This window comes from Crinia signifera, chromosome 6 (genome assembly GCF_055691185.1).
Source record: "Crinia signifera chromosome 6, ASM5569118v1, whole genome shotgun sequence".
NCBI lineage: Eukaryota > Metazoa > Chordata > Amphibia > Anura > Myobatrachidae > Crinia > Crinia signifera.
In genome coordinates this window covers 132,081,736-132,153,824 of record NC_139222.1, presented here as the reverse complement: position 1 = coordinate 132,153,824, position 72,089 = coordinate 132,081,736, and the positions used below count along the sequence as shown (strand labels likewise).

Genomic DNA, 72,089 nt, shown 5'->3' with positions numbered 1-72,089 from the left:
ACATCACGGTGTGGGCATATGTATAATGGGCATCAGGGTGTGCGGCATATGTATAATGGGCATCACGGCGTGTGGCATATGTATAATGGAGCATCACGGTGTGGCATATGTATAATGGGCATCACAGCGTGCGGCATATGTATAATGGGCATCACGGCGTGTGGCATATGTATAATGGAGTATCACGGTGTGTGGCATATGTATAATGGACATCACGGTGTGAGGCATATGTATAATGGGCATTACGTGTGTGTGGCATATGTATAATGGGCATCACGGTGTGCGGCACAAGTATAATGGGCATCACGGTGTGCGACATATGTATAATGGCATCAGGGTGTGCGGCATATGTATAATGGGCATCACGGTGTGCGACATGTATAATGGCATCAGGGTGTGCGGCATATGTATAATGGACATCACGGTGTGGGGCATATGTATAATGGACATCACGGTGTGGGCATATGTATAATGGGCATCAGGATGTGCGGCATATGTATAATGGGCATCACGGTGTGTGGCATATGTATAATGGAGCATCACGGTGTGGCATATGTATAATGGGCATCACAGTGTGCGGCATATGTATAATGGGCATCATGGCGTGTGGCATATGTATAATGGCCATCATGGTGTGTGGCATATGTATAATGGAGTATCACGGTGTGTGGCATATGTATAATGGACATCTCTGTGTGGGGCATATGTATAATGGACATCACGGTGTGGGGCATATGTATAATGGACATCACGGTGTGGGCATATGTATAATGGGCATCAGGGTGTGCGGCATATGTATAATGGGCATCACGGCGTGTGGCATATGTATAATGGAGCATCACGGTGTGGCATATGTATAATGGGCATCACAGTGTGCGGCATATGTATAATGGGCATCACGGCGTGTGGCATATGTATAATGGCCATCATGGTGTGTGGCATATGTATAATGGAGTATCACGGTGTGTGGCATATGTATAATGGACATCTCTGTGTGGGGCATATGTATAATGGACATCACGGTGTGGGGCATATGTATAATGGACATCACGGTGTGGGCATATGTATAATGGGCATCAGGGTGTGCGGCATATGTATAATGGGCATCACGGCGTGTGGCATATGTATAATGGAGCATCACGGTGTGGCATATGTATAATGGGCATCACAGTGTGCGGCATATGTATAATGGGCATCACGGCGTGTGGCATATGTATAATGGAGTATCACGGTGTGTGGCATATGTATAATGGACATCACGGTGTGAGGCATATGTATAATGGGCATCACGTGTGTGTGGCATATGTATAATGGGCATCATGGTGTGCCGCACAAGTATAATGGGCATCACGGTGTGGGGCATATGTATAATGGCATCAGGGTGTGCGGCATATGTATAATGGGCATCACGGTGTGCGACATATGTATAATGGCATCAGGGTGTGCGGCATACGTATAATGGCATCACGGTGTTTGGCATATGTATAATGGGCATCACGGTGTGCGGCATATGTATAATGGGCATCACGGTGTGCGACATATGTATAATGGCATCAGGGTGTGCGGCATATGTATAATGGCATCAGGGTGTGCGGCATATGTATAATGGCATCAGGGTGTGCGGCATATGTATAATGGCATCAGGGTGTGTGGCATATGTATAATGGCATCAGGGTGTGCGGCATATGTATAATGGAGCATCACGGTGTGTGACATATGTATAATGGAGTATCACGGTGTGTGGCATATGTATAATGGTGCATCACGGTGTGCGGCATATGTATAATGGTGCATCACGGTGTGCGGCATATGTATAATGGGCATCACGGTGTGCGGCATATGTATAATGGGCATCACGGTGTGCGGCATATGTATAATGGCATCAGGGTGTGCGGCATATGTATAATGGCATCAGGGTGTGCGGCATATCTATAATGGGCATCAGGGTGTGCGGCATATGTATAATGGGCATCATGGTGTGCGGCATATGTATAATGGCATCAGGATGTGTGGCATATGTATAATGGGCATCACGGTGTATGGCATATCTATAATGGGCATCACTGTCTCCTCCACCACTTTGTGACTCCCCTCCCTGCATCCCCTGCCACTCTGCATCCCCCCTCCTACCCTGCATCCTGTGCCACCATGCCCCCTCACACTCTGCGTCCTGTGCCACCCTGTGTAAGTCCTCACTCCCTTCGTTCTCAGCCACTCTGCATCTCCCCTCCCAGCATTCTACGCCACACTCCATCCCCCCTCCCTCCCTGCATCCTCTTCCACCCTGCCACTCTACTGTGTTGGGAGACCCCCTGTCACCCCCCCCCCCATCTCTATCTCCCCAGCCCCACAGGCTGTAGAATAAACGCTGTACGCATGCGCCTATTCTGCAGCCTGAGGGGCTGGGGACATAGCCAGCAGCTAAGAGAGCCACTAGCCATGCCCTCACAGCGGCAAAAATTGGGCGTGGCCTTGTTGGAATAGGCCACACCCCCATATTGATAGGCCACACCCCCTAAAAATTCGGACACGCCTCCGGCGCGCAACAACACTCCCCCCCCCTCTTAGGGCTGCTTCAAGATTTTTCCCGGGCTGGTTTTAATTCCCAATCCGCCCCTGCATGTCAGGGGCCACAGGCTAATGCTGGGTAGTTGGAGTGGGAGAGAAGCTTCCAGCATCCAAGAGGTTAAACTTCTGCCCCAGGCAGACTAGGCTCCTTCCCTCATCTACCCTGCCTCCAGGCCAGGCAACCCAGTTTTTTGGTGCTAGCAGGAGCAAATATGCAGCTTTACTTATTAATTTTTACTTTTTTACACTGACGGTGATTAGTGGACAGGGCAGCAGTGCAGGAGATCTATTAGACACCAGCGCTGCTGCTCCATCACCCGGGCCTGGTGGCTGCAGCAACACGCATCGGTGTGTGACCGCAGCCGTCCCCAGGCACTTGGGATACCACAGCCACAGGCCGGACCCGGGACCCCTACAGAGGAGGAAGATGCTCCCAGCAGGGAGAGAGCACGAGGGGCTAGATGCAGTTGAGCAGCCTGGCGTTGAAGACCGCCAGGCTGCGCTAGCAAGCGCACAGCTGGTATACCACCCGCTCCTGCTGGACCATCAGGGAGACTTTGTGTGTGGACAGCAGTGACCATAGCGGGGCCACCCAGCAAGTGCCGGATCCCCGCTGCTGTACCAGTGCTGCATGAGGCAGATTCCTTGGTGGCCATTTGTTAGCAGGAGGAGTGGGCTCTCCTCACACAGCCACTCCCCGGGGACAGTAGGCGGCACATCCCACAATAGATTCCCGCCACTGACCCTTCCCGCCCTCAGCTACTGCGGTCAGGAACACGGAGATCTTCTAAGCCGTCCGGAGATCCACTGCTTCACCGCTAGAGCGCCTTGGCTAGTCCTCCCTGTACCTCTAATCACAGGACACAGGTTATAGCGTGTGCTCCAGTCAGCCATAGCTGTTTAAGGAGCTTAGTGCCATTTGTCTTTGCATCGTATACCTTGTGTATATTGGTGTGTATTGTGTACTGCATTAACACTATAACTGCCTTTCATCAATATACTGTGTTAGCTCTACCTTTATAGTTGCCTATTTCACTATTTAAGTGTATACAGAGCCTGGTTATGTCTTCTAGGGGTAAATCCAGTAAGACAGGAGCCCCAGGCCAGCACTGATGTCCTGCACAGCCTGTAATGCTGGCCTGTCCCCCCAGGACTATGTACAGGATTGCTTATGCGCAAGCTTCTATGATGCGCAGGCGATACCACAGCTTTTGCCTCTTCTTAGGAGTCAGCTTGGGCAATGTCGCTTACTCAGGTGATGACGCAGCTAGTAGATAAGCTCTCATCTACACTGCCCCAGCAGCCTTTGATGCCATCCTTATCCTTTACTGGATTGCCCCCCTCCTTAGCATTGGAACCGCCGTGGGTGAGCGCATTATTCGCCTCTGTTTATAGCTTGCAAAACACCTTATAGGGTTAACCTGATAAGCGCAGGGCTCCAGTCAGGGAAATCTCTTCCTCACAGTCCCTATCTCATTCCGACTCTGACTCGGATTGGGAGGATGAAAATGCAGGATCTGTATCCTCTGACGTGGAGGTCACCTCTGTCAAAGTGGACGTCACATCATGCATTGATGTGGATGCCTTAGTTACAGCAGTCAAAGAGGCCCTTAGTATAGAGGACCCAGCTTTGCTATCTAAGTTCACCGGCCCTACCTTAAAATGCGCTAAGAGGACTCTTGATTTTGTTTCCTAAGTCCAACGATTTAGAATGTGGGGGCCTGGGAGGTACCCAATAGGAAATTTACCGTACCTAGGTGGTCCACCTCCCTCTACCCCGTTTCTCAGGAGGTCAGTAGCTAAACTAGTGAGATATTCTATGCTGCCCATCCCAACTGCATCTCTCAAGCACCCTGCTGATCAAAAGTTGGAAAACGTCCTCAAACTTATCTACACTACTGCAGAGGCCATAGCTAGACCTACCCTGGCATCAGCCTGGGTGCCTAAAGCCATGGTTGAAGGGGCAACTTCTCTCACAGCGACGCATCCGTAGGCATGCCAGCAGAGAACCTTCTACCTACTATTGAGAAGGTACATCAAGCCGCCCTCTATTTAGGCAAGGCGGCTATTGATGCGGCCACCCTAACCTCTTGAGTGTCGGCTTCAGCAGTCGCGGTGTGGCAATCTTTATGGCTGAGCTTTTGAAAGGCAAACCCTGACTCCAAAAAGGCCTTAGAGACGCTTCCCTTCGAGGGTTCCCTCCTATTTGTGTCCGAACTAGATAAAATAGTAGCTATGGTAGCAGCTTCTCAGGCTGCTTTCCTATCTTCCGCTCCAAAACAACGTCCCCATGCTACCTTCCATTCCTTTCGCATCCAGGGCAGCTAGAACGCAACCCAAGGTTGACAGGTCCTCCAAACCCAAGGGCAGGCCAGAGGACAAATCTTCCGCATGACGGGGCAGGTCTCCACCTGGGGGGGATCCCAAGGTGGGGGGCCACCTATTGGGGTTTTCAGATGTCTAGCTGGCATCCACAACTGGGTTCGGGATGTCATCTCCTGAGGCTACTCCCTAACCTTCCGGCGGCATGCACCAAACTGTCCCAGCATTTTCCTGTGGCCCCTGATGTGTCGCGAAAAATAAAAGATTTATGTATTACCTATTAAATATCTTTCTTGAAGGATGTCAGGGGCCACAGAAATCCATCCCTGCCATGCCTGCTTCAGATGTGTAACTGTTATAGTTACCTAGTTTCTCTGTTGTGCGAACTAGAATGTGTTCAGAATGTATTTCTCTTCTTGCCTGGCCTGGAGGCGGGGTAGAGGAGGGGAGGAGCCTGGTCTGCCTGGGGGCAGAAGTTTAACCTCTTGGGTGCTGGAAGCTTCTCTCCCACCCCAATTACCCAGCGTTAGCCTGTGGCTCCTGATGTCTTCAAAGAAAGAGATTTAACAGGTAAGACACAAATCTCTTTATCATACACGTCCTCATCCTTCACTCTTTAACACTGACGCACTCTATCACACACACGTACTCCCTAACCCTCCTGCCTGCATCCTAATCTTTACCCTCCCCTCTAGTGCCTAATCCCTTACCCCATCATCTAACCCTCACATCACAGCCTAACCCTTACCTTAATGTCTGTTGACACACACACACACTTAAAAATACACACACACCCTTACACAAGCACTGGCTGGGTGGCCCTGGAACTGAAGCAGCCTCTCCTCACACACTTGCTGCTGCTGAAGCTTGAGACCCACGTAGCTTCCCCCCCCCATCGAGTCCGAGCTAGATCTTCCCCGCTAAGTCCCTTTAGCTTTACCCCCTTCAGTCCCAAGTAGCTCTGTCCCCCGCCGAGTTACCATTGAGATCTGCCCCCCTCTGCTGAGTTCCCAGAAGTACCAGCAGGATGCAGAGCGGGAGAGCACCTCTCCTGCCCTTCCCTGGTGTGCCAGTGGATGCGCCCACAGTGCAGATGCCCTGTAGGCAAGGCACCACTGGCACACACCTAGTTACGGCCCTGCATAGAAGTAACATAACCTATTACTCTGCTCCATGACATCACATCAAGACAATACATACCTCAGTTTCTTTCTTGGTCACTAAGCTATACAACAGTGAACATATGATCCAAATGTATCCAGTAGTTTTTGCATGATGCCAGAACAGACAAAAATACTGAATTTTATTTTCGTCTCCATAGACTCCATAAACAGTCCCTAGAAGTATATTTTAAAAATAACAAATAAACCCTTACCATTTTATTATATGTATAAATGATAACCCATTAATTAAAGGTATTCTACCAGTATCTGAAGTGTTAAGTCCATGTGCAAGTGTAAATGGGTATTATTTGAAGCCGCAGCTCTCTCCAAGCCGGGCGCCGGCTCTCCCCTCCTGCAGCACTGCTGGATCTTGGCATGAGTATCGGCCATTGCCTGGCAACCAGCTACCAGTTTGATAGCTTAATTATAAGTCTCCTCTAGGTCTCTTGTGATTGGTGGGGCTTTCTAATATTGGCTGCTGACCAGTACCTCCCTGCCGGTTATACTGCTTGCACTCACAACACACTGGTCATTGTCCATGTGCTCTACATCAGTTTGGTTTGTGGAAGCGCTGCCTGTCAGCCGGTTACTCTATTTTCTGACGGTCCTGCTTTGTCTCATAACTGCCTAGTCGAGATTCTGAGGGTGTGCCATCTTCCTGCCTGTAAAAGTTGCTATTTGCATCGTATCTCCATTTTTTTTTTAACCTACTCCTGTGTATTCTACATTAAATTACACCTGTGATCTCCCATTGTATGAGATTAGCTGCATACAACATAAGATTTCATGCTATGTTCTGTGGGAACAGAAGTGGATATTCTAGGCTGATTTTGGCTGGTGCCCCCTAGCACCGCCACTAGTTCCACTTCTGACCCAGCAACACCCATCACCCTTCACCCATAACAATCCTCTTCCGGTGATCTACTCTGAATGTGTAAACATTTTCATGATCTACAAGCGTAGTACACTTACATAAAGGGGACATGGCCTAGCTGCAAGGGCTGTAGGAACTGTTTAATCCCAAATCACACATTGGACCTCTCAGTAATAAATACATTGTCCCCACTTGAAAGAAGCAAAAAAATGCTTCTACCCAGCAAAAAACTTTTGGCCCAACAGGAAAAAAATGAAAATACATTGTCCAAAAAAAAAAAATACATTGCCTGTCATCCATTATCAGCTGACTGCCCGGAGTCATACTCCACAAAGGCCCATGATAGCAGAGGCGTATTGTGGAGGGTAGGGGAGTGTAGCAGATGGGGCATTGCTGGACAGCAGAAATGGGGAGATTGACAGATCTATGCTGGGGAAGAGAAAGTAGAGGGAAGCAGATGGTACCTGGGAGAAAGAAGGAGTGTCACAGATGGGGTGTCAGACAGCAGAATTGGGGGGGGGGGCTGACAAATTGGTTCTGTGCAGCTGAAAGGGGCAGTGTAGCAGATGGATGTCTGGGAGCAGGTAGAGGAGTGCATCAGATGGGGCATTGATGGACAGCAGAAATTGGGAGGGGACAGATCGTTGTTGGGGAACAGGAACGGTTTAGTTTGACAGATGGGATATCGGATTGCAGTAAGAGGAAAAGGGAAAGATACATGTTGGATTTCTTCCCTACAGTATCTTCAAAGTACACAGAAGAGGTACTGACAATTTCCGGGCGCTGACAGGATTCACTCTTTCCCTTAAACTCTTGGTTTTTACCTAAAAAAGAAAGGAAAGAAAAATACACAATGGTGCAGAACAGTATAAAACACTGGGGTGGTTAACTGATTCTACCCAGGGTAGGTGAAAGCTGGACTCGTACCTGTTAAGATGGTCTACTTTTTCAGGGTAGACAGATCACACATTCTTAAGGGGCGGTGACGTCACCGGGGGGATTCCAGTGCTTTTATCCAGATGGTATATGAAAACAGAAGATACACAAAATAGTGCAGCACAGTTTTGAACACCAGATACACTTTTTCCAGGATAGTATTGACTGGACTCGTACCCTTTAAGGTGGTCTACTTTCTCAGGTTAGACATATCAAGCATCCTTAAAGGGCGGCAGTAACACCGTAGAGACTCAAAGTGCGTCCAATCAATATATAAAAGAGAAAAACTGGTATAGTATAATACCGTTTTTTATTGCACATAAAACATAACATGCAGAGTATAGCACAGCAGACTCTCACCGAGTGTGTTGGTCCACAACACAAGTGCAGACAACAGAGCAGATGTTACAAAGTCCAGGCGTCCCTGAAAGCTCACTCGATGCAGGTCTGTAGTGGTCCACTCGAAATTCCTCCTCTCCAACGCGTTTCAAGACCAATAGGTCTCTTTTTCAAGGCATGAGGAGGTAAAGCAAATGTCCCTGTAGTTGGTTAAAAGCTTGTGCCCTGTATCTCCCAAAAAATCTGTGGTAACATCAACAGGTTTTTACAGGTGTGGTACCTGTCTAGGGTGCAAAGCGGTTAAAAACAACTTTGGGGCTAAAGCGACTGAGGTTGTCATTGATAAAAAGAAACATACTCTGAATGTTATGTTTTATGTGCAATAAAAAACGGTATTATACTATACCAGTTTTTCTCTTTTATATATTGATTGGACGCACTTTGAGTCTCTACGGTGTTACTGACGCCCATTAAGGATGCTTGATATGTCTACCCTGAGAAAGTAGACCACCTTAAAGGGTACGAGTCCAGTCAATACTATCCTGGAAAAAGTGTATCTGGTGTTCAAAACTGTGCTGCACTATTTTGTGTATCTTCTGTTTTCATATACCATCTGGATAAAAGCACTGGAATCCCCCCGGTGACGTCACCGCCCCTTAAGAATGTGTGATCTGTCTACCCTGAAAAAGTAGACCATCTTAACGGGTACGAGTCCAGCTTTCACCTACCCTGGGTAGAATCAGTTAACCACCCCAGTGTTTTATACTGTTCTGCACCATTGTGTATTTTTCTTTCCTTTCTTTTTTGGGTAAAACCAAGAGTTTAAGGAAAAGAGTGAATCCTGTCAGTGCCCGGAAATTGTCAGTACCTCTTCTGTGTATATTGTCTCCGTATGATTGGTGTTTTCATACCACTGTACAATCTCATAGGCTGCGACAAGCGCAAAGGTTTTCTTCAAATTTGTCTTAGTATCTTCAAAGTACCTGCAGAGTATTTCACACAAATTAACACTTAACATGTGTAGTACAGGTCAGTGACAGCATAGCAGCATGAGAGAGCTCAGACATTAGCCCTGTAAACCCATTGATCACTGTCCTAAGAAAGATTCCTCACCTGTCCCAGTACTGCTGGTAAGACCCTGGAAAGCCATCACCTCCCCAACTGAAAGCTGCCCTGCATTTGATACTCCTGGCCAGCCCAGTGTCCCCTGCACTTGTCAACTTCTGGAGCATAAGCTACACCAGTTCTACCAATGTTACACCCTCAATGGGAGGGGCTGCTGCCCTCCTGCAGGACCCATTTTGGTACTACAAAAAGACAAAGTTGGTCTAGTCGCACTAGGTAATGATAATAGAATATCAAAAGAGGCCCCCAGTATAAGTTACACTGCCATTAGTGGTATTGACGGGGTGTGCTACCTTTAGACAAGAAAATTTGAATGCACAAAAAAGAGAAGGAAAGACTAAGCTTGTCGTTCTTGTGGTGCACCATAAATAGGATTTTATATATAAAATATAACTTTTATTTAATTTATTCACTTAAAAAGCGACATAAAAAACCAAAGACATACATATTAGACAAATGACACAAAAGGATTTTTTGGTACTTGTTTCCTATCTGGGCGCCCAGGTTTTCTACGTACGGCACCGTAATGAAATCGGATCGCATCGCATCGGATTCGGTACTCCATGATGTACGATGGCATACAATGCTATCCGATTTCATTTTAAATCGGATCGCATCGCATGCGGTGCACAATGCTGTACGATGGCGTCCGATCCGATCCGACTACATTTTGTATCGGATCAGAGTGGTATCCACGTGATCCCGAAGCGTGGCGAGCGCAGCGGTACGCGTCCTCCGACTTTTTCATACCCCCACTATCCACGTCAGCGTGGAGTTGAGAATAGAAAGTGTGGCGAGTGCAGCGAGCCACCGAGCCCGAAGCGTGGCGAGCGCAGCGAGCCCCGCGAGGGGACGCGGATACCTGTGAAGCCTGCGAGGGGACACGGATACCTTCACAGGTATCCGTGTCCCCTCGCTGGCTTCACAGGTATCCGCGTCCCCTCGCGGGGCTCGCCACGCTTCGGGCTCGCCACACTTTCTATTCTCAACTTCACGCCGACGTGGATGGTGGGGGTATGAAAAAGTCGGAGGACGCATACCGCTGCGCTCGCCACGCTTCGGGATCACGTGGATAGTGGTGGTGTCGTTGGTAATGGGGCGGTAAATTGCCATTATCAGTACACTAAAAAAAATCGGATCGCATCGCATCGTTCAATATCGTGTATGTGCATTTGTGGTATCCGATGCGATGCGATCCGATTTTTATACGGAGAATAGCATGGTGCGCAATTAACTTAGCGGGCGCCCTGATAGGAAACAAGTACTGATTTTTTTTATTATTATTTTTTTTTTAAATTGAGGAAAAGATTCCTCACGTAGTGAGACCCCAATGTCGGATTATCCTATGGTTTTTGTATAGATTGTCACAGAAGTGCGTCTTACTGTGTGGGGAGTATATTGCAGACCCAGGCAAACCAGTGAAACTCTACCCATGTGATAGTGTTATATCTGAGTAACCTGTTGATTACAGTATTAGGTTCTAATCTTCTGATGTCTTAGGTACTCCAACACTAGTAGTGAGAGGTTTGATTATAATGGGGAGATATGGTAATCTGATGGATGTGGGTCTGCCAAATATAGAAGCAGTATTATATGTGTGCTTGATGGTATATATAATGATAACTGTCTGGAGGGTAATCAGCTGGTGTGGTGAAAATATCACTTTCTCGAATCACAAGTGCCACCCAGCTAACCTTCCCACAGACTAGTTTATAAGTAGGAGATCCAAATTATAGCATATTCATGATGCACACCGTGAAGGATCCCCATCCAGAAATGGTGAGCCGCGTCATCTCCAGACAGGGAGTAGCGTCTGCCTTCACTGCAGCCCGGTCAGCCGTGCAACACACGGATCTGCCGGTGCCACGTAGTAGACGGGCGCAGCACCCAAGTCCGGGACCCCGTGATCGAAAGCCACCTCCCGAGGAGAAGCCGCTGCCGAACATGAAAATCTACCATACAGGTACCATCATTGATCGCTCAAAAACTGACACCGAAAGGAGGATTACAAATAGCGGGATGCCGCTTGACAGTTTCTCAACCAAGAGTGAGTTTAAACATTTATTTTCTTTGAGATATCCTAAATCCAGTGTATACACGTGCAACAAGTGTATACACACCCCCCAATTTATTGGACAGACAACTGACGACACACATGTGTAGACTTTTTTCCATTTGTATATATAATTTTTGTTTTTTTAAATTTTTTCAATTTTTTTCTTTCCTTGTTTCTTTTGTCATGTATTGATTACCTGCATTATAGATTCATACATGTGATTCAGGCACATCGTGCATGTGTCACAGATTTATCCACCACCAGCACTTGTAAACCTTGAAGGAATATACTATTCCAGTCCACAGCGTCAGGAAATTATATTGAAAAGGTTAATCGCTATATGCTTAAATTACTTTACTATTGTATATAAATAAAGAACGACAATTCCTTTTAAACAATCTGTAGAATTTTCATTAACGGAGCGCAGTGCCACAAACTACCCTTATACCTTCATGATGCACATAAAATAAATTAGCATCTAAAGAGTTAAATGCTTGCGGTCTCTCAGTATAAATGCACACTTATAAACTGCAATTTCCTAGACAATGCTAAAATACTAGCCCTAATCACCCCTGACAGATCCGGATTACAGCGCACCCTTGATGCTGACAAATGTCCTGGCACCAGCGGGGTAACGCCTTTGCTCTGACAGCGGGTGTAACTGTCCCTGATCTGCCGACCTGGTAGGTGAATATTTCACCAATTCCTGTCTGGACGTAGGTAAGGTGGGGGGAGGGGTAGGCACGGTTAGCAATGGACCTACGTGCCTTCACCGCCCACTGGACAGTGCCGTAGGGTTGCGCACACTGTTGTGACAAAATGTAATCAATAAGCAATCATATAGGAGGACAATGGGGTACAATCACTAGGTGGACACGGCCCATTTTGGTACTTCCTCATCTTTGCAGCCATAGTTTACACTATGGAACTTACATAGCATAACCCTCACCACCCTGGGTCCACGCCACCCTCCTGTGTCCACGCCACTATCTTTTACCCAAAGTAAAGTTGTTGTGATCGAAGCGAGCCACCGAGCCCGAAGCGTGGCGAGCAAAGCGAGCCCATGAGGGGATGAAGATGCTATTCTCAAAGTGGCTAACGTAGATGCGTAAGCTGTGGCCGCAAAGATGAGGAAGTACCCCCCAGAGCAATGCTGTCCATCTGGGTGCCCTGCTAACCGCCACTGCCACACTGAGCTGGCCTCTAGGCATTTGCCTATGGCCAGCTCTGGACAGGTTGATTGAGGCCAGAGCTGACATCACACATTCTCCCTGAAAACATATAGGGGGTTATTCTGTTTGGTACGGTGAAACGTACGTACGATCCGTCACACCGTATGTTTTCCGTACGCTCACGGTGAGCGTAAGTCCGCCCACAGAACAGCCGCACACGGACGGTCACAAACACGACAATGGGGAGTGGAGTACACTTGAGCGTACGCCACTGTGTACGGACAGATCTCCCTCTTAGCCACCGATACCTGGCGTACATCAAAGCGTACGCCAAAGTGCACGGACGGATCTCGTCCGTTTTCCCACCGACACCTTCCGTATATCTGAGCGTACGCCACATTGCAAGTAGAAATTGAGTCCAAAAACATCATTGTTGCTCTTAGACGTGGTTTATGTGTCTTTTCCATAATAAAAAAACTGGTATGTTTGTGTTACAGTGAAAAAGATGACACATGTCGACTCCAGTGAATTGAGTGTCCTGCTTTTTAAAGTAGGAAAAAACACTTACTGAATGGGTGTAGATGGTTATAAAATAACTACCTTGACATATATAACCAGGTCTTAGAATAAATATTACCTAAAATTAAACCAACCTTTACATGTTGAGAAGTGTAGAAAGATAAGGTTCCAATGTGTTTGAGGGCTGGGAGTGGCTTGCAGGTAGTGAAATAATGGTTCTCACTTAATAGGCTGCAGCATTGCTTATTACATTCAGGTGTATGTGTTTGAGTAGTAATCAGTGTTAATTAGCAGACCCAGGCGTCCGCTCTTATACGGTATCTCTAGGGGTGGTCTTGAGCTATCTTTGGCGTCCGCCTGTTTTTGGGCCAAAATGCACGGTGCGTTCGCCGATCGAGGCGGTTGTGGCACCGTGAATTTTGTGTGCACACCCCCGTGTACGCCCATGTTTACGCCCAGTTTTCCTCATTATTCCGGCTGCTCCCATAAATAAGCCTACATGCCGCCCACAATGACCGTACTCTTGCGGACAGGTTTTTTCGCACGGAGAGACCCGTCCGTGAGCGGTGTGAGGTCGCCGCACATGCACATTGCGAAAGCTACGCATGCGCAGATGAAAAAAAGCCTGATCCGCCCGTATACGGTCCCACCGTACCAAGCAGAATAAAACCCATAGTCACACCTGCGTTTTTTCAGCCAGTTGCCACCCACAAAGGGAGGCTTTCTGGAAACTTGTAAATAGAGTAATTCTGATTTTTGACATTGTTTGGCATCACGCATGCGCTCTACGATCCATACGCATGCGCAGTCTTTCAATAATCGGTCACCGTTTGAATTTGCATAGCTGCGATCAGGTCTGAATAACGCCCTCAGAACCAATAAGATGTCCAGTCTGAAGTACTCTCTTTTTATTATTCTATCACAGTGGTCCTCAAACTATTTTGCTTTGGGACCCCATCAGACAATAGAAATGATTACAGGACCCCAGCAAGTTACCGCAGAAGGTCATCACATGACATGTGTAGGCAGCAGACAGCACATACATGGCAGCATTGTGGAGGCACAAAATGATGGGAGGAGTCTAAATAACAGGCAATTCAACAGATGTTTTAGACTCCTTCAATCACTGACTGAAAAGTCATCAGCCTGATGGTCAGCAACATGGAGTCGCGACCACATGCTGAGGTTGGCACCCACTTTGGCTTCGCTCGCCATGCTTCGGGCACTATTTTATTCTCCCACCACGCCCTAGTGGATGGTAGGGCATGAAATACCGCCTGTTGGCACATTTGGCTCGAAAAACAGTGAAGAACCCCATGTCGACCTTTTGACTGGGAACCTAGACCATGTCGACCTAATGCTTGTGTCGACCTAATGACCCGTCTTGATCTTGTGCAATGTTGACCTAGACCCCTGTTGAACTTGCAGTGGTGTGGACTGAATGTCTGTAAACCATCTTTAAGTCGACTAAATGACCATACCCCAAATAAAATATGAGTGAATGCAGCATTAGCAATCACACTGGATAATTTGGGTGTAAATCAGGTTCACTAGCAAAGCACATTAGAATGGTAATGTACAAAACCATGTGCACTGCAGATGGGGCAGATGTAACATGTGCAGAGAGATGAATTTGGGTGTTATTTTGTTTCTGTGCAGGGTAAATACTGGCTGCTTTATTTTAACACTGAAATTTTGAAGTACAAACTACACCCAAATCCAACTCTCTCGGCACATGTTAAATCTGCACCACCTGCAGTGCACACTGTGAAAAATTACAGATGCAGTCTTTTTGTGTTCCACTTTAGGTCCATAGTGGATATATAAACATGAATTAACCACAATGCAACTTGTAAACAATGTTTATTGGCTGAGTGCTTTCTCTATACTGATTTCCAGTGTTTCTCCCCAGGGTCTGTTTGCCCATTTAAGTGCCAAATTACTGCACCTTGCCATAACAACCTTAAAATAAACAGATATAAAAACATTTAAACAGTTTCTTTCAATACAAAAATCTTTACCCATATTCCAGCTCCTCAGTGAAACCCGTCCAGACGGGCTCTAACCTGAACACGACATACAACTGAAAAGGTACATAAGTGCCATATGGCTGTATAAGGAAGCAGGTGCACAAAGACATATCAGTACATATATTTACCAATATAGAAATATAGGTCTGTCTTTATGACCAAGCATGCACACAGTGGGGCTCATCTGATTCATTGGGCCTATATGTGCAAAGGTGCCGAGAACCCCAGCAATCAGACATTTTTGTTGCCATAAGTGCACTACACCATCAGTCAGAGCCTCCAATTGCTATGTGTTATAGGATATTAGTGTACTTAGAAAATTTTTATTAACTAAGCCCCAATAATGTGCGCTATTAATGTTTATGTATTTATAATTAGGATTATGTGGACACCCACACCATGAAGGCTGATATTTTTTAGGCTGAACCAGTGGCTCCCAAATCTGTGATACTCTAGGGTGCCGTGATTCAAAAAAGTTTGGGAACCATTGGGCTGAACTAATATTGTTGAGTCTATGGGCCAGATGCACGAAGCTTCAAAAAGTGATAAAATGGAGAGTGATAAATAATAAGCTCCTAACTGTCATATTTGAAACCCAGTCTGTAACATGGCAGGTAGGAGCTGATTGGCTTGTTGTTTATCACTGTCCCCTGGAAGCTTAGTGCATCTGGCCCTATACATTATTCCTCAGTGATCTTGGTGCATTGATAGGGTGATAGCTGGTTTAGCCCTCTAAATGGCCCCTTCCACTGTTAATGCGCCAGGGATCATTTAAGTACAGTCAGATATAATTTATTAAGAATGCTTTAGCAGTGGTTCTCAACCTTGGTCCTCAGGGACCCCCAACTGTGCACGTTTTCCAGGTCACCTCACATATACACTGCTTTAGAGCAGTGGTTCCCAAACTTTTTGGAATCATGGGCAAAAGTTTCTTATTGAGAAATTTTGGGAAAAAAAAGTATTAACCCCTTCCCGACATTTGACGTACATTTACGTCATGGTCGGGAAGTACTTCCCGACACATGGCATAAATGTACGTCATGGTTTGTAACTGTCACTGCGTCTAGAGACGCGGTGACAGTTAGGTGATGTCTGCTGTCCCTGACAGCAGACATCCCCCCTCGCCGCCCAGGGGGGGCAGGGGTGCCCCCCCCGGTCGGCGATCGCTGTGATTGGCTGTTCAAATCTGAACAGCCATTCACAGCGTTTCCTGTGTTACCGGCGGCTAAGCCGCTCGGTAACACAGGGATCGGTGGTGATCGGTGCAGCACCGATCACCACCGAGCGGCAGCACCCCCCTCTCACCCGCCGGGCACTCACCCGGCAGCAGCAGCAGCTCCAGCGGCTCCACCGCTACGTCCGGAGCGCACGCTGCGCTCCCCTCCTCCCCCCTCCCCCCCGCAGCAGCAGCAGCAGCAGCATCATGCTGCTGCTGGAAAAGTTAAAAATAAAATAAAATATAATGTGCAAATGTGTGTATATATATATATATATATATACACACACATATATATATATATATATATATATATATATGTGTGTGTATATATATGTATATATATATATATATATATATATATATATACACACATATATATATATATATATATATATATATATGTGTGTGTGTGTGTGTGTGTGTGTGTGTGTGTGTGCGTATACCGCACCGATCACCAACGATCGCCAGCCCCCCCCCCCTCCCACCCGGCAGCCCCCCTCCCTCCCACCCACCCGGCTGCCGCAGCGCCAGCACCCCTCCCACCCCCCCGCCAGCCGCAGCGCCAGCCCCCCTCCCAAAGCTGGTGACCAAAATGGGGTCACTTGTGGGGGGGTTCCACTGTATTGGTGCTTCGGGGGTCTTGCTAATGCGACATAGCACCCGCCATTCATTCCACCACCAAAAATCACTCCTTCCCTTCTGAGTCCTGCCATGCACCCAACTGGTATTTTTTGGTCACATGTGAGGCATTGCCGTACCCGGGAGAAATTGGGGCACAGATTTTGGGGTGCTTTGTCTCCTTCATTCCTTGTGAAAATTAAAAATTTTGAGCCAGAACTGCATTTTTGTGTAAAAAATTAAATTTTTTTACACAAAAATGCAGATCTGGCTCAAAATTTTTCATTTTCACAAGGAATGAAGGAGACAAAGCACCCCAAAATCTGTGCCCCAATTTCTCCCGGGTACGGCAATGCCTCACATGTGACCAAAAAATACCAGTTGGGTGCATGGCAGGACTCAGAAGGGAAGGAGTGATTTTTGGATTTTGCAGCACAGATTCTGGTTGAATGACCCCCGAAACACCCATACAGTGGAACCCCCCCACAAGTGACCCCATTTTGCAAACTACACCCCTCAGGGAATTCATCTAGGGGTATAGAGTACATTTCAAACCCCCCGGGGTTTCACCAATTTTGATACAACTGAGCTGTGAAAATGAAAAATTATTTTTTTTCATTTTCACTGCCCAGTTGTACCACAATTGGTGAAACCCCTGGGGGTTTGAAATGTACACTATACCCCTAGATGAATTCCCTGAGGGGTGTAGTTTGCAAAATGGGGTCACTTGTGGGGGGGTTCCTAACTTTTAGCATCTTATGGTGCCTAGAAACCTACATGGTGCCTAAAAAATAATCTCATAAAAAGGAGTCTCCAAAATCAAGTAGGTGCTCCTTCTATTATGAAGCCTGTGGTTTGGTCACCGTGCACACTAGGGCCACATATAGGATATTTATGAAAACCAAAGAATTGGGGGAATCAATTTTTAGTCACATTTCTCTAGTAAAATCTACTGTGTTCCTTAGAAAAATGTATTAAAATTGAAAATCCGAAAAAAAAATGAAATTTTGAAATTTCACCTACACTTTGTTTTAATTCCTGTGAAACACCTAAAGGGTTAACAAACTTCCAAAATGCTGTTTTGAATACTGTGAGGGGTGCAGTTTTTGAAATGGCATCATTTATGGGGGTGTCTCACATACAAGTCCCTCAAAGTCACATCAGAACTGAACTGGTCCCTAAAAAAATCAGTGTTTGAAATTTTCTTGAAAATTTGAGAATTTGCTAGTCATATTTGAAGCCTCCTAGTGTCCAAAAAAATGAAAAGGAGGTTGAAATAATAATTGCAACATAAAGTAGACATATGGTCTTTGTTAGTTATTAACTATTTTGAGTGGTATGATTATTTGTCTCACAAGCAGAAAATGTGACATTTTGCATATTGCTAAATTTTCCATTTTTTCACGATATTTTGGTATTTTTCACAAAAAAACACAGACTGTATCGACCCAAATTTACCACTAACTTGAAGTACAATGTGTCACGAGAAAACAATCTCAAAATCACTGGGATAAGTAAAAGCAAAAAAAAGTTATCCCCACTTAAGTGAGACATGTCAGATTTGAAAAAAAGGGCTCTGTCAGGAACGCAAAAACTGGCTCTGTCAGGAAGGGGTTAAAGGAAGTCAATTGTGTTAATATTATGTGGGGAAGGATTGGATTAGCTTCTGTTCGCCCACATATTTTATAATCTGAAGCCAAAAACAATAGTTTTACTTATTATACTGACCAATTTGAATTACTCCTGGACCCCCAACCCGAGGCACCCCTGCAAGTGTCCCAAGGCACCCACCCCAGGGTGTTACGGCACACAGTTTGTGAACCACTGCTTTAGAGTGATATTCACATCATGAGGACTGTTCAGGAAGGAGGCTGTGATCATTAAGTTATGCCAATCATTCTTTACCCAACCCCTAACCTCTCCTTTGTCAGTTGTAAAATATGGAGTGTTCATAAAAAAACAGGATTCCTGAAGAATTCCTGTAACTAGCTATGGCCCAATGTTAATGTTAAAATTCTCCCTTTAAAGTGTCTGATGTTTTGCTTCTCATACTTTCAAACACACACATTTATATAACACACCATTTTAGGTGTGTGTTTTTTGCTGCACAGGAGAGCAAAAACTCTATTAGTCATTTAAATAAACCCACTTTACACCCACCTCCCAAAATACAACACATCATATACAGCAAGAAATTTGAGCTCCAAATAATACTTCCATATATACAATTCTGTAGCCTGCAAACCTTCATATGCAGGAATGCAACAATATATATACATATATATCTATATACGGTTATTAACCTTATGATTTCCCCTGATAAGAAAATAGCACAAAGTAGATTGTACATGTTATCTTATTACAAAAATATTTCAAAGTTCATAGCCCCTTCTGTGCCAGCCACTCTTCAGTCCAGGTTCTGCAGTCTCTCAGCTGTGCAGCAGGTGGCACTATATTGGGGTTTTAGCAGATCTCTGCCATTTTACAGAAGGAGCAGATAGCTGGATTAATTGCAGAGAAGACCATGCATCCTTTAAAGCACAGCTTGTGCAATGTCTTCAATTACATAGTAATGTACACTCTCTTCTTCAAGGATTTCAATATCTCTGATGTGAGCTACTTGTCCATCTCACATAGCACACTTTATACTGCACAATCTTTACGTCTGAGTAACATCTGCTGCTCACTGGTCACTGTGCACTGGGTTCCAGCTTGTAAGACAGCTCAAAAAGCAGGTTCTGGTTGTCAATGACCTGGAACTGGCGTACGTACGCTTTATTTTGCAGATGAGTCGGGGAGACATCTGACTCCAGTCCTACAGGGATAGACCAGAAAAAGTGAATAAATTCTAGTCAAGGATTAGCAGTGAAGTTAAAAAATGAAGACTATAGGCCAAATGTAATAGGGTGTGAATCAGAAAGGGAGATTTTGGGAGAGTTTTCCCATTTTTTTAAAGTGGCAATCATTTACACTGTAAAAAAAACAGGTTGATTTTGCCAAGTACTTGATTGGCGCTTTTAAAAAAATGAAAAAACTCTCCCCAAATCTCTCCATTTCTGACAGTCTTGCAGGAGAAAAGTGCTATATAAATAAATATATTATCATTATTGCTCTACAAATGATTGAATTTAAGTGCAAAACCAATGTCTACCATATCATGGAGCCTCAACTAAAATACAAGAACATAATTTACTAAGTGCAGGAGTGTGCAGCTTTGATTTTGATCCTGTGTGACTAGGTGGCACCCTAAGTGAATTATCAAAGTACTGCCTGCTCCCCCCAACTCTGAACAAGTGCATTTATAGTTCTGGATCGACAAAGAAAGCTGAACAGACATACTGTGTACCAATGTAAATGTCACATCACCCTACACTTGCTGTCTTGTTAAATGCCCCCGGGGGGCAGCAAGGTTAGAACTGCAGTGCATTGTGGTGCTGAGGGGTGTTGGTGGGTCTGGAGGGTGACACCGTTGTTGTGTGATAATAACTCCATCTCCACTTTAGAATGCTGTAAATAGTAAAGTGGTCTAGCAACGATAATGCAATTTAACTCAAATTACGTCACTGAGGAGTGTAAGCAGCCGTGGTATCCATTTAGCTTTCAGGGATAGACCATCTATCAGAATGTCCATTGGCGTCTGCTCCCAGAGTTGCAGCTTCCTGATTCCCAGTGTCCTAGACTGCATGACCCGGTGACTAGGGGGCTCTAGCCTCAAGGACTTGCCCACCTTTCCCGAGGGCCTGGGAGAGCCCCAACATTTTCAGGTGCCTCCCAGCCATTCTGGAATGGAAGCAAGTATGCATCAACAGTATTTCATTGACTTCAACTTTTCTGGTTTTCTTCTGAAATACTGCTCTAATTAGCCTTGTTTATGGATTAGATGAATTACCATAGAAAAAGGAATAATCAGAAGAACGTGCCGTTTTCACCAGTACTTCTCCTTTAATCCATGGACTCTTGTTATTTATGACTAATCGAAAAAAGGAGCTTACTTGAATACCCCCCAAAGTCTATTTTTTTCTAATTCACTATGAACAGAAAATTAAGTATTTGTGCAACTAGTATTAATATGTAATTAATAAATAAATACTGTTTAGTCTATAGCACATTATAGTTTTTGCAAAAGAAGGGCCACATAAAAGAGAATTCAGGGACCAGTAACTTAGAGCTAAATAGTTAACAATTCCTGAATGTCTCTGCCACTACTATGATCATACATGTTTTACAATATGGCATGTAAGTGAAGTGTAGTGCATTTGCCCATCTACTACATCATTATGCTCACTTCTGCTCGCCAAAATGTTCACTGTGTAGGTGTACAAAATTTCTGTTGGATAATGATGCAAATTCACTGTGTGAAAAGTTCAAGAATATTACATGGGTAGAATGCTCATAGTGGTCACATTTCATCACAGAGAAGATGTGCACACAGCTAAACACAAAAAGTATTGCACAACACCTGCACATTGAACAGCACCATAACTGTGCACTCACTCATTTGGCTGCTCCGGTATTTCCGCACAGTCCTCACTTTCTCTGCTATTGCGTGCTGTGAAAAGTAAGAGGTTAGTTACTACAGGTTGAGTATCCCTTATTCAGATATCAAAATGATTCCCAAAACTATAGTTTCTAGAATGTATTTTTTTTTTGTGCTAAAAGCACCACATCTGTAACTGGCACTACTGGGGACATCTGTAGCTGGCACTACTGGGGCCACCTGTAACTGCCACTACTGGGGACATGATATGTAACTGGCACTACTGGGGACATGATATGTAACTGGCACTACTGGGGACATGATATGTAACTGGCACTACTGGGGACATGATATGTAACTGGCACTTCTGGGGACAAGATATGTAACTGGCACTACTGGGGACATGATATGTAACTGGCACTACTGGGGACATGATATGTAACTGGCACTACTGGGGACATGATATGTAACTGGCACTACTGGGGACATCTGTAGCTGGCACTACTGGGGCCACCTGTAACTGCCACTACTGGGGACATGATATGTAACTGGCACTACTGGGGACATGATATGTAACTGCCACTACTGGAGACATGATATGTAACTGGCACTTCTGGGGACATGATATGTAACTGGCACTACTGGGGACATGATATGTAACTGGCACTACTGGGGACATGATATGTAACTGGCACTACTGGGGACATGATATGTAACTGGCACTACTGGGGACATGATATGTAACTGCCACTACTGGGGACATGATATGTAACTGGCACTACTGGGGACATGATATGTAACTGCCACTACTGGGGACATGATATGTAACTGGCACTTCTGGGGACATGATATGTAACTGGCACTACTGGGGACATGATATGTAACTGGCACTACTGGGGACATGATATGTAACTGGCACTACTGGGGACATGATATGTAACTGGCACTACTGGGGACATGATATGTAACTGGCACTACTGGGGACATGATATGTAACTGGCACTACTGGGGACATGATATGTAACTGGCACTACTGGCGACATCTGTAACTGCCACTACTGGGGACATGATATGTAACTGGCACTTCTGGGGACATGATATGTAACTGGCACTACTGGGGACATGATATGTAACTGCCACTACTGGGGACATGATATGTAACTGCCACTACTGGGGACATGATATGTAACTGGCACTACTGGGGACATGATATGTAACTGGCACTACTGGGGACATGATATGTAACTGCCACTACTGGGGACATGATATGTAACTGCCACTTCTGGGGACATGATATGTAACTGGCACTACTGGGGACATGATATGTAACTGGCACTACTGGGGACATGATATGTAACTGGCACTACTGGGGACATGATATGTAACTGGCACTACTGGGGACATGATATGTAACTGGCACTACTGGGGACATCTGTAACTGGCACTTCTGGGGACATGATATGTAACTGGCACTACTGGGGACATGATATGTAACTGCCACTACTGGGGACATGATATGTAACTGCCACTACTGGGGACATGATATGTAACTGCCACTACTGGGGACATGATATATAACTGGCACTACTGGGGACATCTGTAACTGGCACTTCTGGGGCCACCTGTAACTGGCACTTCTGGGGACATGATATGTAACTGGCACTACTGGGGACATGATATGTAACTGCCACTACTGGGGACATGATATGTAACTGGCACTACTGGGGACATGATATGTAACTGGCACTTCTGGGGACATGATATGTAACTGGCACTACTGGGGACATGATATGTAACTGGCACTACTGGGGACATGATATGTAACTGGCACTACTGGGGACATGATATGTAACTGGCACTACTGGGGACATGATATGTAACTGGCACTACTGGGGACATGATATGTAACTGGCACTACTGGGGACATCTGTAACTGGCACTTCTGGGGCCACCTGTAACTGGCACTTCTGGGGACATGATATGTAACTGGCACTACTGTGGACATCTGTAACTGGCACTACTGGGGACATGATATGTAACTGGCACTACTGGGGACATGATATGTAACTGGCACTACTGGCGACATCTGTAACCTGCACTACTGGGGACATGATATGTAACTGGCACTACTGTGGACATCTGTAACTGGCACTACTGGGGACATGATATGTAACTGGCACTTCTGGGGACATCTGTAACTGGCACTACTTGCAGTGGTGTAACTATAGCTCCGCAGCCCCCGCGGTGGCGGGGGGGCGCAGAGAAATTGGGCGCGCCGCCGGGGGGCTGCGGGGCTATAGTTACCCGCGGTCTGCGTCTCGCCCGGCTCTCTGCCGGGACCTGCCTGACCGTCACGGTCCCGGCCGGCTCCTGCTGCAATGAAAACTGACAATTAGAAAATGGCTGCCCCCATACTTCAGACAGTTTTCTGTCTGCAGTATGGAGGCAGCCATTTTCTAAGAGTCAGTTTTCATTGTAGCAGCAGGACCCGGCCAGGACCGTGACGGTCAGGCAGGTCCCGGCAGAGAGCCGGACGAGACGCAGTCCGCGGGTGCAGGTACGTGGGGGGGGCAGGTTAAGTGTGTGTGTGTGGGGGGGGTCGCCGAAAAAACGTGCGGCGGGGGGGGGGGGGGTGCAAAATAGTTAGTTACGCCCCTGACTACTTGGGCCAATTGTAACTGGCACTACTGGGGACATGATATGTAACTGGCACTACTGGGGCCACCTGTAACTGGCACTACTGGGGACATGATATGTAACTGGCACTAAATATGTGCAAGAAAATATTTGCCTAGCATTCTAATTCAGTGCCTGAGATAGTATATAAACATTTCATACACAAATAAAATATATTGTGTATTTGTCATGTGTTTGATGTATTTAAAAAACATAAATTAATTTTGTGTTCACACACACACACATACCTCATTGAATTATAAAAATATTCAGAAATATGGAATAATCTGTTATTCAAAATGCTTCTGGTCCAGAGCATTTTAAATAAGGAGAAAACCTGTATGTCAATATTTAGCAACCAATCCCCCCCGCCTCCACTACACACCCCTTTATGCATATTGCTCACTACACCATACATCAACTGTAATATCGCTGTACCACCAGAGCTTTAAAATCAGTTCTAACTATCTGTCCTTTTACATCTAGTAGCTGGTGATCTATCACCAAACCCATTTAAAGAGAAGACCTTTCACCAGCTTTGTGGAAAATCCTCCCTTATACAAGACTGTGCCCTAACCCACAAAGTGTGCTGAAGACAAGGTATTTAGCAAATTCATTAACCCCTTCCCGACATATGACGTACATTTACGTCATATGTCGGTTGAGGGGGAATCAAGCCAGCTCACGGAGTGAGCTGGCTTGAAAGAGAGCAGGTAATGGCTGTATATTACAGCCAGGTCCCTGCTCTCACGGCCACGAGTTCGCCGATCGTGGCCGTTTAACCCTTTAAGCACCGCGGGCAAAGCGACCGCAGTGCTTAAATAGCTGATCGGAGGGGGGGCGCCCCCCTCCGGCGCCGATCGGGGCCCCCCGCAGCGAGATCGGAGGGTGCCGATCGGTTGCCATGGTAGCCAGGGGTCTAATGTAGACCCCTGTGCTGGCCGTGTCTGCATACCTATCATATCCTGCCTGAGGCAGGATGTAATAGGAAGTGCATAAAATCACTATGGCTGAACCTAGTACAGGCGATCGCGCCCCCTAGTGGTCAAGTACACTAGGGGGCCTTGTAGTAAAAGTAAAAAAAAAAAATAAAGTTTAAAAATAAAAAAAAAATAAAAAAATATTAAAAGTTCAAATCACCCCCCTTTCCCCATTTCCCAAATAAAAATAAATAAAAAATAAAAAAATAAACATATTTGATATCGCAGCGTTCCTAAAAGTCCGATCTATTAAAATATAACGTTAGTTATCCCGCACGGTTAAAGGCGTAAACGGAAAATAATCCCCAACGCCAAAACTACGTTTTTTGGTCGCATCGCGTACCCAAAAAAAAATAACTAAAAGAGATCAGAAAGTCGCCCATATCCCATATTATTATATTATCCCATGGTATTAATTAAAAAGTACACTTCAGCCCGCAAAAAATGAGCCCTCACCCAGGTCCGTAGGTGGAAAAATAAAAAAGTTATAAGCCGCAGAACATGGCGACGCAACGCAAATTAGAAAAACCGTAAAAGTTGCGATTTTTTTTTTTAGTGGTAAAACATAACGAAAACTATATGTTTGGTATCACCAGAATCGTAACGACCCATAGAATAAAGATAACCCATCATTTTAAACGAACTATGAGCTCCAAAAAAACCGTAACCAGCGCAAAATTGTGCAATGGCGTTTTTTTTTTTTTTTTACCCCACATTGAATTATTTCCTGATTCCCCAGAATATTATACGGTATAGTAAATGGTACCATTACAAAGTACAACTTGTCCCGCAAAAAAAAAGCCCTCGTGTCTATATAGCCGGAAAATTAAAAAAGTTACGCTTATTTGAACGCAAGGAGGAAAAAAAAAAAAAATTACCATAAAAGGCAATGTCGGGAAGGGGTTAAAATTCAAGATTACAGCTGCCTAACATCAAGACTCACAAGCACGTCTGTAGCTCCCTTTTCACCCTTGTATGTACTTGTGTTGTTCTATACGCTTTGTATTATGTATTTTTTATAATTCCCAGTACTGCTAGTTTGGTGCGTAAAAAAACAATGGTGATTATGTGGCAATTGTGAGTTTGAAGAAACTTTTTATGCTAATGGTCAAAGCATGCCTTTTCTATAAAAGTGTAAAAATGCAACAAGCATTCCATTATATGTAGGATGATGTAGCTGTTATGTGGGGGGGGCTGCAAACAGACCTGTAAATAAGCATCTATACTCTTATATCTCATTTCAATAATTTCATCCTGATAAATAAAATGTTCTTTCGCATGTTGGTACATAACGCATACAATCCAAACCCGGCTACAGTTTTGGAAATTGCCTGCGGTTCATAAAGTATTTCTTTTTCCTTTTAATACTATATTCTGTAATTCTGTTATTAACCAAAATCAAACAAATACACCATATTCTTGATAGTCAATGAAAGCCAGTATCACTAATTACACCAAGAGTGACCTGAACACAGGTATACATAAATAAACAAGTAAAACAAGCACCCTTTCTCCTTTAAATAGTCCATCCTCACAAAACACCAATGCATGTACAAAATCCCAATTTGCATAACTCTTCCCTGCTTAGTCTTAGGAATTCATGTAAAGCCTCCCTTATATTTACCTCAGTCAGACATGACACTGATAACAGAAGACCTAACAACCAGGCCATGACCTGTGATGATTATAATCCAGTTAATAAAACAGGATTGAAATTCTAAGGGGGAGATTCAATCGCCGTCGAGCATCTCCCGTGGGGGAGATGCTCGACGGGCCCTATTCAATGCTGTCTTCCCCGACAGCATTGAAAAGGGTTTCCTGTCAGAACGAGCCCGACATCTCTAGCTGTCGGGCTCGTTCTGCCGAGAACAGCCGGGAAGTGACGAGCTGCCGGCTGCAGCTCGTCACTTCCCGGCCGCAACTCGCGGCCACGCCCCCTTCTCGCCCCGCTGCAGGCGGGACATTGAATCCCGCCTGCATGTTCTCGGTCGAGCTGACCGAGAACGGGACTGGGTCACGGCAGGCGAGCAAGCTCGTCTGCCGTGACCCGAACATTGAATACCCCCCTAAATATTAGGTTTGAGCTCACCATTTTCTCCACATTCACAAGTCCATCGACGAATGTTTTGCTGCCTTCGTGTAAAAATGTGAGATCTGAGGGAAGAGAGAGTGAGAGCGGGATGAAGAGGAGGCCTCTGAGAACAAAGAATAGAAAAGGAGGACATGGTAGAACTGAATATACTGTATAGTAGTAGTAGTAGTAGTAGTAGGTTTATTTATAAGGCGCCGCAAAGTGTCCGCAGCGCCGTACATAGCAAAAAAAAAAAAAAAAAAAATTACAAGGTAACGTACAGGGTGTGTTGAAAGATACAGTATAAATAGGGGTATAGCTGGTAGAACTAAAATCAGCATCAGTTCAGAAGTAGGTGTCAAAATTGTCAAGGAGACTGAAGATGAAGTAGAGGAAGGGAAGAACAGGACAGGAGCACAGGTGAGGTAATGAGGTAGGGTGAGTACGTGAGGAAGGAGGGCCCTGCTCATAAGAGTTAACATACTAAAAATAGGTGGGTGGACGAACGAAATACAATAGGATAAGTAGGAACGGAGGGGAACGGAGGCAGGATAGGAGGATCAAAAGAGGTTAGGAGGAGGGATAGGCTAGTGAGGTGAGGAGGAAATACAAGGCTGAATCCTAGCAAATATCTATCTAAATATTATTTTCTCAGGAACTGAAAGCTAATCTATGCCATTTATACAGTCTTACCTTTCAAAATGAGGGGAATAAATGGGATTACCGGGGGTCGCATCCGAGACACCATTTCACGATATGACTTGTGATTCCTACATGGATCCTAGGGATAGAGATTAAGAACATTAATGTAATTCAACGAAAGAGATGCATTTATATGTGGATAAAGTTAAACATTATAAGGTTCTGTATATGCCAAAAAATACACAAAGGGATACACAAAATAATCATTTACAGAAATTACACAAATAATCATTAGATATGTTCTATTTAAGCAGTTGGTGCAGTAACAAGACTAGAAGGAGTGCAGCAACACTGCAAATGGGCAGAACTCTCTATCTAATAGCCATGTTTAGGGATGGATCATGTGTACTCTTATAGGGGGGTTTTCAATCATCGACGACCATCTCCCGATGGGGCAGATGGCCGCCGGGCCCTATTCAACGCTGTCTTCCTCAACAGCATTGAACCAGGGAGCTCGGCAGAACGAGCCCGACTTCACAAGATGTCGGGCTCATTCTGCAGAGAAGTGACAAGCTTTCAGCTGCAACTCGCCTCTTCCCAGCCACAACTCGTGACCCCGTCCCGCTGCAGGCGTGACATTGAATCCCGCCTGCAAATTCTCAGTCGAGCTGACCAAGAACGGGACAGGACCCCAGATTAAATACCTCCCATAGAGTTTCTGTCCAAAAAAATAATAAAAATTGCTAAAATACACAAACTCACCGTTAAATTTTCAAATTTTCTAAACAGATTCTTAAACTTTCCAGGTAATTTCTATGAAAGGAAACAGAGGAAAATATTAACAGGAGACATTTGCGATCTGTTTCTAATATGTTAAATTATTATTGTTATTCTAGCCATTATAAATTCATATTGATCACTATAAGGAAAACCAGTACTCACTGGCTAAATGGCATATGGACCAAAAAGAGAATAAACGGTGCTCAAGGTTCATCCTCCTTTGAAAAATGTACTAGTGATCAACCGATCTATAATTTAAAGTCTTCTAGTGGCCAATGTATTTGGAACTGAGAATACAGCATGGTGCTGATGAAGCCTCAATTGCAATTCTCCCAATGTGAAGACCTATGTAATATATACAATACTAGCTAAATCCCATTAAATTACCAAATTAGAGGCAAAACTAAAAACTACGGTCGCCACGGACACCTGTGAAGCCCGCGAGGGGACGCGTATAACTGTGAAGGTATCCGCGTCCCCTCGCGTGGCTCGCCACGCTTCGGGCTCGGTGGCTCGCTGCGCTCGCCACACTATTCTATTCTCAACTCCACGCCGACGTGGATAGTAGGGCATGAAAAGGTCGGAGGACGCGTACCGCCGCCCCTCGCGGGCTCGCTGCGCTCGCCACGCTTCGGGTTGTCGTGGATCGTGGGGTGGCGTTAAAAATTTGACATTTAAGTGTTAATTGTGCCTATTTGGGCTCTGTAGCCCATTTCACATTGATTCCTATGGCCAAATCGCGGCCATTGAAGCATTGAATGTAAAATCGCGGCCAGCACTAAATTTAACATTAAACCCTATGGGAAATCGCGGTGATCGCGGGCATCGCGTCGCGGCCGTTAATGTACTGCCCGCGATGCCCGCGATCACCGCGATGGGCGCCCTTCTAGGTAAAGAGTACCGGTAATGTATCATTTTTGTATGTTTCTTACCTCCCAGGAAATACGAAGACGGCTCACAGCACCATTGTCTAATCCCATCACTATTGCAAAAAAGGATAAGAGGTCCTGGTTCTGTTTACAACTGTAAAGCATTGTGATGATGTGAAGAATTGGTATTCAGAAATGGTGGGGAGAGTGATGATGTATTAGAATGTATGGAGAAATGCAGTAAGGTGGTGTTCATGAAGAGTGGAAGGCATTATTAAGAGGATAGGCAGAGGGCAGGGCAGTGTACAGATGTTGGGTTGGGTGACAGGTGTGTGCATACAGGGTATGATACAAACAGTATGGGAAAGCATGTTGAGAGCGTGACACATTCAGAGAACACAAAGAAAATAAGCATAGTGAAATTTTGAGGGGAGAGAGAAAGATGCAGTGAGAAACACAGTTGCAAGTAAATATGGTTTATTTATGAATATATTCGAGAAGAGAAGAGACAGTGAGGCAAAAAAAAAAAATAGAATGAAGATTAATACACATATTAAATAGCACACTGTTTCAGTATAAACACTGATCCACACTACAGAACACTGTACACACTACAACAAATCACTGGTAATGTCCCCCAACCCCATTACATTCTAGCAAAAGGAATAAAAACACATTTTACTACAAAATATTTATTACAGAATTTGGATAGTTGAAGATAAGAACACCAACAATTGTAACACAACCTAAGTATTATCAATAAAGGAGATAGAGCTCCAATTTTTGTTCCTAATCCCCATGTTTTACTAAACTTAATTTGCTAACATTTTTTATTTTACTGCTGCCTTAAATCTTGCAGACAGTGAAAAATAGCTTTCTTCTTCTTTATCCTGGCTTTTTTCAAAGAGTGTGCAGTCAGTGCTGAAGCAGATAGCCAGTAAGTAAGTGTAGGCTCACTGGTGGTTAATGTTTTGGGAACTCAGGTCCATTCACTTATGTTAGTTTTTTGACCCCAGTGTGACATTCTAGTTTTTTGTTTAGCATGCCAGTGTGTTATGGCTGGGGAAGGGGGGGCATTTAGGGTTAGGCACTAACAAAGAGGGTTACTATTAGGATGCGGCAAATGGGAAGTTAGTTAGGGAGTGTTAGAATTAGGGGGTAGGGGGAGTGGGTAAGTATATATATATATATATATATATATATATATATATAATCTGTCATATGTTGAAGTTTCCCTCTCTCTAAAGGTGCCCACACACGGGGCGAGACTGCCGAGTGTTCTGACCAATGTAGATTGCGATCTGTCAGGGCCAGTGTTCTCCAGTGAGAACACTGGCCCTGCCCAGAAAAATTACTAGATTTACCCAGAAAGCTGGATATTAGTTGCCAGGCAACAAGGATGCGCGGGGCCACGCACCACTATGGCTCCTACATACGGAGCCGTGCACGTGAGGGAAAAAAACATTTAAAATAACTCACTATTGAATGGTTTCCCGCTCTCGTCGCAGCAGAGCTGAGTAAGCCTCTTACTACATGTTGCGATGGGCGTGGGGAGAAAAGGAGGCCGTTGATGATCCGGGAAACGCTTGTGAGCAGCCAGCAATGGCTAGCCATCTCTGGCTGCCTTCGCCAGGACGGCTTGCGCATGTGCACAGCGTACCGTCCATGTGTGAGTTAATTTGATAATTGCCCGTGCTGCGAATTCACAGCCATGCAATCAGGACTGAATCGGGTCCCTATGTATGCAAAGTAGTCAGCTGAACGCTAGTTGATGGTTTGAGCCACTTTAAGGACCTTGCTTTCCCACATGATGTGAAGCTTGAGCTAAGGTTCTCATGTGGTTACTAAGGCAACACATACATAAAAACCAATTCAAAACTGAATTACAATTATATCATTTAATTGTTAACCCACTGTAGCCTTCGATGTCAGTCTCTTCAAGGTGCTACTTCTGTGTAATTTTAAAAGTCTACAAGCTGGTATACATGCAGAAGCACTAGCAATTCTGTGGGGATAACTGAAATATTGCAGTACATTGAACCCCAGTATTTCATTTTATGTTGTACTATAACATGCCCGATGGTTTAAGTACACAGACTTATTTGGCTCTCATTAAAACACACAATGACACATAGGGCCTAATTCAGGTTTGCTCGCAAAAGCAAAATCTCTCTCTAATGGGCAAAACCATGCTGCACTGCAGGTGTGCAGGTGGGGCTGATGTAACTTGTGCTTATGGAGTTACATTTGGGTGTTGTGTGTTCAAACTAAAATCTAAATTGCAGTGTAAACATAAAGCAGCCAGTATTTACCCTGCACAGAAACAAAATAACTCACCCATATCTAAAGGCCCCCATATACTAGTCCGACTTGTCCCAAGGACAAGTTTGACCAGTTTGCCCTTGAGAGCCCGCCAGCAGCTCCCCGGGAGGCTCACTTGCAATTTGGCACTTGATGTGCCATTTTTACATGCAATAAATCACATGCGATCGGGAAGCGCTGCTGAATTTGAAAACATACTTTGAAAATACCGGCTGGACTCTGATTGGCTGAATTCTCTCAGCCAATCAGTGTCCAGTAGGTCTTTTCAAAGTAGTCTTCAAATTCAGCAGCGCTTCCTGTCCCGCCGCCCGGCACATAGTGCTACAAGCTCTCAGCCGCCACAGCCTGGACGCTGCTTCCCAGCCGCCACTGCCCGGATCCCTGCTGCCAGGACCCCACTGCTGCACATAGGTGTGTGCCAGCGGTGAAGCACTGCTGGCACACACCTGTGGATCGGACCGATCCATTAGATGTGCCACTAATGGATCCGATAGATTTAATGTGCAGCCCGTCCAACCTCCCAACTGCGAGCAGATATGCACAGGACCGCGCATCGGTTCGGAGGGAATGTCAAACACATCCAATTTGGGCCGATTTGTCGGCCCGATCCGTCTGGATCGGGCAAAATCGTCCCAAATCGGACAGGTGTATGGGCACCTTTACTCTGCACGTTACATCAGCCCCACCTGCAGTGGACATGGTTTTGTCCATTAAAAGGCATTTGCTTTTGCAAACCAACCTGAATCACCCTCATAGTCCAGATACATTTGTCCCATCTATTTTGCTCTATACACACTCACATGGCTGCCGTCTTAATGAACTTCTTGAGGAGTTGAGTGCGTCTTGCTGGTGCCTCACACAGCAGAGTTTGTGTACTGACCCAGTGTTGCACCTCACTACACCGCTGCAGGAGCAGCTCCAGATTGGCCGTCTCCCTTCGTCCACGCTCTATATGAAACACATAATCCACAAACTCCAGCTGTGGGAACATGAGAGCATATGTTTTGGTCAACAGAAATGATCATTATGCTTCCTAATATAAAGATATGGTCATCCAAAGGCATATGTAAAACCCTATGCATTAAAGTGCGGATATACATTGAATGCCATTAGAAATGCTTAAACACAAAAAACATGGCTTTCAGGAACTTATGATAAGAACAGATATCCAATATTTGTACGTCAAGATGTAGTATTTTCTGATGTTGGTTAGATTCTTGTCTGTAATGCTACGTACACACCCAAACAATTTCACTCACGATCCGACAAGCTTTATAATTTTCTGAACGATTAAACTATTTTTAGGAACATATGATTACTAGTGTACACATACACAAGATTATCTGTCCTGAAGCTCAACACAAAACTCTACTTAGGCAGAAGTGTTACATGGATGAGTCGAGATCCATATACACTTCAAAATGTGCACGATGTTGGCTCTTCTCCTACGAAAAATGATGTGAAGCAGATCAAATTGTTCAACAGGACTGCTTTGGGAACAACAATCTACCCTTCATACACACTCTCAGATTATCAGACTTTAAATTCAACTGATCAGGCCGATTATTGCATAGTCTGTGTACAAAAGTCTGGGTCAGGAATCCCGAGTACGCACGCGTCACTTACTGGAATGCTGTTAGCATTGTTGTTGGATCTTTTGAATCTGTTGAGCCTATGAGGTCAACCTGACTGTCTATCTATTAGACCAGACCCAAAGAGAGATAGAAAGAGAAACGGTGAAGTAGGAGACAGAGGGAGACAGGGAATGTGAGAGGGAGAGAGGACATTCTGCCCAGGAACCTATGATGTTAACCTGACTATCTATTAGACCAGACCCAAAGAGAGATAAATAGAGAAACGGTGAAGTAGGAGACAGAGGGAGACAGGGAATGTGAGATGGAGAGAGGTCATTCTGCCCAGTAATCTATGATGTTAACCTGACTGTCTATCTATTAGACCAGACCCAAAGAGAGATACAAGGAGAAACGGTGAAGTAGGAGACAGAGTGAGACAGGGAATATGAGAGGGAGGGAGGACATTCATCAGGCAAAAATGTAATTCTGGAGGCAATGGGAAACTTCACTGTCACAAGACTATATGTACCAATCCGGTCACAGGAAAAGTATTCTCTTTGCCACTCCCTATTTCATAAGTGTGCTGCTACCTGACACTCTGCCTGCCCAGGGGCCTGTTCTCTGTATAACCCCATTAGATCTGAGGTCCACCTGCTTCTGTCACAAATGGTTACCTCATTGTGAATTGCACTGTGGAGTAGCCCTTCCAGTGCTATGATCAGTATCTCACACAGTCTATCTTCCCAGTGTTACCTCTTTACACTCTTTATTTTTCAAATACTATTTTATAGTACTTTTCAAGCATTAAACAATTTATATCATTATTAAACTCCGGAATAACAGATGTTTTTTTAATAGCAACAGTGTGCAGGTTGTGTATATAAAGAATAAGTAGTGTACTGGGTCACAAGCTCACAACAAGCAAACATTTACTAAAGTACAGGTTTTCAAAACTGGGGTGTATCCTATTAGCCCTGATGCTTTTTCACCTGAAAGAAACAGGCTGTTGGAACGATTGTCAGTATCGGGCTTTCCAATTACTACAAGTTTTTTCGGGCGAACATGGTTTCGACAATTACACATGGGATCCGTTATAAGTTCCCAGACCCATGTGTTACCAAGGATCCACTGTCTTCTTATCGCAGATTATGCTTCAGGCACCCAAAGTATAAAACAGAAACAAGGTTTGATACTTAGCGCTGATTGGTATTAAGCACTGCAGCAAATACCTAGGGGGATTTACCAGAACCCCTAATATTTGGACAAGAGAAAAGAAACGAAATGGTACTGCGCTGTGCTTAATATAGTTTAAATTTATTAAAAATTAAGTTACAAAATTATATAACAATATTAAAAAAAAATTTTTTTTTTTTTATAGTGATATATTCAATGTGGCCAACATTGGGACAAACAAGACTAACAAACATAAACTAAAAAGCAGGTTTCCCTCAAAGCAGACCCCTTGCAGGTGTTAGTGGGGGTAATTAGTAGCAGCATGCGGTTAATGGCAATTTTGGAAGGTTAGAAACAGTTTAAAAGTCATAGGTATACTCCAAGACCGGTAAGATTTGAGGGAAACCTGCTTTTTAGTTTATGTTTGTTAGTCTTGTTTGTCCCAATGTTACCCAAAGTATAATCCACGCTAAATGCCGGCATCTGTGCAAATAGGATAGCCCCGGTGAACCGATCAGCAGCGATGAATTACAAAATAGGATATCCCCCTTAGGGGGGTATTAAATCTGCTGCCGCTATTTCCGACGTGGGAAATAGCGGCAGCTCCCTATTCAATGCTGTCATTAACAGCATTGATGAGGGATCGCGGCAGAACGGGCCCGACTTCAGAAGCTGTCGGGCCCGTTCTGCCGATACCGGCCGTGGATTGTTGTTATCTGGGTCGCAGATCGACAATCCATGGCCGTTTTTATGGCCACGCACCCTTTGCGCCAAGCGGCAGGCAGGACATTGAATCCTGCCTATCGTTCTGCGGTCGATCTGACCGCAAACGGGCCAGGATCACGGCTGTCGGCGGGGATCGACAGCCGTGATCCCACATTGAATACCCCCTTAGTCTTCATACACTAAATGAATTACATGCTTACGGGTTTGTAGTATTTTATTTTATAGTTAGACTCAATTAATTTTCTAGAATTAATATTATTATTAATAAAAAGATCAGCAAAATGCTCTCCCATAGTCTGTACATTTACATTGGGCTTTTGCCTCGTGGACCTGGCTCAGCAGCGGTGTAAAAGGGGCCAACCTGGGTCCATGTACACAGGAATCCTGACCAGGGTGGAACTCTGGTAGGACCTGAGTAGTGGGCGGTGTAAATGGTCCCAACCAGGGTTAGGACATCCGAGTAACTGGGGGAACCGGGACAGTCAGGGGTGCTGCAGCCCAGTAGCCTCTACCCAATACGGGGGCCGGGGGGGAGTGACAGACATGTGGCTAGAGGGGGCTGAATCCTGCCAGTGAGAGAGGTAGCAGCTCCAGAGCTCCAGTACTCCAGGGTTCCAGAAGGAGAGAGAGACAGCAGCAAGGGATGCAGAGACTCTTCCCCTGGCCCATGTGCGCTGCTCTGATGCCAGGCTGCTGCCGAGTGCTTAGAGGAGGGTGAGTGATATGCCTCCCACTCCAGTGATGGGCAGGTGGGCAATTTAACTCCCCCTGGGCAACAAACATGTAATCCCCCATGGCAACAACCATTAATTCCCCCTGGCTACGAGCATGTAACTCCCTATGACAACTGGCATGTAATCACCCCTGGCAATGAGCATGGAACCCTTGGCATCCATAGGGAAAAGCAGGGCTGACCCAGGTTCAGTGTAAACAGCACAGACACAGGTCGATGTGCTGTGTAAATGGTGTATGAAGCTGGGTCCGTTCCTGGAAACTCCCGTGTTTGAAGACCAGGGTCCGATCAGGGATTATGGTGTAAAAGAGTTATAAGTGACACTAAGCAGCCAATCAAGGACTGAGCTACCATTTGGAGTGACTGTTTATTAGATGGATAATGACACCAGTGGCAGACAGCTATTTGTACTGTAGCATAAATAACTCACCTCATGTACACAACTGAAGAGTTCCCAGTGAAAAGCACTGAGGTGATTGGCCAGATCCTCTGCCTCAATTCGATGAATATGAGAATCTTCAGGAGGCAACTGGACCTCTTCCGGCAAGGGGACCTAATGAAAATGGCATATTTATATGTTATTATATATGTCCTGTAGGACATTTATTGTCAAATTTGAGTCTAATGCGGTGGTTGCCAAACTCTGTAATCAAGGTGCACTAATGGTAAGTACAGTATATCCATGGCACAGCTAAAAGATAGTTAAATCATATTGATTAAGGTACTATTTAAATCACCTGTGGCCAAGTATGAATATACTTAATACCTGGATGTTTAATGCTCTTTGAGAACCGGTAGATGTATGATTAGGTGTTATGGAGGGGTGGCATCAATGCAGTAATGTGTAAGAAATCAGTTATTACTGTCAAATACCAGGGAGCTATACAGCCCTGCCATCATCGGTGCTACATCTTCTTTTTGAAAATATAAGTATACATTTTTAAAAGCAGGTATAGCATAATCGCTGCATTCAACCTACTATATAACAGAATCATTTCCATACAAAAATGCTAAAATACTCTTTTGTGCATGTTCAAAGTGAAAATAGTGTTCTCACCAGAGAGCGCAGCTCATCCCGATTGCACGCAAATAGGTGACTGTTAATGCCCAGAGTGGTGAAGATACAGCCATCATCCGGCTTCAGGAGAACCTTGTCTGAGAGGAGAGCAGAAGAATGAGCATGGAAGGAAACAGAAACAGCAGACTACCTCACACATAACGAGATGACAGAGGGTCTGATTCAGACCTGATCACTGGGCTGCGAATCTTTGGAGCCCAGCGATAAGGTAAATGCAGCCCTGCCAGACATTCTTCCTGCCCCTGTGCATGGCTGTGTATACATTAGGACACACGCAGACAGGAGACATTCGCAAACACTTACCATCGAATCGTTTTTCCATCGCTGGCTTAGTTCGCAGGGGGACCCTGCACATTCGCACAGTGTACCATTTGATAATCCCTAGTGCTGCAAATTTGCAGCCCAGTGGTTGGGGTTGAATCAGGCCCAGAATCAGATTACAAATTGGCTAAACCACTTAGGCATGTTAACATGAGGGGAAATGGGTATTTATTGATGAGCATCTTAAGCACTGAGGAAAAATCTCTGTACAGAACAAGATGCCCATAAAAATTCCAGGGTCAAAAGAGTAAAAAAAAAAGCTTACCTGACACATACTAGTATTGCAGAGGACATGCTGAAGGGCATGGGCTATTTGATTAACAAAATAGAATAAAAATGCTGCCCTTTAAATTCATAGGAAGGCTTCCAGTAAGAATCGTGCTCAGTTTACTTATTAGTCACTAACCAGAACTGTCTCTCCATCACCCTCCCCTGCTACATTTCAGCTCTAATGGGGAAAACCGCTGTACAGTATGACACAGCTTCTAAAGCCCCCACACGGGGCGACTTAATCCTTGTGCTGAGCAATGCAGTTCACCACAGATCGCTCAGCACACATTGCTGACACACATGCTATGCATAACGACGTGTACTGAGAGACCTCTGCTACCAGTGCTCTAACCATATAACTAGATTTACTGCATACTGCATGCTTGAATGATCTAGCCATAGCTAGGACTGCACATCGCCGTCACTGGGGGGTATACACACGGAGCAATCCATGCTTAATGGACTGAAATCACCCTGTGTGTAGGGGACTTTAAACCCGGTCCGCAGGACCCCAAACAGTGCATGTTTTGCAGGTCTCCTCACAGAGGGGCAGATTTATTAAGCTCGATGATAAAGGGGGAAATTTACTAATATGAAAAACCTAGTTTTTCGTATTAGTATTTTCCCTACGACTGCATAGGACTGTTTCAGTCGTATGCAAAGTCGTGTTCCGGAGGGGGATTTACAAAGCAGTCATATACGACTGCTTTGTAACCCTCCGATGTCGTAGGAATTCGTATTAGCAGCCGTATATACGGCTGCTAATACGAATTATTTGTAGGCAGTCTGCACGGATCAGTCAGATCCGTGCAGGCTGCAAGGTGTAAAAAAAAATGAAATAAATAAAAAAAAAAAAAAACTGGCGTGGGGTCCCCCCCACAGCCGAAACCAGCACCAGGCTGACAGAGCCTGGAGCCGGTAATTAAAAATCAGGGAACCCGACAAATAGGGGTTCCCTGATTTTTAACAACCAGCCCCAGGCTCCTGCTCTGGGGCTGGTTCCCAAAATACGGGGGACAAAATGACTAGGTGTCCCCCGTATTTTAAGAACCAGCCCCAGGCAAAACCAGCCAGCAGGGTAATGCCACAGCCGGGGGGAGACTTTTTATGCAAGTCCCCCCGGCCAAAGCATTAACCCTACCGACCAGTCAGCCTGGCCAGGGGCCCTGGGGGAGTGGGGACCCCCCCAATAAAGGGGTCCCCCCCCTCCAGGACTTACCTGACCAGGCTGAAGCCTGGTGCTGTCCTCGATGCCCCTGGGCGGTGGGCATCGAGCTGATAGCGGTGTAAAAAATAGAACAAACGATTGTTTTTTACTGTGGCACTACAAGTGCCAGCAAGCTGGGACTTGGAGAACCACAAGTCCCAGCCTGCTGGGCATTAAAGGGCCCGCTAGGTCTTGTAGTGCCACAGTAAAAAAAATAGTTAAATAAAACACACTGACACCCATTTTAAATAAAAGTTTAATACACACATTACACACATACTGATACTTACCTATCTTGATCCCGTTGGTAGGTCGCTGGCTCCGGTGTCGGCGGCTCTGTGTCGGCGGCTCCGTGTCGGCGGCTCCGAGGTCGGCGTCCTGTCCGAGGATAATCCATGTTGGACCTGTGGAAGGAAATCCAACTCACCCAGGTCCTCCATGGATGGTCTTCTTTCTTCATCTGTCGACATCCAGGTCTTCTGGCTGCTGCTGACGACTTCCAGCAGCTGCCGGCATCTCCCGCGACGCTCCCCGGCTTTCAGAGACGGAGAGATCCTTCCTCTTCGGCGTCAGGGCTCAGAATTAATTCTGGCCAATCAGGAGCCGCCTAGCCGCCTAGCGGCCAATCAGGAAAGACCTTTCCTGATTGGCCGCTAGGCGGCTAGGCGGCTCCTGATTGGCCAGAATTCATTCTGAGCCCTGACGCCGAAGAGGAAGGATCTCTCCGGCTCTGAAAGCCGGGGAGCGTCGCGGGAGATGCCGGCAGCTGCTGGAAGTCGTCAGCAGCAGCCAGAAGACCTTGATGTCGACAGATGAAGAAAGAAGACCATCCATGGAGGACCTGGGTGAGTTGGATTTCCTTCCACAGGTCCAACATGGATTATCCTCGGATAGGACCCGGACCTCGGAGCCGCCGACACGGAGCCGCCGACACCGGAGCCAGCGACCTACCAACGGGATCAAGATAGGTAAGTATCAGTATGTGTGTAATGTGTGTATTAAACTTTTATTTAAAATGGGTGTCAGTGTGTTTTATTTAACTATTTTTTTTACTGTGGCACTACAAGACCCAGCGGGCCCTTTAATGCCCAGCAGGCTGGGACTTGTGGTTCTCAAAGTCCCAGCTTGCTGGGGAGGCTTGCTGGCACTTGTAGTGCCACAGTAAAAAACAATCGTTTGTTCTATTTTTTACACCGCTATCAGCTCGATGCCCACCGCCCAGGGGCATCGAGGACAGCACCAGGCTTCAGCCTGGTCAGGTAAGTCCTGGAGGGGGGGGACCCCTTTATTGGGGGGGTCCCCACTCCCCCAGGGCCCCTGGCCAGGCTGACTGGTCGGTAGGGTTAATGCTTTGGCCGGGGGGACTTGCATAAAAAGTCTCCCCCCGGCTGTGGCATTACCCTGCTGGCTGGTTTTGCCTGGGGCTGGTTCTTAAAATACGGGGGACCCCTAGTCATTTTGTCCCCCGTATTTTGTGAACCAGCCCCAGAGCAGGAGCCTGGGGCTGGTTGTTAAAAATCAGGGAACCCTTATTTGTCGGGTTCCCTGATTTTTAATTACCGGCTCCAGGCTCTGTCAGCCTGGTGCTGGTTTCGGCTGTGGGGGGGACCCCACGCCGTTTTTTTTTATTTAATTTTTCCATTTTTTTACACTGAAGCCTGCACGGATCTGACTGATCCGTGCAGGCTAAAACGCAAATAGAACAGGAAAATGGTGTTCTATTTTCCTGTCGTATTTGCATGGGTGTTTTACACCACTAAGCAGCCGTATTATCAGTACGGCTGCTTAGTAAATCAGAAACCACCATTCTTTTGAATGGTGATTTCTGTCGTATCCTATCGATGGTGTAGACATTCGTATTTGTAAATACAAATACGAATGTTCCATCTTTAGGACTACGAATTGTTGTATTTTTGGGATTGTAAATCCCGAAAATACAAATTCGTAAAAAAAAGGGGTACTTGTTTCCTATCTGGGCGCCCACTAAGTAAATTGAGCACCATGCTATTCTCCGTAGTGAAATCTGATCGCATCGCATCGTACACATACACGATATTGAACGATGCGATGCGATGCGATGCGATCCGATTCGATTTCCCATAGGAAACAATGTTAAATGGCTCAATTTAGCCAAATTATCATAGGAACAATAGTAAATGGGCCAAAAACACCCCTGAACATTGAAATGTCCCCCCAAAAGTAGTTGACGCCACCCCACCATCAACGTGAACCCGAAGCGTGGCGAGCGCAGCGAGCCCGCGAGGGGCGGCGGTACGCGTCCTCCGACCTTTTCATGCCCTACTATCCACTAGGGCGTGGAGTGAGAATAGAATAGTGTGGCGAGCGCAGCGAGCCACCGAGCCCGAAGCGTGGCGAGCGCAGCGAGCCCCGCGAGGGGACGCGGATACCTTCACAGGTAAACGCGTCCCTTTGCGGGCTTCCCAGGTGTCCGCGTCGCCATGGACACCTGGGAAGCCCGCGAGGGGACGCGTATAACTGTGAAGGTATCCGCGTCCCCTCGCGGGGCTCGCTGCGCTCGCCACGCTTCGGGCTCGGTGGCTCGCTGCGCTCGCCACACTATTCTATTCTCACTCCACGCCCTAGTGGATAGTAGGGCATGAAAAGGTCGGAGGACGCGTACCGCCGCCCCTCGCGGGCTCGCTGCGCTCGCCACGCTTCGGGTTCACGTTGATGGCGGGGTGGCGTGAACTACTTTTGGGGGGACATTTTAATGTTCAGGGGTGTTTTTGGCCCATTTACTATTGTTCCTATGATAATTTGGCTAAATTGAGCCATTTAACATTGTTTCCTATGGGAAATCGGATCGCATCGCATCGCATCGCATCGTTCAATATCGTGTATGTGTACGATGCGATGCGATCCGATTTCAGTACGGTGCCGTACGTAGAAAACCTGGGCGCCCAGATAGGAAACAAGTACCAAAAAAGGTGTATTTCTCCCTACGAATACACCTTTTTTCTACGAATCCATTTTGGTAAATGTCCCCCAAAGTGTCTGGTTTTTATCACCGGCCAATCAGCTCCTAACTGTGAAGTTACAGGCTTGGTTTGAAAAATGACAGGTAGGAGTTGATTGGCCGGTGATAAAAACCAGACACTTTGGGGGAAATTTACTAAAGGAAATGTGTAAAAAATAGGTGTAAAAATAGGTGTATTTGTATCCAGAAATACACTTATTTTTGACATTTACTATCCTGAAAATACAGCAATTCGTATTCGTATTGATAGCACATCAATACGAATACGAATTGCCATATTTTTGGGATAGTAAATGTCAAAAATAAGTGTATTTCTAAATACAAATACACCTATTTTTTTACAAATTTCCTTTAGTAAATTTCCCCCTTTATCACTTCACCGAGCTTAAGAAATCTTCCCCAGAATCACAAATCAAATAACTAGCTTCACCTGGGAATCTTTTAAAATGTGTCAGTAAATAATGAATACAGTGGTGCTCCTGTTAGGTGAGCTGGTAAATGTGGACAGAGTTTGAGAACCACTGCTCTATGACAAGGTAAGCCACTTGTAAATTGAGGACCATATTAAGCAGTAAAATTAGAATGTGAGCTGGAAAACACTTGCTTTGTTTTACAGAATTCTTGGAGTTGATACTTTTATGGAATGGTGTTGGATTAGGGTTAGCAATAACTGTAATATTTCAAAATTATGAAGAGGACTTAACACAAGTAGAAGTGAGTTTATTCAATTGTTGCGTGTGGACCAGAACCTCCATAGTAAACATAGCTTATTTAGACTTGTAAAGATTGTCCACGGCCGCTAGAATGGCAGTAAGGCCAGTTAGACACTGGCGACTGATCGGCGGGACCATGGTCGACGGAACTTTCTCTGCATTTTTTGGTGCCGAATGTCACAGGGGTCCCCAGGGACACTGTATATATGCACAGTGTCCCCTGGCATGGCTCGCTATGCTCGGCACACTATTGTATTCTAACTTGTCCACTTGGATAATAAATAATAATCCACGTGGACTGGCACCATGTGTCTGTCGACCATGGTCTCACCGATCAGCCGCCGGTGTCTAACTAGCTTTAGCAACCGCCGACTATCTGTACACGTCTAACTAAGCCAGGTCGACTAAGGGTGGCCATACCATGGTCGATGTAAACCCCGCCGACCCGGCGTCCGGATACCTATTCAATCAACTAATACAGTCATAGTGGACATTTGATGCCACATCTTCCTCCATTTCTAAATACATAATAACGTTCCCATTCTCTTTATTTTATCGAGAAAACCCACAAGAGCATACTCGGCCAGCCCCTTCAACTATACGGTGACACTCACAAGCATTGACAGGGTGCTGCTCAGAGACATTATCTGCACTCCCCCCGCCTACACAGCGCACACATCCAGGCACAGCTGTATGCTCATGCTGTGACAGCCCCTCCCTCCTATCACTCCACACACATTCAATCACGTGCACAGAGAGTGACGGATCCTCACTAGCAGTGACAGACTCCTACTCTAGAGATGCTACCCACCCCCAATATCATGCTGGAGCTCTTGTTCTGAGCTTCAGTACACATTATTTTGCATTACATATTTGCTTCATTTGATTTTCCATTGTTTCATTGAATTTAGAGTTGACATACCAAATAAAAGACAGCGCCTGATTGGATGAGTACTGCTATCATTCAAATTCAAAGAAGCTTTTCAGTTTGTGTGTTGGACACCCAGGTTTACTAATGTCTTGCTTTATTTATATAGTGCTAACATATTTGTGCATCGTGCAATGCTGAACAATCATAGATGGTTTCTTCATCTAACACAGTGGAGCTTACAATTTAGGTTCCTTATCACAGACACAGAAATAAGCCAAAGAAAGAACAATTTAGCTGGAAGATATCTAAACGAAATTCTTCATCCAATTAAGAAACAGAAGGCCTAATTCAGACCTGACGACATGGCTGCTAAATTTGCTGGCCGGGTTATCATCGCTAGACTGTGCATGCGTACGGCCCGTAGTGGGCATGTGTAAGGCTATCCTGCGATAAAATCCTGCTACTTTTTTGATGGCTGGCCATTCGCAAGCTGATTGAAAGGAAGCAGGAGTTTGTGGGTTGTAACCGGACGTTAGGAAAAGTGCAGGTGTGCCCAGGTGTTTTAGGGGAAGGTGTGTGACGTCAGCTCTGGCCCCGATCAGCCTGTTACTATAACAGCCACCGAGGAAGTCCTGGACTATGCACTAACTACATACAAATCATTCGAAGGGGACTGGCTTTGTGAATGGATTTGCAGCAAATCTCCAATCCAGCTTCTTTTCTCGAGCCGTGCTAAGCAAATAGCAGGCTTGCACAGGGCGGAATTTCACTCATGTGGAGTGGCAGCTATCTGAATGCAGGGCTCCAAAAATTAGCACCGGTACCATCAGGTCTGAATCGGGCCCTGAGTCAGACCCTTTATTACATATGTCAATAATATCAGCCTGCCTATTAGATCATACATATGGCCAAATGTTGTAGCCTGCACAAATTTTCTAATTCCAATTTTAAGGCAGAATTTTTAAAACAAAACCAGGCTACAGTAATTTACAATTTGGGATACAGCAATCTTCTTACATCTGCATGACAAATACTGCTAAATGAACCTTCTCAACTACAAACCACACCACCCCATCTCATACTGTAATCATGGTACTAAAGCATAGCACAGGAATCAGTTTCCTCCACATACAATAGCAGTATAATAATTGTATTACATACAGTATATTGTATGTGCCACCCCAACACCACTCCTCTCAGGGTATTGTATGTGATAAGAAGTATCAGCTTCTCATCACATACAGTATCAGCTTCTCATCACATACAGCATGGGTCCTCAAACTGCGGTCCTCCAGATGTTGTGAAACTACAAATCCCACCATGCCTTGCCACAGTTTTGCTATAAGGGAGTGTTAAAACTGTGGCAAGGCATGCTGGGATTTGTAGTTTCACAACATCTGGAGGGCCGCAGTTTGAGGACCCATGACATACAGTATCAGCTTCTCATCTCATACAGTATCAGCGCCACCCCAGCATAGCACAGTAGTCTCCTCACCACACTTTGCATCACATACACCATATACCTTCCTATCTTGTGGCACCCGAATCAATCTATATAGTAACAAAGGGAAACCTCTATAATATATCCAATCATAAAAGTAACACAATCCTAATGACAATGTTCCTCCCTCCAGGGCCAGAATGGTGGGGGCTCACAGGCAATGAAGTTGTGGGGTTCCTCACGACTAAAATAGCTGCCAAACAAACCCCGCCATCCATGTGCAGATAGATACATACATACATACATACATAACAGTCACAGAGCAGCAGCCTAGGCAGAGACAGCAGGCCGGAGGCAGGGGCAGTGTCTTGTGAGATTTTACTTTGCTATCCCCAAGACTGACTTGAGACGGTGGAGCTACTCTGCAACCACTGATAATGAACAGCTAAGCCCCATAGTGTGGGGAGCCATAATGTGTGGACGGCAGACTATCACCTCAATCTTAATCCGGACCTGCCACCCATACACAGTAACAGTGCCAGCCTCCTCATCACATTCAGCAAATGGACCAACCCTGCATAGCAAACCGCATCAGTCTCCCTATTATATATTGTGAGCTAACGTACATACTAAATTAGACACACTTTTTTAATGGAAACTTTCACTCACCACCAGCGCTGGTAACAGCCACCAAGATTAGAGGCTCCTCTCTCTGTCCCTGCTCTTCGGAATACTGAAGTTTCTCTGAAACAGAGCTGAGGATGTCGGAAACTGATGCAGAGAGGCGACTCCGAATGGTAACATAAGAATGGTCGGGCATGTAGACCCTGCAGAAAACTGACAGCAAGATAAATTAGATGACACTGTCAGAATTTAATTGAAGTACCATAACAAATATAGGAGAACAAAAGAAAAGTGTATATTGTCCTCCTTTACAGTGATAGAACAGAGTCCACAGGGTGGCATGGTTATAGCAGAGAATATATAATTCCTGGCTTTTTCTACCATGGTATGATATAAACTTTAGCCAGAATGAAGTTATGGCTTATATCCAAAATGCATAAGGTTGTATCTGTAAAGAAATCACACAGAATAATCCTGCTGACAAAAAGGCAGAGACCATGATGGACAGATGTGTCCATCATCTGCTGTCTTGTTAAGCAGCCCTTCTAGTCGCGACTAGTCATTAGCCTGTTTTCTAACACTGAGCACATTTTTTTTGCAAATGATATGCAGAATGCCTATATTTTGTGTGACTGCAGCTCTATCTGCATATAACATGCTACGTCACAGTTCGTATCCATATACAGCCGCAGTCGCATAAATAATATAGGCATACAGCATATCATTGTAATCAGCAGTCTGCTAGCAATAATAATAGGAAGCAAAGATGCCCAACATTAGTAGGGGAACTGCCAGCTCACTAGGCATCTTGCGGTGCATGGCATATTAAGGCTAGATGTACGAAGGCGCATCCTATATGTAGCAGCAATGGTCCAAAGGTACAGCTGTAGCTATACACTTTCCTATAATGCGGTAATGTAAAATAAATTATGCTAAATTGTATAAGGATGGAAAACTTACTTTCATCTGAACCCCTGAATGCCACCCGTGGCTGCAGGCAAGAGTCAATCCGTCGGAAATGGCGGAAGAGTGGCTTGACCTGTTTAGAGCAAGGAGCTGCACTGCCATCTGTAAGTCTGAATGAAGAATATGACATGTTGTGAGGTGACCTAAAAGTGACTATCAAGATTCAGTATGCTTTTTGATATTAACAGTATCCCTTTTATATTGTTTACTACTCCTATTAAAATAAAAAAGAAAGAAAGTTCTTTTCATTTTATGTCAAAGCCATTGTGTAATTTTGTACTTGGCTGCATTATTCTGACACTGTGAAATGGGAATAATGACACTGGGGAACCGATATAATTGCTTGTGTAGAGTTTGATGGAAATTGCATCTAAATTAAAGAAGCTAAAACAGTGTTTTGTTTTTGTTAATATGTAAGCTTTATAGACACCCTGATATTTGAATTGTGAGGTGGCTAGTAATTTTCCCATTTTATTTCAATCTGATGATGGGACTTGAATAGGAAGAGATCCCCCACAAGGATTGTCTGGGAAGGGATGAGGGATGGAATATTTCTCATACATTTTTGAACTTTTCTTAGTGTAGACATTCTGCTCTATTTGTCATATTATTTATAAATGACCATACATGGAAACATTCCTGCAATGACACGATTTTATATCACTAAATTATATCTTAAAATGTTAGAAAAAAATCTTTTGGAGACGTGATTTCCCAACAGAATGGGCTTCTCTACAATATCAAACAATATTTTTTCTCAGCTCCACTGCGCTCTCTATAATCGCTGCCTAGTTCTTTGTCCAAGGAGCACCACTCCTTAATACACACACAACCAAAACAAGAAGAACAATAAACCGGCGCTGATTAGTCAATGGTGACTTGTGAGCATATGTCCTCTTTACTATCCACAAGTTCTACTGGAATCCCAGTGGGTTTCTTATTGGACCACACTGACCTGAGTGTGGATCCCTATATACACATAGCGTTTTCTTTATCCAGACTTCCTTATTCCACCACTCCTCATGTCACAATTGATCCCAAAACTGACCTGGGAACTTGTCCCTATATTCACGTAAAGGTATCTTTGGATAAAGCGTATTCTCCAATATACTCTAAAATCAACCAGCAGTACACACCATTCGCATTAGGAAACACACTGACCTGTATGTAGGTCCTTATGTTCACATAGCGTGTCCTTTAATCGCTCACTCCTCCTTGAACCAAAGTATGGGCGGTAGCAGGATTTTCTCCAAAGCAAGTTTAATTCCCAGATAGGTAAAAACATACAATAAAATGTAAAAAATATACTAAAAGATGGGAGCTTTTCACCAATAACACCTGTATATTCCTCCTCACCCGGAATGAGTCGGAATATTCTGTGATGCCCTGATGGTAGGGTTGATATCGGTCTCCCCTGTGTCCAGCGTCCCTGTACACCAACGCGTTTCTGACGTCACCGTCCTTCCTCGGGGTGTACTAGACACATGAAGGGGACATGTGTCCCATCTTTTAGTATTTTTTTTACATTTTATTGTATGTTTTTACCTATCTGGGAATTAAACTTGCTTTGGAGAAAATCCTGCTACCGCCCATACTTTGGTTCAAGGAGGAGTGAGCGATTAAAGGACACGCTATGTGAACATAGGGACCTACATACAGGTCAGTGTGTTTCCTAATGCGAATGGTGTGTACTGCTGTTGGAGTATATTCGGAGAATACGCTTTATCCAAAGATACCTTTACGTGAATATAGGGACCAGTTCCCAGGTCAGTTTTGAGATCAATTGTGACATGTGGAGTGGTGGAATAAGGAAGTCTGGATAAAGAAAACACTATGACTCAGGTCAGTGTGGTCCAATAAGAAACCCACTGAGATTCCATTAGAACTTGTGGATAGTAAAGAGGACATCTGCTCACAAGTCACCATTGACTAATCAGCGCCGGTTTATTGTTCTTCTTGTTTTGGTTGGGCTTCTCTACAATGTTTAACATTGTTGTGGTCCTGCATTCTTGTTGTGCTATTGTATAGGACTAAATAACTGTAAAAAAGACTGTATCTAGGTACATTTAAAGGTGCAACATGCAATGTATATCAAGAGAATGGGACATTTAAAGTACATAAGGAAACGAGCCTAACGTTAAAATAAAACTGAAAAATGTGTCAAATCAAGGAATGTGAAATGGAGGTTTAACTGTATTTATTTTACCTAAGTTCAGCTGTCTCCACCAAACGATGTAACCTAATGACACTTCCCTCGAGCTGTGGAAGGTTTGGAGCGTCCCGCATCACCAAGACATAGAAATCCTGCAAGGCAACAAGGTAATTTGAGGAAGCCAGGGAAACATTAGTAGCTCTTTCTCAAGTCAGAGATCCCAGAGCATGAACTGTCTCCTGCTCACTGTGGAGACAGTCATTGTGCGCAAAAATGAATGTGTCCGCTGTGACATCAGGTACACTATAATATACACAGCATTGTGACATGCAAGTATGCCTCATAATATTGCAGATTATGCCCTTACTAGTTAAGTACCAGCCCGTAGAAATACATCATAACAGTAATGTCAGCGTCGAGAAAGCCATCTAGTGGCCACCACTGCGCACAACACTTGAATTCTCCCTATAGGAGTGAGGAGAAGCAGTAGCCTTTTATTATATAGGATGACTATATGGGTACATTCACTAAAGCTTCTAAAAATGAAAAGAGGTGATGTTTACTTAGCAACCAATCAGATTCAATCATTCCATCATTTCTCGATTACATACTAGAAAATGACAGAGCCAGATGCACTAAGCTTCAAAATTGATAAAATGGAGGGTTATAAACAACCAACCAATCAGCTCCTACCTGATAGTTTTCAAACACAGTCTGTGACATGGCAGGTTGGAACTGATTGGTTGGTTGTTTATCACTTTCCATTTTATCATTTTGAAGCTTAGTGCAACTGGCCCAGCCCAGATTCTGAATGGGTGCTATGGGCAACATACCCCTACATACTTAATAGTAGTGTGCGATTCTGTGTCCTCCTGTACCAAAAGTATAGTAATGTGGGACCCTTGGACCATGTGTTCACTAAAGCAACATGTGACCATGTGTCATTATATCATGTAGCATATGGCTATGTAACGTCAAGTACAGCAGTGATTGTTCCTGTGTAAATTGTCCCTCTGCCCTTGTGAGGAATACTGTGCCTCCTCCTACAATATTCTGGTCTAACCTTGATTAACTGGAAGCTTCTCTCCTCTTCTTGAAGAGAATCCTTATATGTGTCCAGTAGTTGTAGAAGAGCGCAGAGCACAGCCTGCTTCTTCTGCAGAGTATCGCTTCCTTCCCATGTTGGAGAAGTATGCCGGCTACAGCCGCAAAAAGTGCTCAAGTTAAGGAAAACTATGCCAAACATGAGAGGAAAAGAGGGTCATATCCAGCTAACTATACAAAATTAATAAGAACAGTATTTATAATTGTGTATAGAGAAATTCAATTTATTTCACATACAAATCAATATATCCATGTATTTTTAGCACAGGCTGCACATTTGAATTATATCTTTCTTCATGTTAAATACAGTTTAAGTATTCTTATTTCTGGAGTCATATGGAGCCTTTCTGTTTGAAATGCATGATCATCCGGTCACATGAGGAGTGGCCTGTGAAGACACGATCTACGCCCTTCTATACTGGATCTCCCCACAGGCGTCTACATGGAAAGGATCAACAAGTAGGAAATTAAAATATTTGTGGAGGAGTAAGTAAAATTCTAATTTTCCATCAAAATCCCATTCAATGTACAGTACAAGACACAATGGGCACTGTAGCGTTCCAAAGACCTGGAAGACAGTACATATAAAGCTGGGTACACAATATAGCTGGTGTAGGCAACCTGTGGCTCTACAGCTGTTGTGAAACTATAAGTCCCAGCGTGCCTTGCCACAGTTTTGCTATTAGGGATTGCTAAAACTGTGGCACTGTATGCGGGGACTTGTAGTTTCACAACAGCTGGAGAGCTGAAGGTTGCCTATGCCTATATAGGATAAGCTCCACCATCAAAAATGTTAACGATATCGTCGGTGCTCTCGGACGACCATTCTAGCGAATACACAATATATTATATAATTTAGTGACATCATCTGGCCCCTTGCTGAACATACAGTCGTCAACAATATAGGCAGATTTGACTGAATGTTCAGATGACAGGGGGTCGTTAGCAATCTGCAGAAGTGCGCATCATCAACAATATAACATGTACACACTAGAAAATATGCATAATATCATTAACGATAAGATTATCATGCATATTGTTTAAAAATATCTATATGTATTTACAGAGGGAATGGCACTCCCACTGCTCATAAAATAGCCTCAGCAGGTGCCAGCGCAAAAATAGAAACAAAGTAGCAGAGGTGCGGCACTCCAAACTTTTTCACAGACCATATGAAAAACGACACTGACAAGTGTGTTATATCTTATATCAACGTTTCAAATCATATTAGATTTGTCTTCAGGATATCCTGAAGACAAATCTAATATGATTTGAAATGTTGGTATAAGATATCTAATGTGTACACACCTTAAGTATGCAGCAGAAATGTAAAATACTGCATTTGCACATTATGAACAGTTTTTCGGCCACAACTACATGGTCATAACATAGATAGATGTTCTTCTTCAGTACTTGGACAGCAGCAGTGCATAGAGAGACCACTGAAAGGATATTACTGTTGTAACTGGACCAAGAGTTCTTCCGTAGGTAGAAATAAAGTGTGCGTGAGTATAAAATCGTCCAACGCTAACTCTGATGAAAGGTAGAATAAAGAGAAAAGGTAACATCTATTAAAAACAACGTGCAAATCCTGTGCAGCTTCCAATATCACACCTTACCATCATTTATAAAATAACAAACAAAAATAAGTAGCTGTAGTGTGTGCCCTGGCATGTCTTACTGTGTAATGGACACACCCAATTACCCATACCTGTAATACACTATATGTGTTAGTTACATTATATCCATATACTGTGTTATAAACAGGAAATTAACACTGCAGGCAGAAGGTAAAGAGCCATCTCAATAGCATGACAATGATTACAAATATCACTGTCCTGATAATCCAAACCCAGGTGACGTCTGTGCATTATATAGAAACCCAACCATGTTGGGTTTCTATATAATGTACAGAGGTCTCTTGGCTGTGGATTATCAATGGGCAGCACGGATGGTGTAATGGTTAGCATTACCGCCTCACAGCGCTGAGGTCATGGGTTTGATTCCCACCATGTCCATAACTGTGCAGAGTTTGTATATTCTCCCTTTGGTTGCATGGATTTCTACTGTGTACTCCAGTTTCCTCCCACAATCCAAAAACATACTGGTAGGTCAATTGGCCCTCAACAAAATGAATCCTAGAGTGTCTATAGGTTCTGATGTGAATGTTCAACTATACTCTGTAAAGTGCTGCAGACTATGTATGCGCTATATAAGAAACTGGTCAAATAAATAATAAATGTTTGAACAACCTGTCCTGATAATCTGCACTCAGGAGATCACTGTATATTATATATAGAAACCAAGCAACGTCTGAAGATGTTCTAATAATCTACAATCACATATTTATTATTTTATGTTAAAATTAATATAATAAAATAAATGTAATTTAGACAGTGACCCAGAACAATCTTCGGTACTTGTGAGTTATCCGGGCGCCCGATTTTAGATCGGGTACCATCGGATCGGATCGCGTCGCATCGCGTGTTAACCAAATGGCATGCGATGCGACGCGACGAGATCAGCACCCGATTTTAGCAGTGTACCCGATTTAAACATTGGAATCAATGTAAAATGGTCCCTGAGACCCGATTTTACATTTATTTCAATGAAAAAATGCCCAAAACCCCCAAAAAGTGACAAAACTTAAATCCCATCCCCATTGTTAACGCCACTCCACTATTGACGCCAACCCGAAGCGTGGCGAGCGCAGCGAGCCCGCGAGGGGCGTCGGTACGCGTCCTCCGACCTTTTCATGCCCTACTATCCACGTCGGCGTGGAGTTGAGAATAGAATAGTGTGGCGAGCGCAGCGAGCCACCGAGCCCGATTCTCAACTCCACGCCGACGTGGATAGTAGGGCATGAAAAGGTCGGAGGACGCGTACCGCCACCCCTCGCGGGCTCGCTGCGCTCGCCACGCTTCGGGTTGGCGTCAATAGTGGAGTGGCGTTAACAATGGGGATGGGATTTAAGTTTTGTCACTTTTTGGGGGTTTTGGGCATTTTTTCATTGAAATGTGTTAAAATCGCGTCGCGTCGCATCGCGTGCCATTGCATACCATACAATAGCATCCAATGCGACGCGATTACGATGCGATTTTGGATACAAGGACATTTCAAGGGAAATTGCGTCGCATCGCGTCGCATCGTACTCTTATTGTACTGACATTCAATTTAAACATCGGGCGCCCGGATAACTCACAAGTACCCAATCTTCAAAATTTGCAGATTTGCATATCTAGTGGCAGGAAAAAGTTAAATCTCTATCTTTTCCATGTGCTGCTGGGAGAGAAAACAGTGACAGTCCTTTCTGCCCACGCACCTTATTAGCAAGGGAATAGGACAGACCTACAATACTGTGCCTCACATTTCTGCACCAGTAAAGGCCATAATAATAGCTCAGTATTTCAAGTGTCAACATGAAAATTGGGATAAACCATATAATTATCCATGTACAATAAAAAGCAGTTCTATTCTGGTAAACAAACCTGTCTAAAAAATGTCTGCGCTGTAACTCATTCGTATGGTTATTAAAGGGGAATTGCCCATGTAAAAACCTGTTTCCGTTCTTCACTGTAAGATGCAGCAATTTCCATTCTTAGGGGGTTATTCAGACCTGATTGCTGGGCTGTGACGTTGCAGGCCAGCTGATTATCGAGCGACTGTAGATCATAGGGTGCATGAGCAAGGCCATTCTGCAAAAAAATCTAGCATCTTTTCTAATTGCAAGCCGTTCACAAGTTCACTGACAGGAAGCCGGCATTTGGGGGTGGTAAATGCCCGTTTTCTAGAAGTGTCAGGGAAAACGCAGGTGTGTCCAAGTGATTTTTAGGGAGGGTGTGTGATGGCTGCACACACTGGAAAAATAATTAGATGGTGGGTGAGTTGGGAATGGATTTGCAGCTAAACGCCAATCTGTGATATTTTTGCAAGCCTTTTGCAGCCTTGCACAGGGCGGGATTTCACTCTGTCAGGGGGATGGCTATCTGATTGCAGGGCTCTGCAAATTATCAGAGAAGCAATGAAGTCTGAGAAAAAACCCATATGTAGTTTTAAAGAAATAAATCAGTTTGGCTGGTTAAGTGGTGGGTGAAGATGTTGGGGAAGGGGATGTTCATGCCATCTTCAAGTATTATTGCAAACTGTGTGCACAGTGTTGCCGTCAGCTTTTCCAAGCTCAGGTACTCGGAGGGGCATGCCCAATGAAGGGAGGTTGTGCCATTCCCCTTCCTTACAGACTACTAAAATAATGGCTTTTGTGCAGCAGCTGCAGCTGAGGGCACGGGTGGTGGCTGTTGTGATCACTTAGGCAGGGAGAGAAAGAGGACACTGCCGAGTGCCGTCCTGGGGAGGGATGTTACTACAACAACAGCAGTCAGTTTGTTTTCCACAACAGGGATGGAGGAGGGCAGTGGGACCTGGGATAGGCCCCCCAACAGGCCCGGGCCCAGGTAAAGAGTATCCACTCCCCCCCCACACACACACACAACCTCAGCACCACTGTATGTGCATTCTGTTCTTAGAAACATAGGGCCTTATTCGACCTGATCGCAGGGTAAATTTGCTCTCAAAATAGGCAAAGCCATGACAAATATAACGTGTAGATAGAGTGAGATTTGGGTGGGGTGTGTTGAAACTGAAATCTGAATTTCACTGTAAAAATAAAGCAGACAGTATTTACCCTGCACAGAAACAAAATAACTCACCCTCTGCACATGTCTATCTGCAAAAACTGCAGCCTTGCTAACAAGTCTGAATCAGGCCTCTAGTGCAGTGGTTCCCAACCCTTGTCCTCAAGTACCCCCAACAGTGCACGTTTTCCAGGTCTCCACACAGGATCACAGGTGATATAATCAGCTCCACCTGTGGATCTTTTAAAATGTGTCTGAATAACGAGTGCACCTGTGTACCTGCCGGGTGACCTGGAAAACGTGCACTGTTGGGGCTACTTGAGGACCAGGGTTGGGAACCACTGCTCTAGTGCATTGGCTCCTCTGGATTAGTGCACCGTTATTGATACACCATGTTACATTTGCCGCACCTGCAGTGCAAGATGATTTTGCACATTTTGAGAGCAAAATTGTCCTTCGATCAGGTCTGAATTATTCCCATAGTTAGGGTGACCAACTCATCCCTTTAATCCGGGACACATATTATTTACACAGGTTCTGTGGCTGGTTTTAAACTGCCACACCTCAAGACTCCATTTCACCTGGTTTTCAACTGCCGCAGAACATGTTTAATTAATATGTGTCCCGGATTAAAGGGATGAGTTGGTCACCCTACCCATTGTACATGGATAGTACGCAGGACTCCCCACTTATCTAAAAGATTACACAATTCTCTGTGCCATGGTAAAAAAACAACACATAAAGCAGTTACTGCAAAAAAAATTATAATATGAATGTGCAGTGAATAAAACTAAGCAGACATTTGTGCACACTACACAAACAACTTACTGACTGGCCATCGCACCAACATAGGCCCTTATTCTGGTTGGTGCGGTCAGAGCCGCACACGGGGCTCTGACCGCACAAACCAATCCCCGCCCACCCTACGGATCGCCACGGCCGTCCGTACACGGACGGCTGGCGATCCGCATAAAAATGGTGGAGGCGTACGCCTCCACCATGCTGGGAGCTGCCCCCTGCATTCGATGGTCGTCGACCATCGAAGGCAGGTCCGCACGCCGCGGCAGCTCCCGCAAGCTGAGACCACACGGACGATTGTCCGTGTGGTAGCTTGTATGGGGGCTGAAAGCTGACATCCGGCGACGTCAGCTTTCCGCCCCCATGAGTGGCGTCATGCCCTCATTACCATGCATACGCCCCGCGTTTGCATGGGAACGCCCATGAAACGCGGGGCGTACACATAGGGAAATGAGGGCATGATGCCTCTCACGCCCCTATACGCCCCCTTTGCGGCGGACGAAAGACGTCTGCGGCGAAGGGGGCTGCACATGCGCAGAATGACCTCTGCGCATGTGCAGAACAAAAACATCGGCGGTACGGCCGCACGCGGGCCGTACCGATCCGATCAGAATAAGGGCCATAGTGTGCAGTTTGGTAAGCATAGACGTCACACCTGGGAAGACATTTGAAGATATTGCCCAGTTGTGAAGTCAGTCCCTGCAGTCAGTGTATGAGCAGTTAGTAGGTCACCTGTATACACAGCCAGACATGCTGATATGTCTGCAAAATATAACAGTATTGGCTGTGCAGGCAGGGATGATGGGATATATCTGTGAACAGCATAGCTCAGACTTTTTTAGCTGTACCCACCCACTAATGTGTGCGCAATACACAGAAGTGTCCATATTCACTGTTGCCATGTTACATATGCAATGCTACTTTCATAGGGGTATGCCTACGCTCTCACCCACAATCCAAACACATAGCATGTTAAAAACGCATGTGCGAGTGTACGCAGCATGGTGTTTCATACATGGTGTTCATAGTGCACTGTGCTAAAACAAACACAATTTCCTGGTACATGGAGTTTGTTGTAGTTGTTCATCATATATAGTCCAACATTAGTCACAGTCATCACTGCTTCCCCATATTTATAACATACCGTACCATTGCCCATCATATACAGTATAACACATGGCTGCAGCCCACTCATCATATACAAACCCATCATCATGTTTACATACACTATAAAGTACAGATAAACATGAAACATAACAAGTATCTAACCGGTGCAATACAACTCATGTAAATACAAGATAAACAGATAGAATTCTTGCAAAACTACAACTCATGCTGGCCCTTAATCTGACTTGAGAGCAAAGCAAAAACAGCCACTAACTTTGCACTAACTTTGCATCTGGAGAAAATTTGTTGTAATACAAGGGAAAGAAATGCATTTATTGTTTTTGCATGCATGGTAAATACTGGCTGCTTTTACATGCAGCCCACAAATATTAGACACCTTGAAGGTGCATACACACTACACAACTTTTTATTAATGATATACATAATAACAATATTGTTAACAATATTACTGTGCATATCATCTACCGTAGTGTGTATGCACTATGGCCCTTATTCTGGCTGATTCGGACCGCTGCGTGGGCGGACGGCCGATGTTTGGTGTTTGCGCATGTGCAGAGGCGTTTCTGCGCATGTGCAAACAGTTTGCACGCCCGAACACGCGGTGAGTTCCGTGCAGAAAATGATCGGTCAGAACCATCCGAGCAGGGGGTGGAGAGGGGTGTGAAGGGCTGTTTGGGCTTGTTACCATATGCGTACGCCCCGTGTTTCATGGGCGTTCCCATGAAAACGCTGGGCATACGTATGGTAATGCGGCCGTGACGCATGTGTGGGGGGTGGACAGCTGACATAGCCGGATTTCAGCTGCCCGCCTATATTCCTGCTCGGAAACATGTCCGAGTGGTCTGGAGCACTCGGGGCTGCCTCACTGCTTGGTCCATCATTCGATGGTCGGCGACCATCGGAGGATGGGGGAGGTTCCCACAGATGAAGGAGGTGAAACATCCACTCGCGGTCCGTTCGCTCGGCTTCTTACAGCGTTTGGACGGCGTGAGCGATCCGTACAGTAGGCGGGGCTAAGAACACTCGGTTCCTGTCCAAAATACGCATCCGTCCGAATCAACTACAAAAAGGGCCTATATTGTTAACAATGCGCACTCTTTTGAGTGTTAACAAAATCCCTATCACTGTCATCAGTGACAGCATGTCAGTGTGTATGCACTATGTGGGTGATTCAGAATAACTTTTCCGCATATGCGTTCACTGCAACGCGCATTCGCATGGTCTCAAACTGCGGTTACCCTCTCCCTCTAGTATTCCCTTTTGAACAATGTTATCTTCTTTTGCCTATTATTTCTCTACTCCATGCCCCTCTCTTTCGCCCTCGTCACATTGCTCCTCCTGTAACAGCAGATGGTAAAATTTAGGAGGAAGCCCCACAATGGTGGCGAGAGCAGTCAAAGCCAGAGGAACATGATCCTCATAGCACCCTCTAGCTTCCTGCTTCCCATGACTCACGTGTCCTCCATCAAGTGATGTCTGCATACATACTACAGCTGATCTAGAGAACCGCACCCCTGTAGCTTGGCCTGGCAGGGGTCAGAGGGAGCCATGCCCACTTCAAGGCAGGAGCCTGATGGCAGTGGACTCTGACTGTTCTGACTCAGACTGAGTATTACTAGAAAAGCAAGTAATATATGTATCCAGACTCATCATCCCTGACAATGCCAGTCACATATATGCATATCTCCCAATTGTTCTGATTTTCGTGCTTTTCAGCCGTGCATGTGTGCGGTATAAATTTAGAGTAGGCAGAGGCTATGGGAAGCCCAGCAGTTGCTGCAGTGTAAGGCTTGCCCCTTATGTGACAAAAAGTACATGCCTGACACTTGATAACACCCCCAAAACCTCATACACTACGGTGCATGACCTAATGGAATATAGGCCCTTTCCACTTATACGTGCATTTGGCCCTGTCCACGTGTAACAGAATGTTGGAAGGTATTTAAATGTATCAGACTTAGCATCATTTAACTAGACAATAATATGAAACACTGCATTCTTGATTGGCCAGTTAAACAAGTGCCAGACTCATCTTCCCTTATTTCTCAAGTCATACTTTTATCAGATATATCCTGATTATACTGTGGGCAGCACTGCTAGCGTATTGGTCCCTCACAGTACCAAGACCTTGGGATCAACTCCAAGGCCCTAATTGTGTGGCGGTTATATGCTCCTCCTGTATTTGTGTCAGTTTCTACAGGTACACTGGCTTCCTCCTATAACTTATAACTATAAACAACAACAAAAATGAAGGGTACTTGTGTATTATCACGGCGCCCATGCCCACGGATCGCATGCCATATCGCATACGATTTGCGTACAATTTGCATACGATGCGATTTAGCACACCACCAATAGCCACATCAGCACGAAGTGTGGCGAGTGCAGCGAGCCCTGCGAGGTACAGGTCCTCCCCACCTGTTCATACCCCCACTATCCACGTCGGCGCGGAGTTGAATTTATAAAGTGTGGCGAGCGCAGCAAGCCACCGAGCCCTAAGCGTGGTGAGCGCAGCAAGCCCCGCGAGGGGACGTTGAAAACGAGCCCAAAGTGTGGTTAGGGGATGCAGATTACTTGACCTGTGTTCCGCGTCTCCTTGCGGGGCTTACTGCGCTCGCCAAGCTTCGGGCTCGTTTTACGCATCTGCTCGCCATGCTTCGAGCTAGGTGGCTCACTGCACTCACCACACTTTATAAAATCAACTCCACACGACGTGGATAGTGGGGGTATGAACAGGTCGGGAGGACGCATACCTCGTCCCCTCGCGGGGCACGCTGTGCTCGCCACGCTTTGGGCTGACGTGGATAGTGGTGGTGTCCTAAATCACATTGTATGCAAATTGACATGGGCGCCGTGATAATACACAAGTACCAAAAGAAGTAACAGTAGAGTTTGCGTATGTACAATGTAGCAATGAATATACATTATAACCTGACTAAGGGCACCCCGATACAGGGTTAAACTGACCCTGAAATTGCGGGGACAGGCTGTCACTGTGTTGTGCATACAGTGCAGAGCAGCTCCCAAGCACATGGCACATCATGTCCATGCTGCTGATGAGGAGACTCCAGAACTGCTCTGACCTGCATGCAAAGCAGAGAGCCAGAAGCAACAGTGGTGGGGTGCAAAATGGGTCGCTTTATTGGAGGGGGCCCCTGCTACTTAGCTGCCCCAGTGGGCCCCACAAGCATTTATTCAGTCTGCTCAGCAGAGTCCCAGATAAGAAAGTCATACATATTCCAGACCAAAATATGCCCCTTTATCAGTCAGGAATACTAATAGGCAAATCCTTGATTCACCTGCGCATTATCGCCTGCCATGAATATTGTAACCTCCTTATTACTAGCTTTCCCGTCAGAAAACCATCACAAATACTGTGACTAAACATATCTTCCTCTACCACACTCCAAGCTTATTTCTGAGGAGTGAGTAAAGAGCAAGGAACTCTGCACCTTGGCAAAACCATGTGTCACTGTAGGTGGGGCAGTCTTAAAATGTGCAGAGAGTTTAAGGGGTCAATCCAAATGCAGCTGAAGGGTGCAAATTGCAGCTGCAGCGACGTAGAAACGGTACCGCATCTCGCACTCCTTGTGGCCTGTTCTTATCCGGAATGTGCAAATCCAGGTACCTGTTGGGGTGAGAACATCGCTTGCAATGCAATGACTTGACCTCTTAGATTTGAGAGAGGCCAATCGAAACCGAATTCTAATTTGCAGTCTAAAAATAAAGCTGTCCAGCATTTCATTTATAGGCTAACTGCAAAAGCGGAAAGTACTGTATTTACGCTGTATGCAAAACATATATGTTTTGAAACATTGTTTACCCAGGTACAAATTAACTTTTTTCTTTTGTTTTATTCTTACCTCAGAATCAGGCCCTTATTGTCTGCAACCCTAATCTGTTGAAAAAATGTTTACGCTCCATATATGGCTAACCTTGTCACAACATACACCTCATCTTAAGCACTGTGCTCTGACCTTCAACTCTATTATCCTCTTATAACCTCCTCCACACTACCATTTCCAGGACATTTATGTCCTACCAGACTCTCCCCATATCACAACCCTTTAAATGTTGCCTCAAAACTCAACTATTCATGCTTGCATACCTTATCACCTTTTAGATATTATTGTTCACTTCCACCAACGCAACATTCACTGGTGTTGTAATACAACTAATATAATGTAAGCTAGAGAAGTGACTCTACACACACACAACCTGTCGCGCCTAAACAATAAAATGATGATGACTCAGCTGAAATCATTTAACTAGTCATACATGTATCATATTCAGCATCTCTGTCTTGCAGGTCATACATCAACTAATGGTGCTCGATTGCACACATATCAGCAATACCTGTGACATCACTTGTTTTCCTATGCAAACTTATCGGGTAAGCGGAAAAACTAGCTATGATATTGATATGTCATATGCTGTTCCAGATGGCACAAACTATATATACTATTTCTACTACAACTATATTGAACCCAACTGCAGTCAGGTCCAGAGATCTATCCTCTCTCCCCACCTCTACACTAACCATGGTCTCACTTAACTGTGGTCCTAACTACCTTCTCAGTTTCCCGTAGTAAGTGGCCCACACACTGCAAATTTCCATTGCAGGACATGTCACAGGCAATTATTATATATTTACCAGCCTTAGCATTCCTCATTTAGCCAATCAAAAACAGTGCGTATCAGACTCAAGCTCATTGACTAAGCCATCATATATGTATAGGAATCAGGATAGTATGGATGTTAAGTTTGACAGTTATGATCTAACTTTGGCCACAAGCTGTTGGTTCCATATTTGACACTGTCGTTTGTGACTGAGCTATAAGAAACACTTTAAGCCTATCAGCATCACAATCCCTAGTGAAAAGTGAGTCCCTATATTGTAGGCCTGGCCAATCTGGCTCTCCAGCTGTTGTGATCCGCTGAGTAGTGGGAGGGTATTCTGGGACTTGCAGGTTCACAACAGCTGGAGAGCCACAGATTGGCCAGGCCTGCACTTATTACTAACACAAGCAGGCATGACATTTAATGCATACCAAGCCTATGCTACAGACTTGCATCCATCACTACTCTAGCATCTTTTTGTATTTAACAAGCTTAATATACTTAATCCATACGGATGACTGGTGGACGGGATGCCAGTAGGTAGAATATGAATGCCAGCATCCCAATGTAGGGAATCCTGCCCCCCCCCCTCCCAAAACCCTCCATCCCCGCAGCCTAAGCCTCGCCCCACCCCAAAGCCTAGTCTTAGCCCCCCTTTTAAGTGCCTAGCTCTTCCACCTCCCACCTCCAGCCTAACCCTAAATCCCCTGATAGTGCCTTAACCTATTCCTCCACCATACTTGCCTACCTGACCCTCTCCATGAGGGAGAAAATGCTCTGTTCCTGGACTTCCCTGGTAATGTATGATTGCGATCACCTGTGGTGAAACACCTTTACCTAGCTCCCCACAGGTGATGGCAATCATACATTACCAGTGAAGTCCAGGAACAGAGCATTTTCTCCTGCATGGAGAGGGTCAGGTAGGCAAGTATGCCCTCCACGTAACCCCCCACATACTTCCAGTTATGATGCCGGCAGTCTGGCGTTTGCATCTTCGTCGTTGTCGAGATTCCGGCACTGATCTTCTGCCGCAAGTCAGGATGTTGCGGTCGGTATTCTGACTGCCTACATTCTGCATGGCGGGATCTCGCATCCCCTTATTACAGTTGTAATTCCACCACTATGCCTTCCATATGGATCCTTACTATATCCTGCTCAGCAGATTACATATAATTTATGTTGTTTCACCAAACATTGGCTGTAAAACCCCGTACACACACTAGATGACCTGCACTGCGGCCAATATTGTTAACGATATTGGCAGCGGGTGAATAAACTGAGCATACACACTGAACTATATCGGTAAACAATAACGTTCAATAACGTCACCGGGACCCGCTGAACAATATATAGCCAAAATTTATCTGCATGGTAAGCCGATGGGGGGACAGGACATGAGCGATGCGTCGGAGCATGCATCATTAACGATATTGAGTGTACACAGTACACTTTTTAAAAAAAGATAATGCTCAGAAGGGCCCTCCAAAGGGATATCATTTAGAAAATCACGGATTGTGTATTGGTCTTAAGCCTCATGTATCATTGGGGCAGATGTATTAAGCCTGGCGAAGAGATAAACTGGCGATAAAGTGAAAGATGATAACGCACCAGCCAATCAACTATGTTTGAAATATAACAGTTGGCAGTTGATTGGCTGGTGCGTTATCTCCTTCCACTTTATCTCTACGCCAGGTTTAATACATTTGCCCCAGTGTGTGGAAACCAGGCATTTTCAGTAAACAGTCTTTATACTAAATGTTACAAAACTGGCTAAAAATATAGAAAAATGAATTTTATATGCTTCTATGTAAGTGGGGCAAGAGACATGTTAGCATGTGGCTTAGTGCAGAAAAATCCATGTAAAAGAACATAAGGACTGACCATAGTAGAGAGTCACATCATAAGTACAAGATGAGTTCATCATTCCATTTCTGGATCACCTGTTCACTAGTCGATTCAAGAAAGTTTAAGGCTCCAATATAGAACATTTCAATTTTCATGGCACAGGCATAATACATTGCGGATGACAACCTTAAAAATACCAGCCTTTGATTCCTTGGCATAAGCAGTGGCAACCACAGCCATAAAATAATACTACTTTACCAGCTGTAACCCTTTACTTACCAGCTGCATCGCTCAATCTAGGGGCAGTCAATAACTGGTCCAGCACCCTTCCCAGGAGGGCCTCCGATGTATCAGGGGCAAGCAGAGGCCCAGGAGGGGAAAGTGTCCATCCACCAGACCCAGGTGGTGGCGTCAGAGGTTCTGAAGGGGACAGTTCATCAGATGAAAAGGAGAGAGGGGAACGTAGTCCATCTGGCAGCTCCAAGCAGTCATGAGAAGGTTGGGGATCTCCAGAAGGGTCTTCATCACATCTTTCCCCACCAGAGGAATCTCCTGGTGTATCCCTCAGAAAAGAAGGCAAAATTTTGGAAACGCTTTGCCTTCTATGTAGGTGTCGGGGCCCAGAGAGATGGGAGCTCTGTTTCTTTAAGAATTTCTCCAAGGGCTTCATGGTTTGAGGGGGCAGGAGAATAGTAAGAAAAGGGGGCTGAGCCCCCCCAAAGAATAAGGCACTATGTAATAGAATGTGTTCAGGGAACCATAAAACAAAACATTAACAAATTTTAAACAGTGCAAATGAAAATGTGGTATTTTTAAAAATACAATGAAGATACATCAAAAATAGGATGCTGAGTTTAGGGTACTATTTCAATAAAAATTACTGAAAACCTGAGCCCCCATTAATCAAAATAAAAACAAAATGAGTCACACTAAACTAATCAGATGATCAAATATAAAGAGAAAATGGGATACTATTGAAAGATATGTATCTGAGGGGAATGGTTGGAGATGATGGAGATACCTGCTCCTCTCCAAAAACAGAGCAAGGTCAGGACCCACCAAATGTCAAGGAAACTGGCCCATGAGATAGAGTACCATATGTATAGGGGGCCAGTAAAAATGCAGCGGGTGCAATTACAAATATAAAAAGGTTTGTTATGTGAAGTGTAGCAGTGTTCCTGCCTGAGGGAGACTCAGATGCCTGGCTGTAAGCAGGAGGTGGTGAGTGTCCTCTCACAAGCTGCCCATGTCTGCAGTCACGCCGGAGGGAGCAGGTGCCAGACGCTCTCCTCACTGGCACATAGCACCTGTCTTTCCACGCTGCAGTCTCTCCAGTGTGTCCAGCTGTCTCAGTTGGTAGGGTCCATGCGTACACAGCGCTCCTATGTAGCTGCGGCCGTCTCCCTGTGCAGCCTGCTCTGGTGATGCCCGGTCCTTCTTGCCGCCTGTCTCCGCGTAACCAGCTCCTCTCCTCCCGCAGCCTCCCTCTCTCCTGTCGCTGCTGCCCCTGTCCCCTCGCCCCCTCCTCCTTTGTTCCCCCAATGCTTTTCTTTGCCTCCTCTCTCGCTTCCCAGAGGAGGGAGGGGAGGCGCAGGGAGGGGGTGTTAGGGGGGATGCTTAATTAAAAGCTGTGAAAGTGACAGCACAGGAGTAGGTCTGTGTAACCCTCCCCTCCTGTATGCAGTCAGTGGTTGCATGCATGCATGTGTGTGTGTGTATGTATGTGTAGCAGTGCGGGGGGCGTGTAACCAGCAGCAGGCGGCTATGAGTGAGGAGGGTCTCCCTGTACAGGGGAGGAGGAGGAGGGTCCCGGCACAGCAGCAGCAATGTGTGTGTGTGTGTGGAGAGGGGGAGGCAGCAGGAACAGTGGCAGGCGCGGGCGGCTGCTGCGTGCAATCTCAATGTGCGCCTGTCCCTCGCCTCTCCCTGTGCCCACACCAACAGCTCCCCCTACCTACCAACACGGTGCCCCTCTTCCCGGGCACACACCTGGCAGCATCCTGTCACACCCCCGCCTCCCCCTCTCTGCCGCCCACCACTACACCGTGCGCTTATGCGTATTCTTTTTCATCTACCTCGTATTATGCCGGATTGTTTTTACCCGATATATACTATGCCCAGAGCATTACGCCTGCCCTCCATTTTGGAGTGGGAGATATTTTACTTATCCCCCTATAATTAATTTTCCATTTCCTTATTTCTAGTTTGCCCCTTTCCCCCCAGCACCGCCTTATACCGCACCCCCCTCACCTCTGTCATACATAGGTGTAATCTCTCGCCTGCCCTTCCCCTGGCTGCATCTGTAGCGCGGCTGCTGCTGTCACCTCCCCCTGTCCCAAGTGCAGGTAGATAGCAGCAGTGTGAGGGTGAGTCACCTCCCTGCCCCTACTGCCGCTCTACACCCGCAATGTGCCCCGCACACCGGCCAGAACTGATGCGGGTGTGCGGGGCAGTGACCGCAGTGGGAATGGTTTCCAGAGTTACATGGAGATCAAAGGGAGTGAGTTTGTGTGTATGAGGCAATATAGCCAGGGCAGCTGCACAGTGCACACATCATCCCCGTGTATAGGGGCTACTGAGAGATTACATAGTGTAAACTAAGCATTTACAAGAGGTCAGTGGTTCTCAAACTGTATGCAGTGGCACCCTGGCGTGCATTGGAACTCCTGCAAGGGTGCCTCAGTGCAATTGGTCAGTGTAATAGGCAAAATCAGTGCTTGTGTCTTTCTATCGAAAAATATATGCACAAACAGAACAAAATCCGGTCCACATAACTAACCCTAAAGGTGCCCATACACACAGCTTAGTTTGTCATTTGAATTGCTTTCAGCTCAATAGCCGCCCAGTGTGTATAGATGAGCAGTGAGCTCTGATGCGCCGCTCCTGCGGACTAAACGGCTTGCTATAGCGTCCTGCTATAGAAAGCCGTTCACATTGGCAAAACTCAATGAGCAGTGGAAAAATTGCTCAATGTGTATGCACTGAGCAATTTTCAGCCCAGAAATTTCATTGATTATCTCTGTGCATACACACTGGGCATAAATACCCAGGGGGAAATTTACAAAGATGTGAATTCTACTTCACATGCAATGTTGCTATGGGCAACCAATCAGAATCTACTTCTTATTTATTTAGCACCCTCTAGAACAGTGATTTTCATCCTTTTTAGCTTGCGGCAGACTAAATAAGATTTTCAAATTGCCAAGGCACACCATGAAATCCTAACAGGGCAAAACACATTGGTCCCCACAGGAAAAAATCCAAACCTATTGGCCCCCATATAAAAAAAAACAATAACACTGTCCCCACAGGTAACAAAAATAAAATACATTGGCCCTTTACATGAAAATAAAAGACCAGTAGATAACAGTTAAACTGGTGGTGGCTGTAAACTGGTGTGGCCATCTCTAGATCTGGTGGCACATTTGAGAACAGCTCAAGGCACACAAGTGTGCCACGGCACAGTGGTTCAAAAACACTGATCTAGAAGATAGTAGACTACTAGATTGTAAACTCCTCAGAGCAGGGCTCTCTTCCCTCCTGTTGTCAAAGCCCTCTTCTCTTCACATTTCACTCACAGCTCTCCCATACACAGGGCGGGATGTTGTAACATCCGCGCCCATTATCGCTGGCTACCGCATTTTTAATAACGGCATATGCTATAACATATGCCGTTATTCATGCAAGGGACAGCTCTTGCGGTAAGAGCTGTCCCTTGCGATGCGGTGCCGGCACTGGACTTCCGGGTCTGTGACCCGGGAGTCCATCTGCGCATGCGCAGACCCCGGCGCCGGCCGCAGGGCACGCTGGGAGGGATCCGTGACGGATCCCTCAAACAGCGCTGCGGTAAGAAGCCCATAGGCTTCTGCAGGGATTCGCCAGCTTTAGCTGGCGATTCCCTCCGCAGCGCTGACACTGCGGAGGCGCCATATAGCATATAGAGATGCGGTAGAAACCCCGAAAACGGGGTTTTTACCGCATTTCTGCTATATAGCATCCCGCCCACAAACACTCAGAAACCATCTTTGATTGCATACTCATCTTCATCATTGGCCACAAGCCTCTAGTAGTATGTTGATTGAGTCCTCACTTCTTATATTTAATCTGTAATGTGCATTGAACTGTGGTGCTCTTTACTTGTACTCTATTTTCGTTATTTATTCAATGTAATACTAAGTTTTGTCTCCCTGTACTGTTCCTTTGCACAGCGCTGCGAAACACTTGTGGCGCCTTATAAATAAAATCATAATAATAATAATAGTAGACAGGATCTGATTGGTTACCCATAGCAACATCACATGTGAAGTAGAATTCACAGTAAGCCCCCCCCCTTCAGTGTGTAAGGATGACATATAAACACAATTTAATTAAAAATCTGTGTCCAACCCTGCATTTTGAACACGGTTGGTCCTTGTGGCGAGCAGTGACAGACTCTTAAAATACCCCTTTCACACTGCACTTCAACCCGGGTTTTCCTAGGATTGGTGCTTACACACTGAACACGTGTCTGGCCTGGAAAACCTATGTGTGTCATTAAAAATTGAATTTTTTTATGGCTCACAATAATAATGCCTCTTATGTTAAGCAATTCCATTACCTCCTCATCTGTCCAGAGAGAGGACGTATTGCAGGAATGCAGGCTGTAGCAGCGTGGTACACAGGCTGGAAAAGTGTGGAATGCAGGCTGGACAATAATAGCTTCAGAAGTCAACAGCAGGCTGTAAAAGTGGGGAGCGCTGGCTGGGATGGTGCCTCTGTCCCGTGGTACGCAGCTCCAGCGTGCAGCCTGTGTTTTTCCAGGTTCAGGCTGCTGACCTCACAGGAATCCGCCAATAGCAGCGTTTCAGACACGGTTCGGGGCCTTTCTGACCACACACAAACACGTTAGAGCCGTGTTCAACCCTGGTAAAGACCAGGGTTGAAAAGCCGTGTTGCTCAACACAGGTTTTCTGGCTGTGGCGCTTTCATACCGCACCTTGACCCATGTTTAAGCCCCGCGAACACAGCAATAACCCGTGTCCCTAGTGCGGTCTGAAAGCGGTATAAGAAACTTTTGGCCTAGGAGTGCCATGAAAATAAATTCTGATACTCTAGGGTACTATGATTCAAAAAAGTTTGGGAAACCCTGTACGAAGGAGGCGCATGCAGTCTACTGATAAATGCTTAGCTGCATGAACATCAGCATTGCTTACAAATCTGAATCAGGCGCTAGGTCTTATAGAAGTAGGCTTGATACCTGTGTCACATTGATAGTAAACTGACTGCCCACATACAGTTTTTGTGTGTCCAACAATTTTTATCCTATCAAAGAACATCAAAGAGACTTTGGGAGTGTGGGCAAGTCTGTGTGATGTATCCTCTGTGCAATATGAATGGGAAGCTGTGCACTCGACTGTCCGCCCCACAGCACAGTCAGAGCGGCCAATGCCAGAGTACCTGCCAGTGTTTCATCTTCCAACAGGTCACTGTGCCGTGAGCCCCCACCGCCACCCCCCCCCCCACACCCCCTTTCCAGGAGAGGTCCAGGATGGGTGAGTAGAAGGCTCTTTGGGAGCCAGGCCCTGCCCTTCCCTCCCTTCTGTGATTGGTGCCCCCCCTACCACAAATCTTGAACAGTGAGGGGGGAGGATGCTTTGCCTCCCCCAGGTGCTGCCCACAGGTCCGTGCCTAATGGGCCTAATGAGAAATCTGGCCCTGGTGATGTCATGACCTCACACTGAAGTCGTTCACTGCTCCTCTGGAAATGTTCTGTATGGCCAACGTATTTTTATGGGGCCCTTGGGACCTGATGGACCCTAAGCAGGTGCCTTGTCTTGTGGAAAATCCACTTCTAATTACAGTGAGTGGTTACATGAGTAATAGAAGGAGATATAGGGAAAGGTTATAAGCCATACAACCTTTCTGCTCATATTACAAAATATTATATTTTCCTTCAACTGGTATCCAGATGATAGACCAACTATTTATTAGTCAACAGTTAATATTTTGATGCTGTATGGTGGGCAGATACAAAAGGCCAATAAAGGCCAATAAATAAAACATAGACAATTGTTAAGGTCAACAAGCTTAAAGTGTCAACGCATAAATAGCCAATGTGTGTTTTTTTTTTTTACTTGCTTGACTTATGGTGTGTACACACGGGGGCGATATGCCGTGCTATGTAAGTCCCGATGTGATCAGATCGCATCGGGACTCGCATCGCACGGCATGCATGGAGTGGCACAATTTAGACTATATAGTGCAGATCTGCACTATATAGTCTTGCCTGCCCTCTCTATCTGGCTGCCAATTTGCGCTCACAGGGGAGCGTGCATCGGCAGCGCATCAGGCTCGCAAGCCCTAAAAAAGCATGCGATCTGGCTTCCGATGTTCACTATATTGGCAACATCGGAAGCCATATCTTACCATTGTGTACACACCATAACTAGCCACAAGGATATCCATTGGGAACAGTAACCTGTGGCAAGTGGAGTGAGCCACCTGGCTTGAAGCATGGTGAGCTCCGTAGGTGTCTACATTTGTACTGGTGGTGGTTACTTTACATTAAATATACTCTACAAGATTTGGCTTAGAACACAAAATTAACTTGCCATTCATTTGTGTGTTTGCACCATAGTCATGTCCAACACCTTGATAAAGCCAATTCTTGGCGAAATGCGTTGGTGGACTAAGAGGGTGTCTCTATCCAGTTCTGGACCTTTGTGATTTACCACTGTTCTGACCCGGACCAGTCTCCTCTCCAATATTTCATTAACATCACGGATACCAATTGGGATCCCCAGCAAGGGCCTACCCAGGATCTAACCAGAACGGAGGATATTTATTCCAAGTAGGAGAGCAACACTCCACAATAACACCTACCGCGGGTAACTCTGGATACATTGGTTACCATATGACCCAGTCATCTACCAGGAGACAACATAGGAACAGACTTACCCATCAGTGGTTACATTAAATATGGTACTGTATAAACTGGACAATTTTTTCAGTTCCCCTCTTTTATTTTACTGTGTTCTATTTTTATCCACATTTTTATATCATATACCATGTCATATTCTATGTTTTTTAATTAAATATTTACAAATTTTTTTTTCATTTCATTGGCACAAATTTATTAATTACCATTCAATTTTCTAGTGCAGTGTACCCTCTTGTGTTTCTTCTGTACCCAGAAGGAGGTTGACTACCTCCTACCCACACTGCAGCTTGGCGAAGCACCCCATATCCACTGCGCCCCCTATACGAGGCGGTAACCAGTTACCCTCTCTCCCCCCAGAGATCATGTCCAACACCAGGCCTGGAACCATGAGGAAAAGCTCAAAATGCTTTGCCGTGACCTCATTGCCAGGGATGGATACTGTACTGCTTATGCCAGTTGTAGATGAAGTAAGTTTTTTTTTAAAAGACGGCGGTAAGGTAAGCATGTTCCTGCTTGCTAATTATTGATATACGGATGTCATAACCCCTTTATGAGGATAAAGGAAATGTTACAGAAATTATAGGGAGGGGTTATTTGGAGTGATAGGAGTGGGATGCGGACATTAGGTCACAAGTGTCTAGGTCAGGCATTCCCAACCACGGTCCTCAAGGCACACCATCAGTCCAGGTTTTGTAGATATTCAGGCTTGAGCACAGGTGACTTAATTAGTATCTGAGGGATTCTGATTAAACCATCTGTGCTGAAGCCTGGATATAGGGTGGCCAATCCCGGGATCGGGATCGGCGGGATCCCGGGATTTGGACCCCCAAAACGCCGGGATTTTAATCCCGGGATTGGCGTGTCCAATCCCGGGATTTCGGGATTAGACTGCGCATGCGCAGTCTAATACCGGGCAGCGTCTGAGCACTCAGACGCTGCCCGGCTTCTCCCTTACCCGGCCGGCAGTGCAGCACTCATCAGGTCACTGTGATACATAATGTGACTGCTGTACGTGATGATGACAGTCTTGACACTGCACCGTCAGGTAACAGGAGGTGCATGACTGCATGTGCAGAATGTAGTTTACATGCAGTGTGATAGTGTGTCTGACCCTGTGTGTGACCCTTTGTATGCTCTGCTCTCTACATTGTGAATGACATGATCTGTAGGACAGCACAGAATCATGTGCTATGCTTAAGGCCGGTTTCACACACTCCGGCTCCTGCCGGACGGTGAAATCCCGCACGGCCAGGGAGCCGTGCCGCACACATTAGTTGTGAATGGACACTATTGTGTCCATTAACATGGGACGGCCACGGCCCGGCCGCACGGCTGCAGCCGGATCCCGCCACTGGAAGGGACGGCTGCCGGGCTGTGGCCATCCCCTCCATGTTAAAGTACTGTGTGCGGCATGGCTCCCTAGCCGTGTGGGATTTCACCGTCCGGCAGGAGCCGGAGTGTGTGAAACCGGCCTTACACTCCACAGGGACTTCTTCCACCCTCCTGATCCCACCAGATAGCAGCCTGTTGCAATAAGACTTAATTTCCCAGTGTCCATTCTCCGATGGAAGGGATAGGCCGGCTGGCAGTACATGCACGGATTAACAGTGTGATGCATGCCATCATTCCTATTATTTATGTAGGTGGGAGATCAGTTCTAATGGAGGAGAATGGGGAAGTCTAATGTGCAGTGCAGGTAGGGAAGCCAATCCCGGGATCCCGGAAATCCCGGGATTGAGCATTTTTCAATCCCGAATCCCGGGATTGAAAAAATGCCCCGGGATTGGCATCCCTACCTGGATATCACTAAAACCTGCACTGTTGGTGTGCCTTGAGGACCGTGGTTGGGAATGCCTGGTCTAGGTAGACAGTCAAAAGGTAGTGTAGACCATTGGTCTACACTACAGTCAAAAGGTTGACACATAAAAAAAGTTGACATACATTAGGCCGACATGGTCCAAAGGACTTTAAGAAAAAGGTCAACGTGAGTTTTTCACGATTTTTGTTAAAAACTGACTCATTCACACTTTACCATCCCAGTGGATATAGAGGGAGAATAAAATAGTATGCCGAGGGAAGCATGGCAAGGGCATCAAGCCATGCGAGCGACGCGGTACACTTACACAGTGTCCATGTTGACCTATGTCGACAGAGACACCAAAAACACATAAAAACTCATGTCAACTTTTTTCATGTCAACATTTTCCATGTAGACATTTTGCTTGCGTAAACGTTTTGACCATGTCAACCTTATGCATGTCAGCCTTTTTCATGTATCGATCTTTTGACTGCTACCAATAGTGGTTGACCTTTTGACTGTCTATCTGTCGACCTTACAACCTATACCCAGAGGACTTATGGTAAGAGATTTTATAGACTTGTAAGAATAAGGACCAGGGCCGGACTGGGACCAAAAATCGGCCCTGGCATTTTGAGTAC

General features: G+C 45.4%; 1 protein-coding gene across 1 annotated transcript; it reads right to left on the bottom strand.

Annotated features, from left to right (window-relative positions):
• Positions 1-18,282: 18,282 nt before the first annotated feature.
• On the bottom strand, positions 18,283-64,948 carry RAPGEFL1 (Rap guanine nucleotide exchange factor like 1). Its single transcript, XM_083147248.1, has 15 exons — positions 63,011-64,948; positions 51,164-51,242; positions 49,669-49,819; positions 48,660-48,757; positions 46,448-46,563; positions 45,533-45,700; positions 37,022-37,119; positions 36,395-36,517; positions 32,559-32,737; positions 29,500-29,590; positions 28,550-28,600; positions 27,839-27,926; positions 27,164-27,228; positions 21,436-21,490; positions 18,283-19,756 (listed from the first exon to the last, which is right to left on the bottom strand). Exons 1-15 carry the CDS (start codon positions 63,399-63,401, stop codon positions 19,632-19,634), a joined length of 1,878 nt encoding a protein of 625 aa, XP_083003374.1. The 5' UTR covers positions 63,402-64,948; the 3' UTR covers positions 18,283-19,631.
• Positions 64,949-72,089: the final 7,141 nt, after the last annotated feature.

Coding starts and splice junctions, on each gene's coding strand:
- RAPGEFL1 (XM_083147248.1), bottom strand. CDS start 63,401: ATGAAGCCCTTGGAGAAATTCTTAAAGAAACAGAGCTCCCATCTCTCT. Junction 27,927..28,549: donor GAAAATTTGAAAATTTAACG/GTGAGTTTGTGT, acceptor CTCTATCCCTAG/GATCCATGTAGGAATCACAA. Junction 21,491..27,163: donor TTGTGAATGTGGAGAAAATG/GTGAGCTCAAAC, acceptor TACTTTTCACAG/CACGCAATAGCAGAGAAAGT.